This window comes from Lepisma saccharinum, unplaced genomic scaffold (genome assembly GCF_977018435.1).
Source record: "Lepisma saccharinum unplaced genomic scaffold, izLepSacc3.1 HAP1_SCAFFOLD_115, whole genome shotgun sequence".
NCBI lineage: Eukaryota > Metazoa > Arthropoda > Insecta > Zygentoma > Lepismatidae > Lepisma > Lepisma saccharinum.
The window spans coordinates 591,122-663,210 of record NW_028142936.1 but is presented as its reverse complement, the minus strand read 5'-3'; positions in this window follow the sequence as shown (position 1 = coordinate 663,210).

Here is a 72,089-nt window from a genome sequence, read left to right as displayed (position 1 = left end):
GCCTTGTTTTTGATTTTTCGGTTAATGTCACTAATTGCTAAACGTTCTATTGTTTAACTGTAAATCTCTAATCAAAAATGACCATCATTTTATTACTTTTCAAGAATTTCTTCATATTTCAATGTTCTGTCACACTGCGTAAGTGTTAGCATTGTCGAGAATGAATTTCATTGCAAGAACTGCGATAGCATAACTTTTGTCGCAAATTTCTGCATGTTTAATTACAACTTATAGCGATAACACTTGATTGGTTGTGCGTATGCATCATTTATACATGTTAGTCATATCTACACATGACTATGCACATGTTTTGACATTTTGATTTGGATTGTATGGACGTGCATTCAGATAATTTTTTTCTGGTGTAAAGGAGAAATCAACACCATGTTTCACTAAATTTCGAATGGTAACTTGCATTCTCTGACATTCAAAATCAATCGTTTTGCTTTTGGAACGGGCGACCGAAACCGGGGGCACAATAATCTTTCATTGACGCCATGTTTTTGATTTTTCGTTTATTGCCGCTAACTGCTCAATGCTTTGTTAATCAACTACATATTTATTCTTTGTGATAAGTTTACATAATAATCAGTTTGCTTTTGTGTTCTTCTACATTGCAAATCTTATATATTTGTTAAGAGACTATGTTCGTTTGTCTCAAAACTTTTCGCCGAGAGTTCCATGCCCAACTAAACCATTAACATGGAGGTGAGTCATGTTTACTGCAAGATACTTCCAATCAATGAATTTGTGAAGAATACCATCAATTCTATAAGGTGTTCTGGGAATTTCGTAGCAAAATTATTTCTTCGGTCATTTGAAAATGCATTGCGAAGCTTTCTTTCAATATTCAGAAATAATATGACAAAAAATTATTCACCGCGTTTGTGACCGTACAATATTGCGCGGTCGGAATAATGAGTGAGAGTGGAAGATATAGTTTTCACTAAGTTTCGAGGCAAATAAATCAGTTTACGAAAAGAAAGGTTCGATTGACATGTAATTCAACCGTAGAACACGAAAACGTAGAAGGTTAATGCACAAGTTGTACCTCAAGAAATGTAATTCAAATTGAATATATATACATTAATTTGTTTACATGCGTGTGTGTGTGTGTGTATGTGTTTATTAAATACACCATCCCATCATGCGGTTTCATTTATGACTGCATTATTCTCATGACTATCGACATTCGTTTAAGAAAACTGAAATATTGTAACAAAGGTTGGGATGCTATCTTGAATCAGATAATCCATGGAAAACATTTTCAAGAATATTTTTAGATTTGGGCATCAAGTTTGATTTGCACGGAGTCGAACATCGACTTAGAAGATTTAAGAAAATGGTCAGTAATGTAGGCCGCTGGGTTAAACTTTTCAACATCAAGAATGAACTAATTGAACAATTAGGCTACAATGAAGTTGATAATTTATAATTATTTACCATGCCATAGATTTACTCATGCATGAATACTTGAGTTGTTGCTAGGATACGTCTTTGTTTTGAATATGAACACATTTGTTTCAATATGAGATTGTAACAATGAAGGAAGAATGCCAGTTAACTCCTAGGACAGGAAATTTCTGCTAATCTGTTTCTGCCATGCGGTTCAGACAAGAACAGAACACTCAGACACTTTGGATGAGAATGTGAATTGAAGACTTCCACACTTGTCTGTAGCTGCTGTCCCAGATGATTATTACTAATGTATTCGACGTATCCAAAGGTAATATTTCTTTCAGAGTTGTCCACTATAAATAATGTTTAATCAATATTTGAAAAACCGGTTCTGAAATATGAGAGATATTTGAGTGAAGAAATGAATTATCTTTTGTGATGGAAATTCATTCGCAAGCAAACAAAGAATAGACTAATTCTAAGTATACGTGTCGCCCTTCAAAATCCTTATTACAATTGCAGGCTCAAAATCTCTCTACCTCTTGTTCTGATAACACATTATTTGTTTTGCACACACATCCTGTGAACATGTTAGTCCTGTTTTCAAAAGTATAAACATTCATTACCACTACGATTTCAAAATATCGCCGCAAATTTAGTAAAGCTATGTCTGGCGGGAAGGTGGGATCAACAGCAAGTATTATTAAATCCGGAATTGTAACTGCTGTGCTTTAAAATTGAAAATAAGGCGTTTAAGTGTTGAAAAGGGTGACATTGGCCGGGGCGCAATGTTCTTTTATTCGCGCCTTGTTTTTGATTTTTCGGTTAATGTCACTAACTGCTAAACGTTCTATTGTTTAATTGTAAATCTCTAATCAAAAGTGACCATCATGCTGTTACTTTTTAAGAATTTCTTAATATTTCAATGTTCTGTCACACTGCGTAAGTGTTAGCATTGTCGAGAATGAATTTCATTGCAAGAACTACGATAGCATAACAATTGTCGCAAATTTCTGCATGTTTAATTACAACTTATAACGATAACACTTGATTGGTTGTGCGTATGCATCATTTATACATGTTAGTCATATCTACACATGACTGTGCATATGTTTTGACATTTTCATTTGCAATTTATAGACGTGCATTCAGATAATTTTTTTCTGGTGTAAATGAGAGATGAACACCAAGTTTCACTAAATTTCGAATGGTAACTTGCATTCTCTGACATTCAAAATGAATCGTTTTGCTTCTGGAACGTGCGACCGAAACCGGGGGCACAATAATCTTTCATTGACGCCATGTTTTTTATTTTTCGTTTATTGCCGCTAACTGCTCAATGCTTTGTTAATCAACTACGTATTTATTATTTGTGATAATTTTACATAATAATCTGTTCCTTGTGTGTCATACTATATTGCAAATTGTATATATTTGTTAGGAGACTATGTTCGTATGTCTCAAAACATTTCGCCGAGAGTTCCTTACCCAACTAAACCATTAACATGGAGGTGAGTCATGTTTACTGCAAGATACTTCCAATCAATGAATGTGTGAAGAATACCATCAATTCTATAAAGTGTTCTGGGAATTTCGTAGCAAAATTATTTCTTCCGGCATTTGAAATGCATTGCGAAGCTTTCTTTCAATATTCAGGAATAATATAGCAAAAAATTATTCACCGCGATTGTGACCGTACAATATTGCGCGGTCGGAATAATGAGTGAGAGTGGAAGATATAGTTTTCACTAAGTTTCACGGCAAATAAATCAGTTTAGGAAAAAAAATTCCGATTGACATGAAATTCGACCCTAGAACACGAAAACGTAGAAGGTTAATGCACAAGTTGTACCTCAAGAAATGTAATTCAAATTGAATACATATACATTAATTTGTTTACGTGTGTGTGTGTGTATGTGTTTATTACCTACACCATCCCATCATGCGGTTTCATTTATGACTGCATTATTCTCATGACTATCGACATTCGTTTAAGAAAACTGAAATATTGTAACAAAGGTTTGGATGCTATCTTGAAAACCATACTCCATGGAAAACATTTTCAAGAATATTTTTAGATGTGGGAATCAAGATTGATTTGCCCGGAGTCGAACATCGACTTAGAAGATTTAAGAAAATGATCAGTAATGTAGGCCGTTGGGTTAAACTTTTCAACATCAAGAATGAACTAATTGAACAATTAGGCTACAATGAAGTTGATAATTTACAATACTGCCATAGATTTACTCATGCATGAATACTTGAGTTGTTGCTAGGATACGTCTTTGTTTTCAATATAAACTCATTTGTTTCAATATGAGCTTGTAACAATGAAGGGAGAATGCCAGTTCACTCCTAGGACAGGAAATTTGTGCTAATGTGTTTCTGCCTTGCGGATCAGACAAGAAAAGAACACTCAGACACTTTGGATGAGAATGTGAATTGAAGACTTCCACACTTGTCTGTAGTTGCTGTCCCAGATGAATATTACTAATGTATTCGACGTATCCAAAGGTAATATTTCTTTCAGAGTTGTCCACTATAAATAATGTTTAATCAATATGTGAAAAGCCGGTTCTGAAATATGAGAGATCTTTGAGTGAAGAAATGAATTATCTTTTGTGATGGAAATTCATTCGCAAGCAAACAAAGAATAGACTAATCCTAAGTATACATGTCGGCTTTCAAGATCTTTATTACAATTGCAGGCTCAAAATCTCTCTACCACTTGTACTGATAACACATTATTTGTCTTCCACACACATCCTGTGAACATGTTAGTCCTGTTTCAAAAGTCTAAACATTCATTACCACTACGATTTCAAAATATTTTCGCAAATTTACTAAAGCTATGTCTGGTGGGAAGGTGGGATCAACAGCAAGTATCATTAAATCCGGAATTGTAACTAGTGTGCTTTAAAATTCAAAATAAGGCGTTTTAGTGTTGAGAAGGGTGACATTGGCCGGGGCGCAATGTTCTTTTATTCGCGCCTTGTTTTTGATTTTTCGGTTAATGTCACTAACTGCTAAACGTTCTATTGTTTAATTGTAAATCTCTAATGAAAAATTACCATCATTTTGTTACTTTCAAGAATTTCTTCATATTTCAATGTTCTGTCACACTATGTAAGTGTTAACATTGTCGAGAATGAATTTCATTGCAAGAACTACGATAGCATAACATTTGTCGCAAATTTCTGCATGTTTAATTACAACTTATAACGAAAACACTTGATTGGTTGTGCGTATGCATCATTTATACATGTTAGTCATATCTACACATGACTATGCACATGTCTTGACATATTGATTTGCATTGTATGGACGTCCATTCAGATAAAATTTTTTCTGGTGTAAAGGAGAGATCAACACCAAGTTTCACTAAATTTCGAATGGAAACTTGCATTCTCTGACATTCAAAATGAATCGTTTTTCTTTTGGAACGGGCGACCGAAACCGGGGGCACAATAATCTTTCATAGACGCCATGTTTTTGATTTTTGGTTTATTGCCGCTAACTACTCAATGCATTGCTAATAAACTACATATTTATTCTTTGTGATAAGTTTACATAATAATTAGTTTCCTTGTGTGTTCTACTACATTCAAATTGGATATATTTGTTAAGAGACTATGTTCGTTTGTCTCAAAACATTTGGCCGAGAGTTCCTTGCCCAACTAAACCATTAACATGGAGGTGAGTCATGTTTACTGCAAGATATTTCCAATCAATGAATATGTGAAGAATACCATCAATTCTATAAGGTGTTCTGGGAATTTCGTAGCAAAATTATTTCTTCGGTCATTTGAAAATGCATTGCGAACCTTTCTTTCAATATTCAGTAATAATATGGCAAAAAATTATTCACCGCGTTTGTGACCGTACAATATTGCGCGGTCGGAATAATGAGTGAGAGTGGAAGATATAGTTTTCACTAAGTTTCACGGCAAATAAATCAGTATATGAAAAAAAAAGGTCCGATTGACATGAAATTCTACCGTAGAACACGAAAACGTAGAAGGTTAATGCACAAGTTGTACCTCAAGAAATGTAATTCAAATTGAATATATATACATGAATTTGTTTACGTGCGTGTGCGTGTGTGTGTGTGTATGTGTTTATTACCTACACCATCCCATCATGCGGTTTCATTTATGACTGCATTATTCTCATGACTATCGACATTCGTTTAAGAAAACTGAAATATTGTAACAAAGGTTTGGATGCTATCTTGAATACCATAATCCATGGAAAACATTTTCAAGAATAGTTTTAGATGTGGGCATCAAATTTGATTTGCACGGAGTCGAACATCGACTTAGAAGATTTAAGAAAATGATCAGTAATGTAGGCCGCTGGGTTAAACTTTTCAACATCAAGAATGAACTAATTGAACAATTAGGCTACAATGAAGTTGATAATTTATAATTATTTACCATGCCATAGATTTACTCATGCATGAATACTTGAGTTGTTGCTAGGATACGTCTTTGTTTTGAATATGAACACATTTGTTTCAATATGAGCTTGTAACAATGAAGGAAGAATTCCAGTTAACTCCTAGGACAGGAAATTTGTGCTAATCTGTTTCTGCCATGCGGTTCAGACAAGAACAGAACACTCAGACACTTTGGATGAGAATGTGAATTGAAGACTTCCACACTTGTCTGTAGCTGCTGTCCCAGATGAATATTACTAATGTATTCGACGTATCCAAAGGTAATATTTCTTTCAGAGTTGTCCACTATAAATAATGTTTAATCAATATGTGAAAAGCCGGTTCTGAAAAATGAGAGATCTTTGAGTGAAGAAATGAATTATCTTTTGTGATGGAAATTCATTCGCAAGCAAACAAAGAATAGACTAATTCTAAGTATACATGTCGGCTTTCAAGATCTTTATTACAATTGCAGGCTCAAAATCTCTCTACCACTTGTACTGATAACACATTATTTGTTTTCCACACACATCCTGTGAACATGTTAGTCCTGTTTCAAAAGTCTAAACATTCATTACCACTACGATTTCAAAATATCGCCGCAAATTTAGTAAAGCTATGTCTGGTGGGAAGGTGGGATCAACAGCAAGTATCATTAAATCCGGAATTGTAACTAGTGTGCTTTAAAATTCAAAATAAGGCGTTTTAGTGTTGAGAAGGGTGACATTGGCCGGGGCGCAATGTTCTTTTATTCGCGCCTTGTTTTTGATTTTTCGGTTAATGTCACTAACTGCTAAACGTTCTATTGTTTAATTGTAAATGTCTAATCAAAAATGACCATCATTTTTTAGTTTTCAAGATTTTTTCATATTTCAATGTTCTGTCACACTATGTAAGTGTTAACATTGTCGAGAATGAATTTCATTGCAAGAGCTACGATAGCATAACATTTGACGCAAATTTCTACATGTTTAATTACCACTTATAACGAAAACACTTGATTGGTTGTGCGAATGCATCATTTATACATGTTAGTCATATCTACACATGACTATGCACATGTTTTGACATATTGATTTGCATTGTATGGACGTGAATTCAGATAAATTTTTTCTGGTGTAAAGGAGAGATCAACACCAAGTTTCACTAAATTTCGAATGGTAACTTGCATTCTCTGACATTCAAAATGAATCGTTTTGCTTTTGGAACGGGCGACCGAAACCGGAGGGCACAATAATCTTTCATAGACGCCATGTTTTTGATTTTTGGTTTATTGCCGCTAACTACTCAATGCATTGCTAATAAACTACATATTTATTCTTTGTGATAAGTTTACATAATATTCAGTTTCCTTGTGTGTTCTACTACAATGCAAATTGGATATATTTGTTAAGAGACTATGTTCGTTTGTTTCAAAACATTTCGCCGAGAGTTCCATGCCCAACTAAACCATTAACATGGAGGTGAGTCATGTTTACTGCAAGATACTTCCAATCAATGAATTTGTGAAGAATACCATCAATTCTATAAAGTGTTCTGGGAATTTCGTAGCAAAATTATTTCTTCGGTCATTTGAAAATGCATTGCGAAGCTTTCTTTCAATATTCAGAAATAATATGGCAAAAAATTATTCACCGCGTTTGTGACCGTACAATATTGCGCGGTCGGAATAATGAGTGAGAGTGGAAGATATAGTTTTCACTAAGTTTCACGGCAAATAAATCAGTTTACGAAAAAAAAGGTCCGATTGACATGAAATTCTACCCTAGAACAAGAAAACGTAGAAGGTTAATGCACAAGTTGTACCTCAAGAAATGTAATTCAAATTGAATATATATACATTAATTTGTTTACATGCGTGTGTGTGTGTGTGTATGTGTTTATTACCTACACCATCCCATCATGCGGTTTCATTTATGACTGCATTATTCTCATGACTATCGACATTCGTTTAAGAAAACTGAAATATTGTAACAAAGGTTTGGATGCTATCTTGAATACCATAATCCATGGAAAACATTTTCAAGAATATTTTTAGATGTGGGCATCAAGTTTGATTTGCACGGAGTCGAACATCGACTTAGAAGATTTAAGAAAATGATCAGTAATGTAGGCCGCTGGGTTAAACTTTTCAACATCAAGAATGAACTAATTGAACAATTAGGCTACAATGAAGTTGATAATTTATAATTATTTACCATGCCATAGATTTACTCATGCATGAATACTTGAGTTGTTGCTAGGATACGTCTTTGTTTTGAATATGAACACATTTGTTTCAATATGAGCTTGTAACAATGAAGGAAGAATGCCAGTTAACTCCTAGGACAGGAAATTTGTGCTAATCTGTTTCTGCCTTGCGGTTCAGACAAGAACAGAACACTCAGACACTTTGGATGAGAATGTGAATTGAAGACTTCCACACTTGTCTGTAGCTGCTGTCCCAGATGAATATTACTAATGTATTCGACGTATCCAAAGGTAATATTTCTTTCAGAGTTGTCCACTATAAATAATGTTTAATCAATATGTGAAAAGCCGGTTCTGAAAAATGAGAGATCTTTGAGTGAAGAAATGAATTATCTTTTGTGATGGAAATTCATTCGCAAGCAAACAAAGAATAGACTAATTCTAAGTATACATGTCGGCTTTCAAGATCTTTATTACAATTGCAGGCTCAAAATCTCTCTACCACTTGTACTGATAACACATTATTTTTTTTCCACACACATCCTGTGAACATGTTAGTCCTGTTTCAAAAGTCTAAACATTCATTACCACTACGATTTCAAAATATCGCCGCAAATTTAGTAAAGCTATGTCTGGTGGGAAGGTGGGATCAACAGCAAGTATCATTAAATCCGGAATTGTAACTAGTGTGCTTTAAAATTCAAAATAAGGCGTTTTAGTGTTGAAAAGGGTGACATTGGCCGGGGCGCAATGTTCTTTTATTCGCGCCTTGTTTTTGATTTTTCGGTTAATGTCACTAACTGCTAAACGTTCTATTGTTTAATTGTAAATCTCTAATGAAAAATGACCATCATTTTTTAGTTTTCAAGATTTTTTTCATATTTCAATGTTCTGTCACACTATGTAAGTGTTAACATTGTCGAGAATGAATTTCATTGCAAGAACTACGATAGCATAACATTTGTCGCAAATTTCTACATGTTTAATTACCACTTATAACGATAACACTTGATTGGTTGTGCGTATGCATCATTTATACATGTTAGTCATATCTACCATGACTATGCATATGTTTTGACATTTTGATTTGCATTGTATGGACGTGCATTCAGATAAATTTTTTCTGGTGTAAAGGAGAGATCAACACCAAGTTTCACTAAATTTCGAATGGTAACTTGTATTCTCTGACATTCAAAACGAATCGTTTTGCTTTTGGAACGGGCGACCGAATCCGGGGCAACAATAATCTTTCATTGACGCCATGTTTTTGATTTTTCGTCTATTGCCGCTAACTGCTCAATGCTTTGTTAATCAACTACATATTTATTTTCTGTGATAAGTTTACATAATAATCAGTTTCCTTGTGTGTTCTACTACAATGCAAATTGGATATATTTGTTAAGAGACTATGTTCGTTTGTCTCAAAACATTTGACCGAGAGTTCCTTGCCCAACTAAACCATCAACATGGAGGTGAGTCTTGTTTACTGCAAGATACTTCCAATCAATGAATTTGTGAAGAATACCATCAATTCTATAAGGTGTTCTGGGAATTTCGTAGGAAAATTATTTCTTCGGACATTTGAAAATGCATTGCGAAGCTTTCTTTCAATATTCAGAAATAATATGGCAAAAAATTATTCACCGCGTTTGTGACCGTACAATATTGCGCGGTCGGAATAATGAGTGAGAGTGGAAGATATAGTTTTCACTAAGTTTCACGGCAAATAAATAAGTTTACGAAAAAAAAAGGTCCGATTGACATGAAATTCTACCGTAGAACACGAAAACGTAGAAGGTTAATGCACAAGTTGTACCTCAAGAAATGTAATTCAAATTGAATATATATACATGAATTTGTTTACGTGCGTGTGCGTGTGTGTGTGTGTATGTGTTTATTAAATACACCATCCCATCATGCGGTTTCATTTATGACTGCATTATTCTCATGACTTTCGACATTCGTTTAAGAAAACTGAAATATTGTAACAAAGGTTTGGATGCTATCTTGGATACCATAATCCATGGAAAACATTTTCAAGAATATTTTTAGATGTGGGCATCAAGTTTGATTTGCACGGAGTCGAACATCGACTTAGAAGATTTAAGAAAATGATCAGTAATGAAGGCCGCTGGGTTAAACTTTTCAACATCAAGAATGAACTAATTGAACAATTAGGCTTCAATGAAGTTGATAATTTATAATTATTTACCATGCCATAGATTTACTCATGCATGAATACTTGAGTTGTTGCTAGGATACGTCTTTGTTTTCAATATGAACACATTTGTTTCAATATGAGCTTGTAACAATGAAGGAAGAATGCCAGTTAACTCCTAGGACAGGAAATTTGTGCTAATCTGTTTCTGCCTTGCGGTTCAGACAAGAACAGAACACTCAGACACTTTGGATGAGAATGTGAATTGAAGACTTCCACACTTGTCTGTAGCTGCTGTCCCAGATGAATATTACTAATGTATTCGACGTATCCAAAGGTAATATTTCTTTCAGAGTTGTCCACTATAAATAATGTTTAATCAATATGTGAAAAGCCGGTTCTGAAAAATGAGAGATCTTTGAGTGAAGAAATGAATTATCTTTTGTGATGGAAATTCATTCGCAAGCAAACAAAGAATAGACTAATTCTAAGTATACATGTCGGCTTTCAAGATCTTTATTACAATTGCAGGCTCAAAATCTCTCTACCACTTGTACTGATAACACATTATTTGTTTTCCACACACATCCTGTGAACATGTTAGTCCTGTTTCAAAAGTCTAAACATTCATTACCACTACGATTTCAAAATATCGCCGCAAATTTAGTAAAGCTATGTCTGGTGGGAAGGTGGGATCAACAGCAAGTATCATTAAATCCGGAATTGTAACTAGTGTGCTTTAAAATTCAAAATAAGGCGTTTTAGTGTTGAGAAGGGTGACATTGGCCGGGGCGCAATGTTCTTTTATTCGCGCCTTGTTTTTGATTTTTCGGTTAATGTCACTAACTGCTAAACGTTCTATTGTTTAATTGTAAATGTCTAATCAAAAATGACCATCATTTTTTAGTTTTCAAGATTTTTTCATATTTCAATGTTCTGTCACACTATGTAAGTGTTAACATTGTCGAGAATGAATTTCATTGCAAGAGCTACGATAGCATAACATTTGACGCAAATTTCTACATGTTTAATTACCACTTATAACGAAAACACTTGATTGGTTGTGCGAATGCATCATTTATACATGTTAGTCATATCTACACATGACTATGCACATGTTTTGACATATTGATTTGCATTGTATGGACGTGAATTCAGATAAATTTTTTCTGGTGTAAAGGAGAGATCAACACCAAGTTTCACTAAATTTCGAATGGTAACTTGCATTCTCTGATATTCAAAATGAATCGTTTTGCTTTTGGAACGGGCGACCGAAACCGGAGGGCACAATAATCTTTCATAGACGCCATGTTTTTGATTTTTGGTTTATTGCCGCTAACTACTCAATGCATTGCTAATAAACTACATATTTATTCTTTGTGATAAGTTTACATAATATTCAGTTTCCTTGTGTGTTCTACTACAATGCAAATTGGATATATTTGTTAAGAGACTATGTTCGTTTGTTTCAAAACATTTCGCCGAGAGTTCCATGCCCAACTAAACCATTAACATGGAGGTGAGTCATGTTTACTGCAAGATACTTCCAATCAATGAATTTGTGAAGAATACCATCAATTCTATAAAGTGTTCTGGGAATTTCGTAGCAAAATTATTTCTTCGGTCATTTGAAAATGCATTGCGAAGCTTTCTTTCAATATTCAGAAATAATATGGCAAAAAATTATTCACCGCGTTTGTGACCGTACAATATTGCGCGGTCGGAATAATGAGTGAGAGTGGAAGATATAGTTTTCACTAAGTTTCACGGCAAATAAATCAGTTTACGAAAAAAAAGGTCCGATTGACATGAAATTCTACCCTAGAACAAGAAAACGTAGAAGGTTAATGCACAAGTTGTACCTCAAGAAATGTAATTCAAATTGAATATATATACATTAATTTGTTTACATGCGTGTGTGTGTGTGTGTATGTGTTTATTACCTACACCATCCCATCATGCGGTTTCATTTATGACTGCATTATTCTCATGACTATCGACATTCGTTTAAGAAAACTGAAATATTGTAACAAAGGTTTGGATGCTATCTTGAATACCATAATCCATGGAAAACATTTTCAAGAATATTTTTAGATGTGGGCATCAAGTTTGATTTGCACGGAGTCGAACATCGACTTAGAAGATTTAAGAAAATGATCAGTAATGTAGGCCGCTGGGTTAAACTTTTCAACATCAAGAATGAACTAATTGAACAATTAGGCTACAATGAAGTTGATAATTTATAATTATTTACCATGCCATAGATTTACTCATGCATGAATACTTGAGTTGTTGCTAGGATACGTCTTTGTTTTCAATATGAACACATTTGTTTCAATATGAGCTTGTAACAATGAAGGAAGAATGCCAGTTAACTCCTAGGACAGGAAATTTGTGCTAATCTGTTTCTGCCTTGCGGTTCAGACAAGAACAGAACACTCAGACACTTTGGATGAGAATGTGAATTGAAGACTTCCACACTTGTCTGTAGCTGCTGTCCCAGATGAATATTACTAATGTATTCGACGTATCCAAAGGTAATATTTCTTTCAGAGTTGTCCACTATAAATAATGTTTAATCAATATGTGAAAAGCCGGTTCTGAAAAATGAGAGATCTTTGAGTGAAGAAATGAATTATCTTTTGTGATGGAAATTCATTCGCAAGCAAACAAAGAATAGACTAATTCTAAGTATACATGTCGGCTTTCAAGATCTTTATTACAATTGCAGGCTCAAAATCTCTCTACCACTTGTACTGATAACACATTATTTTTTTTCCACACACATCCTGTGAACATGTTAGTCCTGTTTCAAAAGTCTAAACATTCATTACCACAACGATTTCAAAATATCGCCGCAAATTTAGTAAAGCTATGTCTGGTGGGAAGGTGGGATCAACAGCAAGTATCATTAAATCCGGAATTGTAACTAGTGTGCTTTAAAATTCAAAATAAGGCGTTTTAGTGTTGAAAAGGGTGACATTGGCCGGGGCGCAATGTTCTTTTATTCGCGCCTTGTTTTTGATTTTTCGGTTAATGTCACTAACTGCTAAACGTTCTATTGTTTAATTGTAAATCTCTAATGAAAAATGACCATCATTTTTTAGTTTTGAAGATTTTTTTCATATTTCAATGTTCTGTCACACTATGTAAGTGTTAACATTGTCGAGAATGAATTTCATTGCAAGAACTACGATAGCATAACATTTGTCGCAAATTTCTACATGTTTAATTACCACTTATAACGATAACACTTGATTGGTTGTGCGTATGCATCATTTATACATGTTAGTCATATCTACCATGACTATGCATATGTTTTGACATTTTGATTTGCATTGTATGGACGTGCATTCAGATAAATTTTTTCTGGTGTAAAGGAGAGATCAACACCAAGTTTCACTAAATTTCGAATGGTAACTTGTATTCTCTGACATTCAAAACGAATCGTTTTGCTTTTGGAACGGGCGACCGAATCCGGGGCAACAATAATCTTTCATTGACGCCATGTTTTTGATTTTTCGTCTATTGCCGCTAACTGCTCAATGCTTTGTTAATCAACTACATATTTATTTTCTGTGATAAGTTTACATAATAATCAGTTTCCTTGTGTGTTCTACTACAATGCAAATTGGATATATTTGTTAAGAGACTATGTTCGTTTGTCTCAAAACATTTGACCGAGAGTTCCTTGCCCAACTAAACCATCAACATGGAGGTGAGTCTTGTTTACTGCAAGATACTTCCAATCAATGAATTTGTGAAGAATACCATCAATTCTATAAGGTGTTCTGGGAATTTCGTAGGAAAATTATTTCTTCGGACATTTGAAAATGCATTGCGAAGCTTTCTTTCAATATTCAGAAATAATATGGCAAAAAATTATTCACCGCGTTTGTGACCGTACAATATTGCGCGGTCGGAATAATGAGTGAGAGTGGAAGATATAGTTTTCACTAAGTTTCACGGCAAATAAATAAGTTTACGAAAAAAAAAGGTCCGATTGACATGAAATTCTACCGTAGAACACGAAAACGTAGAAGGTTAATGCACAAGTTGTACCTCAAGAAATGTAATTCAAATTGAATATATATACATGAATTTGTTTACGTGCGTGTGCGTGTGTGTGTGTGTATGTGTTTATTAAATACACCATCCCATCATGCGGTTTCATTTATGACTGCATTATTCTCATGACTTTCGACATTCGTTTAAGAAAACTGAAATATTGTAACAAAGGTTTGGATGCTATCTTGGATACCATAATCCATGGAAAACATTTTCAAGAATATTTTTAGATGTGGGCATCAAGTTTGATTTGCACGGAGTCGAACATCGACTTAGAAGATTTAAGAAAATGATCAGTAATGAAGGCCGCTGGGTTAAACTTTTCAACATCAAGAATGAACTAATTGAACAATTAGGCTTCAATGAAGTTGATAATTTATAATTATTTACCATGCCATAGATTTACTCATGCATGAATACTTGAGTTGTTGCTAGGATACGTCTTTGTTTTCAATATGAACACATTTGTTTCAATATGAGCTTGTAACAATGAAGGAAGAATGCCAGTTAACTCCTAGGACAGGAAATTTGTGCTAATCTGTTTCTGCCTTGCGGTTCAGACAAGAACAGAACACTCAGACACTTTGGATGAGAATGTGAATAGAAGACTTCCACACTTGTCTGTAGCTGCTGTCCCAGATGAATATTACTAATGTATTCGACGTATCCAAAGCTAATATTTCTTTCAGAGTTGTCCACTATAAATAATGTTTAATCAATATGTGAAAAGCCGGTTCTGAAATATGAGAGATCTTTGAGTGAAGAAATGAATTATCTTTTGTGATGGAAATTCATTCGCAAGCAAACAAAGAATAGACTAATTCTAAGTATACATGTCGGCTTTCAAAATCTTTATTACAATTGCAGGCTCAAAATCTCTCTACCACTTGTACTGATAACACATTATTTTTTTCCACACACATCCTGTGAACATGTTAGTCCTGTTTCAAAAGTCTAAACATTCATTACCACTACGATTTCAAAATATCGCCGCAAATTTAGTAAAGCTATGTCTGGTGGGAAGGTGGGATCAACAGCAAGTATCATTAAATCCGGAATTGTAACTAGTGTGCTTTAAAATTCAAAATAAGGCGTTTTAGTGTTGAAAAGGGTGACATTGGCCGGGGCGCAATGTTCTTTTATTCGATCCTTGTTTTTGATTTTTCGGTTAATGTCTCTAACTGCTAAACGTTCTATTGTTTAATTGTAAATCTCTAATCAAAAGTGACCATCATTTTTTAGTTTTCAAGATTTTTTCATATTTCAATGTTCTGTCACACTATGTAAGTGTTAACATTGTCGAGAATGAATTTCATTGCAAGAACTACGATAGCATAACATTTGACGCAAATTTCTACATGTTTAATTACCACTTATAACGATAACACTTGATTGGTTGTGCGAATGCATCATTTATACATGTTAGTCATATCTACACATGACTATGCACATGTTTTGACATATTGATTTGCATTGTATGGACGTGCATTCAGATAAAGTTTTTCTGGTGTAAAGGAGAGATCAACACCAAGTTTCACTAAATTTCGAATAGTAACTTGCATTCTCTGACATTCAAAATGAATCGCTTTGCTTTTGGAACGGGCGACCGAAACCGGGGGCACAATAATCTTTCATAGACGCCATGTTTTTGATATTCGGTTTATTGCCGCTAACTGGTCAATGCATAACTAATCAACTACATATTTATTCTTTGTGATATGTTTACATAATAATCAGTTTCCTTGTGTGTTCTACTACAATGCAAATTGGATATATTTGTTAAGAGACTATGTTGGTTTGTCTCAAAACATTTCGCCTAGAGTTCCTTGCCCAACTAAACCATTAACATGGAGGTGAGTCATGTTTACTGCAAGATACTTCCAATCAATGAATTTGTGAAGAATACCATCAATTCTATAAAGTGTTCTGGGAATTTCGTAGCAAAATTATTTCTTCGGTCATTTGAAAATGCATTGCGAACCTTTCTTTCAATATTCAGAAATAATATGGCAAGAAATTATTCACCGCGTTTGTGACCGTACAATATTGCGCGGTCGGAATAATGAGTGAGAGTGGAAGATATAGTTTTCACTAAGTTTCACGGAAAATAAATCAGTTTACGAAAAAAAAGGTCCGATTGACATGAAATTCTACCGTAGAACACGAAAACGTAGAAGGTTAATGCACAAGTTGTACCTAAAGAAATGTAATTCAAATAGAATATATATACATTAATTTGTTTACATGCGTGTGTGTGTGTGTGTGTATGTGTTTATTAAATACACCATCCCATCATGCGGTTTCATTTATGACTGCATTATTCTCATGACTATCGACATTCGTTTAAGAAAACTGAAATATTGCAACAAAGGTTTGGATGCTATCTTGAATACCATAATCCATGGAAAACATTTTCAAGAATATTTTTAGATGTGGGCATCAAGTTTGATTTGCCGGAGTCGAACATAGACTTAGAAGATTTAAGAAAATGATCAGTAATGTAGGCCGCTGGGTTAAACTTTTCAACATCAAGAATGAATTAATTGAGCAATTAGGCTACAAAGAAGTTGATAATTTATAATTATTTACCATGCCATAGATTTACTCATGCATGAATACTTGAGTTGTTGCTAGGATACGTCTTTGTTTTGAATATGAACACATTTGTTTCAATATGAGCTTGTAACAATGAAGGAAGAATGCCAGTTAACTCCTAGGACAGGAAATTTGTGCTCCTCTGTTTCTGCCTTGCGGTTCAGACAAGAACAGAACACTCAGACACTTTGGATGAGAATGTGAAATGAAGACTTCCACACTTGTCTCTAGTTGCTGTCCCAGATGAATATTACTAATGTCTTTGACGTATCCAAAGGTAATATTTCTTTCAGAGTTGTCCACTATAAATAATGTTTAATCAATATGTGAAAAGCCGGTTCTGAAATATGAGAGATCTTTGAGTGAAGAAATGAATTATCTTTTGTGATGGAAATTCATTCGCAAGCAAACAAAGAATAGACTAATTCTAAGTATACATGTCGACTTTCAAGATCTTTATTACCATTGCAGGCTCAAAATCTCTCTACCACTTGTACTGATAACACATTATTTGTTTTCCACACACATCCTGTGAACATGTTAGTCCTGTTTCAAAAGTGTAAACATTCATTACCACTACGATTTCAAAATATTTTCGCAAATTTACTAAAGCTATGTCTGGTGGGAAGGTGGGATCAACAGCAAGTATCATTAAATCCGGAATTGTAACTAGTGTGCTTTAAAATTCAAAATAAGGCGTTTTAGTGTTGAAAAGGGTGACATTGGCCGGGGCGCAATGTTCTTTTATTCGCGCCTTGTTTTTGATTTTTCGGTTAATGTCACTAACTGCTAAACGTTTTATTGTTTAATTGTAAATCTCTAATGAAAAATGACCATCATTTTGTTACTTTTCAAGAATTTCTTCATATTTCAATGTTCTGTCACACTATGTAAGTGTTAACATTGTCGAGAATGAATTTCATTGCAAGAACTACGATAGCATAACATTTGTCGCAAATTTCTGCATGTTTAATTACAACTTATAACGATAACAGTTGATTGGTTGTGCGTCTGCATCATTTATACATGTTAGTCATATCTACACATGACTATGCATATGTTTTGACATATTGATTTGCATTGTATGGACGTGCATTCAGATAAATTTTTTCTGGTGTAAAGGATAGATCAACACCAAGTTTCACTAACTTTCGAATGGTAACTTGCATTCTCTGACATTCAAAATGAATCGTTTTGCTTTTGGAACGGGCGACCGAAACCGGGGGCACAATAATCTTTCATAGACGCCATGTTTTTGATTTTTGGTTTATTGCCGCTAACTACTCAATGCATTGCTAATAAACTACATATTTATTCTTTGTGATAAGTTTACATAATAATCAGTTTCCTTGTGTGTTCTACTACATTCAAATTGGATATATTTGTTAAGAGACTATGTTCGTTTGTCTCAAAACATTTGGCCGAGAGTTCCTTGCCCAACTAAACCATTAACATGGAGGTGAGTCATGTTTACTGCAAGATACTTCCAATCAATGAATTTGTGAAGAATACCATCAATTCTATAAGGTGTTCTGGGAATTTCGTAGCAAAATTATTTCTTCGGTCATTTGAAAATGCATTGCGAACCTTTCTTTCAATATTCAGAAATAATATGGCAAAAAATTATTCACCGCGTTTGTGACCGTACAATATTGCGCGGTCGGAATAATGAGTGAGATTGGAAGATATAGTTTTCACTAAGTTTCACGGCAAATAAATCAGTTTATGAAAAAAAAAAAAAAGGTCCGATTGACATGAAATTCTACCGTAGAACACGAAAACGTAGAAGGTTAATGCACAAGTTGTACCTCAAGAAATGTAATTCAAATTGAATATATATACATGAATTTGTTTACGTGCGTGCGCGTGTGTGTGTGTGTATGAGTTTATTACCTACACCATCCCATCATGCGGTTTCATTTATGACTGCATTATTCTCATGACTATCGACATTCGTTTAAGAAAACTGAAATATTGTAACAAAGGTTTGGATGCTATCTTGATTACCATATTCCATGGAAAACATTTTCAAGAATATTTTTAGATGTGGGCATCAAGTTTGATTTGCACGGAGTCGAACATCGACTTAGAAGATTTAAGAAAATGATCAGTAATGTAGGCCGCTGGGTTAAACTTTTCAACATCAAGAATGAACTAATTGAACAATTAGGCTACAATGAAGTTGATAATTTATAATTATTTACCATGCCATAGATTTACTCATGCATGAATACCTGAGATGTTGCTAGGATACGTCTTTGTTTTGAATATGAACACATTTGTTTCAATATGAGCTTGTAACAATGAAGGAAGAATGCCAGTTAACTCCTAGGACAGGAAATTTGTGCTAATCTGTTTCTGCCTTGCGGTTCAGACAAGAACAGAAAACACAGACACTTTGGATGAGAATGTGAATTGAAGACTTCCACACTTGTCTGTAGCTGCTGTCCCAGATGAATATTACTAATGTATTCGACGTATCCAAAGGTAATATTTCTTTCAGAGTTGTCCACTATAAATAATGTTTAATCAATATGTGAAAAGCCGGTTCTGAAATATGAGAGATCTTTGAGTGAAGAAATGAATTATCTTTTGTGATGGAAATTCATTCGCAAGCAAACAAAGAATAGACTAATTCTAAGTATACGTGTCGGCTTTCAAAATCCTTATTACAATTGCAGGCTCAAAATCTCTCTACCTCTTGTACTGATAACACATTATTTGTCTTGCACACACATCCTGTGAACATGTTAGTCCTGTTTTCAAAAGTATAAACATTCATTACCACTACGATTTCAAAATATCGCCGCAAATTTAGTAAAGCTATGTCTGGTGGGAAGGTGGGATCAACAGCAAGTATCATTAAATCCGGAATTGTAACTGCTGTGCTTTAAAATTCAAAATAAGGCGTTTTAGTGTTGAAAAGGGTGACATTGGCCGGGGCGCAATGTTCTTTTATTCGCGCCTTGTTTTTGATTTTTCGGTTAATGTCACTAACTGCTAAACGTTCTATTGTTTAATTGTAAATCTCTAATCAAAAGTGACCATCATGTTGTTACTTTTCAAGAATTTCTTCATATTTCAATGTTCTGTCACACTGCGTAAGTGTTAGCATTGTCGAGAATGAATTTCATTGCAAGAACTGCGATAGCATAACTTTTGTCGCAAATTTCTGCATGTTTAATTACAACTTATAGCGATAACACTTGATTGGTTGTGCGTATGCATCATTTATACATGTTAGTCATATCTACACATGACTATGCACATGTTTTGACATTTTGATTTGGATTGTATGGACGTGCATTCAGATAATTTTTTTCTGGTGTAAAGGAGAAATCAACACCATGTTTCACTAAATTTCGAATGGTAACTTGCATTCTCTGACATTCAAAATCAATCGTTTTGCTTTTGGAACGGGCGACCGAAACCGGGGGCACAATAATCTTTCATTGACGCCATGTTTTTGATTTTTCGTTTATTGCCGACAACTGCTCAATGCTTTGTTAATCAACTACATATTTATTCTTTGTGATAAGTTTACATAATAATCAGTTTGCTTTTGTGTTCTACTACATTGCAAATCTTATATATTTGTTAAGAGACTATGTTCGTTTGTCTCAAAACTTTTCGCCGAGAGTTCCATGCCCAACTAAACCATTAACATGGAGGTGAGTCATGTTTACTGCAAGATACTTCCAATCAATGAATTTGTGAAGAATACCATCAATTCTATAAGGTGTTCTGGGAATTTCGTAGCAAAATTATTTCTTCGGTCATTTGAAAATGCATTGCGAACCTTTCTTTCAATATTCAGAAATAATATGACAAAAAATTATTCACCGCGTTTGTGACCGTACAATATTGCGCGGTCGGAATAATGAGTGAGAGTGGAAGATATAGTTTTCACTAAGTTTCGAGGCAAATAAATCAGTTTACGAAAAGAAAGGTCCGATTGACATGTAATTCTACCCTAGAACACGAAAACGTAGAAGGTTAATGCACAAGTTGTACCTCAAGAAATGTAATTCAAATTGAATATATATACATTAATTTGTTTACATGCGTGTGTGTGTGTGTGTATGTGTTTATTACCTACACCATCCCATCATGCGGTTTCATTTATGACTGCATTATTCTCATGACTATCGACATTCGTTTAAGAAAACTGAAATATTGTAACAAAGGTTGGGATGCTATCTTGAATCAGATAATCCATGGAAAACATTTTCAAGAATATTTTTAGATTTGGGCATCAAGTTTGATTTGCACGGAGTCGAACATCGACTTAGAAGATTTAAGAAAATGATCAGTAATGTAGGCCGCTGGGTTAAACTTTTCAACATCAAGAATGAACTAATTGAACAATTAGGCTACAATGAAGTTGATAATTTATAATTATTTACCATGCCATAGATTTACTCATGCATGAATACTTGAGTTGTTGCTAGGATACGTCTTTGTTTTGAATATGAACACATTTGTTTCAATATGAGATTGTAACAATGAAGGAAGAATGCCAGTTAACTCCTAGGACAGGAAATTTCTGCTAATCTGTTTCTGCCATGCGGTTCAGACAAGAACAGAACACTCAGACACTTTGGATGAGAATGTGAATTGAAGACTTCCACACTTGTCTGTAGCTGCTGTCCCAGATGATTATTACTAATGTATTCGACGTATCCAAAGGTAATATTTCTTTCAGAGTTGTCCACTATAAATAATGTTTAATCAATATTTGAAAAGCCGGTTCTGAAATATGAGAGATATTTGAGTGAAGAAATGAATTATCTTTTGTGATGGAAATTCATTCGCAAGCAAGCAAAGAATAGACTAATTCTAAGTATATATGTCGGCTTTCAAGATCTTTATTACAATTGCAGGCTCAAAATATCTCTACCACGTGTACTGACAACACATTATTTGCTTTGCACACACATCCTGTGAACATGTTAGTCCTGGTTTCAAAAGACTAAACATTCATTATCACTACGATTTCCAAATTATCGCCGCAAATTTAATAAAACTAAGTTTGGTGGGAAGGTGGGATCAACAGCAAGTTTCACTAAATTTCGAATAGTAACTTGCATTCTCTGACATTCAAAATGAATCGTTTTGCTTCAGGAACGGGCGACCGAAACCGGGGGCACAATAATCTTTCATTGACGCCATGTTTTTGATTTTTCGTTTATTGCCGCTCACTGCTCAATGCTTTGTTAATCAACTACGCATTTATTCTTTGTGATAATTTTACAAAATAATCTGTTTCCTTGTGTGTCGTACGATATTGCAAATTGGATATATTTGTTAAGAGACTATTTTCGTATGTCTCAAGACATTTGGCCGAAATTCATTCGCAAGCAAACAAAGAATAGACTAATTCTAAGTATACATGTCGGCTTTCAAGATCTTTATTACAATTGCAGGCTCAAAATATCTCTACCACGTGTACTGATAACACATTATTTGTTTTCCACACACATCCTGTGAACATGTTAGTCCTGTTTCAAAAGTCTAAACATTCATTACCACTACGATTTCAAAATATCGCCGGAAATTTAGTAAAGCTATGTCTGGTGGGAAGGTGGGATCAACAGCAAGTATCATTAAATCCGGAATTGTAACTAGTGTGCTTTAAAATTCAAAATAAGGCGTTTTAGTGTTGAAAAGGGTGACATTGGCCGGGGCGCAATGTTGATTTATTCGCGCCTTGTTTTTGATTTTTCGGTTAATGTCACTAACTGCTAAACGTTCTATTGTTTAATTGTAAATCTCTAATCAAAAATGACCATCATTTTGTTACTTTTCAAGAATTTCTTCATATTTCAATGTTCTGTCACACTGCGTAAGTGTTAGCGTTGTCAAGAATGAATTTCATTGCAAGAACTACGATAGCATAACATTTGTCGCAAATTTCTGCATGTTTAATTACCACTTATAACGATAACACTTGATTGGTTGTGCGAATGCATCATTTATACATGTTAGTCATATCTACACATGACTATGCATATGTTTTGACATTTTGATTTGCATTGTATGGACGTGCATTCAGATAAAGTTTTTCTGGTGTAAAGGAGAGATCAACACCAAGTTTCACTAAATTTCGAATAGTAACTTGCATTCTCTGACATTCAAAATGAATCGTTTTGCTTTTGGAACGGGCGACTGAAACCGGGGGCACAATAATCTTTCATAGACGCCATGTTTTTGATTTTTGGTTTATTGCCGCTAACTGCTCAATGCATAACTAATCAACTACATATTTATTCTTTGTGATAAGTTTACATAATAATCAGTTTCCTTGTGTGTTCTACTACAATGCAAATTGGATATATTTGTTAAGAGACTATGTTCGTTTGTCTCAAAACATTTCGCCGAGAGTTCCTTGCCCAACTAAACCATTAACATGGAGGTGAGTCATGTTTACTGCAAGATACTTCCAATCAATGAATTTGTGAAGAATACCATCAATTCTATAAAGTGTTCTGGGAATTTCGTAGCAAAATTATTTCATCGGTCATTTGAAAATGCATTGCGAACCTTTCTTTCAATATTCAGAAATAATATGGCAAGAAATTATTCACCGCGTTTGTGACCGTACAATATTGCGCGGTCGGAATAATGAGTGAGATTGGAAGATATAGTTTTCACTAAGTTTCACGGCAAATAAATCAGTTTACGAAAAAAAAGGTCCGATTGACATGAAATTCTACCGTAGAACACGAAAACGTAGAAGGTTAATGCACAAGTTGTACCTCAAGAAATGTAATTCAAATTGAATATATATACATTAATTTGCTTACATGCGTGTGTGTGTGTGTGTGTGTATGTGTTTATTAAATACACCATCCCATCATGCGGTTTCATTTATGACTGCATTATTTTCATGACTATCGACATTCGTTTAAGAAAACTGAAATATTGTAACAAAGGTTCGGATGCTATCTTGAATACCATATTCCATGGAAAACATTTTCAAGAATATTTTTAGATGTGGGCATCAAGTTTGATTTGCACGGAGTCGAACATCGACTTAGAAGATTTAAGAAAATGATCAGTAATGTAGGCCGCTGGGTTAAACTTTTCAACATCAAGAATGAACTAATTGAACAATTAGGCTACAATTAAGTTGATAATTTATAATTATTTACCATGCCATAGATTTACTCATGCATGAATACTTGAGATGTTGCTAGGATACGTCTTTGTTTTGAATATGAACACATTTGTTTCAATATGAGCTTGTAACAATGAAGGAAGAATGCCAGTTAACTCCTAGGACAGGAAATTTGTGCTCCTCTGTTTCTGCCTTGCGGTTCAGACAAGAACAGAACACTCAGACACTTTGGATGAGAAAGTGAAATGAAGACTTCCACACTTGTCTCTAGTTGCTGTCCCAGATGAATATTACTAATGTCTTTGACGTATCCAAAGGTAATATTTCTTTCAGAGTTGTCCACTATAAATAATGTTTAATCAATATGTGAAAAGCCGGTTCTGAAATATGAGAGATCTTTGAGTGAAGAAATGAATTATCTTTAGTGATGGAAATTCATTCGCAAGCAAACAAAGAATACACTAATTCTAAGTATACGTGTCGGCTTTCAAAATCCTTATTACAATTGCAGGCTCAAAATCTCTCTACCTCTTGTACTGATAACACATTATTTGTTTTGCACACACATCCTGTGAACATGTTAGTCCTGTTTTCAAAAGTCTAAATATTCATTACCACTACGATTTCAAAATATCGCCGCAAATTTAGTAAAGCTATGTCTGGTGGGAATGTGGGATCAACAGCAAGTATCATTAAATCCGGAATTGTAACTAGTGTGCTTTAAAATTCAAAATAAGGCGTTTTAGTGTTGAAAAGGGTGACATTGGCCGGGGCGCAATGTTCTTTTATTCGCGCCTTGTTTTTGATTTTTCGGTTAATGTCACTAACTGCTAAACGTTGTATTGTTTAATTGTAAATCTCTAATCAAAAATGACCATCATTTTGTTACTTTTCAAGTATTTCTTCATTTTTCAATGTTCTGTCACACTGCGTAAGTGTTAGCATTGTCGAGAATGAATTTCATTGCAAGAACTACGATAGCATAACATTTGTCGCAAATTTCTGCATCTTTAATTACAACTTATAACGATAACACTTGATTGGTTGTGCGTATGCATCATTTATACATTTTAGTCATATCTACACAAGACTATGCACACGTTTTGACATTTTGATTTGCATTGTACGGACGTGCATTCAGATAATTTTTTTCTGGTGTAAAGGAGAGATCAACACCAAGTTTCACTAAATTTCGAATGGTAACTTGCATTCTCTGACATTCAAAATGAATCGTTTTGCTTTTGGAACGGGCGACCGAAACCGGGGGCACAATAATCTTTCATTGACGCCATGTTTTTGATATTTCGTTTATTGCCGCTAACTGCTCAATGCTTTGTTAATCAACTACATATTTATTCTTTGTGATAAGTTTACATAATAATCAGTTTGCTTGTGTGTTCTACTACATTGCAAATCTTATATATTTGTTAAGAGACTATGTTAGTTTGTCTCAAAACATTTGACCGAGAGTTCCTTGCCCAACTAAACCATTAACATGGAGGTGAGTCATGTTTACTGAAAGATACTTCCAATCAATGAATTTGTGAAGAATACCATCAATTCTATAAAGTGTTCTGGGAATTTCGTAGCAAAATTATTTCTTCGGTCATTTGAAAATGCATTGCGAACCTTTCTTTCCATATTCAGAAATAATATGGCAAGAAATTATTCACCGCGTTTGTGACCGTACTATATTGCGCGGTCGGAATAATGAGTGCGATTGGAAGATATAGTTTTCACTAAGTTTCAGGGCAAATAAATCAGTTTACGAAAAAAAAGGTCCGATTGACATGAAATTCTACCGTAGAACACGAAAACGTAGAAGGTTAATGCACAAGTTGTACCTCAAGAAATGTAATTCAAATTGAATATATAATATATATATAATATATATTATATATATATTATATAAATAATATATATAATATATAGGATACGTCTTTGTTTTGAATATGAACACATTTGTTTCAATATGAGCTTGTAACAATGAAGGAAGAATGCCAGTTAACTCCTAGGACAGGAAATTTGTGCTAATCTGTTTCTGCCATGCGGTTCAGACAAGAACAGAACACTCAGACACTTTGGATGAGAATGTGAATTGAAGACTTCCACACTTGTCTGTAGCTGCTGTCCCAGATGAATATTACTAATGTATTCGACGTATCCAAAGGTAATATTTCTTTCAGAGTTGTCCACTATAAATAATGTTTAATCAATATGTGAAAAGCCGGTTCTGAAATATGAGAGATCTTTGAGTGAAGAAATGAATTATCTTTTGTGATGGAAATTCATTCGCAAGCAAACAAAGAATAGACTAATTCTAAGTATACATGTCGGCTTTCAAGATCTTTATTACAATTGCAGGCTCAAAATCTCTCTACCAATTGTACTGATAACACTTCATTTGTTTTCCACACACATCCTGTGAACATGTTAGTCCTGTTTCAAAAGTCTAAATATTCATTACCACTACGATTTCAAAATATCGCCGGAAATTTAGTAAAGCTATGTCTGGTGGGAAGGTGGGATCAACAGCAAGTATCATTAAATCCGGAATTGTAACTAGTGTGCTTTAAAATTGAAAATAAGGCGTTTTAGTGTTGAGAAGGGTGACATTGGCCGGGGCGCAATGTTCTTTTATTCGCGCCTTGTTTTTGATTTTTCGGTTAATGTCACTAATTGCTAAACGTTCTATTGTTTAACTGTTAATCTCTAATCAAAAATGACCATCATTTTGTTACTTTTCAAGAATTTCTTCATATTTCAATGTTCTGTCACACTGCGTAAGTGTTAGCATTGTCGAGAATGAATTTCATTGCAAGAACTACGATAGCATAACTTTTGTCGCAAATTTCTGCATGTTTAATTACAACTTATAGCGATAACACTTGATTGGTTGTGCGTATGCATCATTTATACATGTTAGTCATATCTACACATGACTATGCACATGTTTTGACATTTTGATTTGGATTGTATGGACGTGCATTCAGATAATTTTTTTCTGGTGTAAAGGAGAAATCAACACCATGTTTCACTAAATTTCGAATGGTAACTTGCATTCTCTGACATTCAAAATCAATCGTTTTGCTTTTGGAACGGGCGACCGAAACCGGGGGCACAATAATCTTTCATTGACGCCATGTTTTTGATTTTTCGTTTATTGCCGCTAACTGCTCAATGCTTTGTTAATCAACTACATATTTATTCTTTGTGATAAGTTTACATAATAATCAGTTTGCTTTTGTGTACTACTACATTGCAAATCTTATATATTTGTTAAGAGACTATGTTCGTTTGTCTCAAAACATTTCGCCGAGAGTTCCATGCCCAACTAAACCATTAACATGGAGGTGAGTCATGTTTACTGCAAGATACTTCCAATCAATGAATTTGTGAAGAATACCATCAATTCTATAAGGTGTTCTGGGAATTTCGTAGCAAAATTATTTCTTCGGTCATTTGAAAATGCATTGCGAAGCTTTCTTTCAATATTCAGAAATAATATGACAAAAAATTATTCACCGCGTTTGTGACCGTACAATATTGCGCGGTCGGAATAATGAGTGAGAGTGGAAGATATAGTTTTCACTAAGTTTCGAGGCAAATAAATCAGTTTACGAAAAGAAAGGTCCGATTGACATGTAATTCAACCGTAGAACACGAAAACGTAGAAGGTTAATGCACAAGTTGTACCTCAAGAAATGTAATTCAAATTGAATATATATACATTAATTTGTTTACATGCGTGTGTGTGTGTGTGTATGTGTTTATTACCTACACCATCCCATCATGCGGTTTCATTTATGACTGCATTATTCTCATGACTATCGACATTCGTTTAAGAAAACTGAAATATTGTAACAAAGGTTTGGATGCTATCTTGAATACCATAATCCATGGAAAACATTTTCAAGAATATTTTTAGATGTGGGCATCAAGTTTGATTTGCACGGAGTCGAACATCGACTTAGAAGATTTAAGAAAATGATCAGTAATGTAGGCCGCTGGGTTAAACTTTTCAACATCAAGAATGAACTAATTGAACAATTAGGCTACAATGAAGTTGATAATTTATAATTATTTACCATGCCATAGATTTACTCATGCATGAATACTTGAGTTGTTGCTAGGATACGTCTTTGTTTTGAATATGAACACATTTGTTTCAATATGAGCTTGTAACAATGAAGGAAGAATGCCAGTTAACTCCTAGGACAGGAAATTTGTGCTAATCTGTTTCTGCCTTGCGGTTCAGACAAGAACAGAACACTCAGACACTTTGGATGAGAATATGAATTGAAGACTTCCACACTTGTCTGTAGCTGCTGTCCCAGATGAATATTACTAATGTATTCGACGTATCCAAAGGTAATATTTCTTTCAGAGTTGTCTACTATAAATAATGTTTAATCAATATGTGAAAAGCCGGTTCTGAAAAATGAGAGATCTTTGAGTGAAGAAATGAATTATCTTTTGTGATGGAAATTCATTCGCAAGCAAACAAAGAATAGACTAATTCTAAGTATACATGTCGGCTTTCAAGATCTTTATTACAATTGCAGGCTCAAAATCTCTCTACCACTTGTACTGATAACACATTATTTTTTTTCCACACACATCCTGTGAACATGTTAGTCCTGTTTCAAAAGTCTAAACATTCATTACCACTACGATTTCAAAATATCGCCGGAAATTTAGTAAAGCTATGTCTGGTGGGAAGGTGGGATCAACAGCAAGTATCATTAAATCCGGAATTGTAACTAGTGTGCTTTAAAATTCAAAATAAGGCGTTTTAGTGTTGAAAAGGGTGACATTGGCCGGGGCGCAATGTTCTTTTATTCGATCCTTGTTTTTGATTTTTCGGTTAATGTCTCTAACTGCTAAACGTTCTATTGTTTAATTGTAAATCTCTAATCAAAAGTGACCATCATTTTTTAGTTTTCAAGATTTTTTCATATTTCAATGTTCTGTCACACTATGTAAGTGTTAACATTGTCGAGAATGAATTTCATTGCAAGAACTACGATAGCATAACATTTGACGCAAATTTCTACATGTTTAATTACCACTTATAACGATAACACTTGATTGGTTGTGCGAATGCATCATTTATACATGTTAGTCATATCTACCATGACTATGCATACGTTTTGACATTTTGATTTGCATAGTATGGACGTGCATTCGGATAAATTTTTTCTGGTGTAAAGGAGAGATCAACACCAACTTTCACTAAATTTCGAATGGTAACTTGCATTCTCTGACATTCAAAATGAATCGTTTTGCTTTTGGAACGGGCGACCGAAACCGGGGCCAAAATAATCTTTCATTGACGAAATGTTTTTGATTTTTCGTCTATTGCCGCTAACTGCTCAATGCTTTGTTAATCAACTACATATTTATTTTTTGTGATAAGTTTACATAATAATCAGTTTCCTTGTGTGTTCTACTACATTCAAATTGGATATATTTGTTAAGAGACTATGTTCGTTTGTCTCAAAACATTTGGCCGAGAGTTAATTGCCCAACTAAACCATTAACATGGAGGTGAGTCATGTTTACTGCAAGATATTTCCAATCAATGAATTTGTGAAGAATACCATCAATTCTATAAAGTGTTCTGGGAATTTCGTAGCAAAATTATTTCTTCGGTCATTTGAAAATGCATTGCGAAGCTTTCTTTCAATATTCAGAAATAATATGGCAAAAAATTATTCACCGCGTTTGTGACCGTACAATATTGCGCGGTCGGAATAATGAGTGAGAGTGGAAGATATAGTTTTCACTAAGTTTCACGGCAAATAAATCAGTTTACGAAAAAAAAAGTCCGATTGACATGAAATTCTACCCTAGAACAACAAAACGTAGAAGATTAATGCACAAGTTGTACCTCAAAAAATGTAATTCAAATTGAATATATATACATTAATTTGTTTACATGCGAGTGTGTGTGTGTGTATGTGTTTATTACCTACACCATCCCATCATGCGGTTTCATTTATGACTGCATTATTCTCATGACTATCGACATTCGTTTAAGAAAACTGAAATATTGTAACAAAGGTTTGGATGCTATCTTAAATACCATAATCCATTTAAAACATTTTCAAGAATATTTTTAGATGTGGGCATCAAGTTTGATTTGCACGGAGTCGAATATCGACTTAGAAGATTTAAGAAAATGATCAGTAATGTAGGCCGCTGGGTTAAACTTTTCAACATCAAGAATGAACTAATTGAACAATTAGGCTACAATGAAGTTGATAATTTATAATTATTTACCATGCCATAGATTTACTCATGCATGAATACTTGAGTTGTTGCTAGGATACGTCTTTGTTTTGAATATGAACACATTTGTTTCAATATGAGCTTGTAACAATGAAGGAAGAATGCCAGTTAACTCCTAGGACAGGAAATTTGTGCTAATCTGTTTCTGCCTTGCGGTTCAGACAAGAACAGAACACTCAGACACTTTGGATGAGAATGTGAATTGAAGACTTCCACACTTGTCTGTAGCTGCTGTCCCAGATGAATATTACTAATGTATTCGACGTATCCAAAGGTAATATTTCTTTCAGAGTTGTCCACTATAAATAATGTTTAATCAATATGTGAAAAGCCGGTTCTGAAATATGAGAGATCTTTGAGTGAAGAAATGAATTATCTTTTGTGATGGAAATTCATTCGCAAGCAAACAAAGAATAGACTAATTCTAAGTATACATGTCGGCTTTCAAGATCTTTATTACAATTGCAGGCTCAAAATCTCTCTACCACTTGTACTGATAACACATTATTTGTTTTCCACACACATCCTGTGAACATGTTAGTCCTGTTTCAAAAGTCTAAACATTCATTACCACTACGATTTCAAAATATCGCCGCAAATTTAGTAAAGCTATGTCTGGTGGGAAGGTGGGATCAACAGCAAGTATCATTAAATTAGGAATTCTAAGTAGTGTGCTTTAAAATTGAAAATAAGGCGTTTTAGTGTTGAAAAGGGTGACATTGTCCGGGGCGCAATGTTCTTTTATTCGCGCTTTGTTTTTGATTTTTCGGTTAATGTCACTAACTCCTAAACGTTGTATTGTTTAATTGTAAATCTCTAATCAAAAATGACCATCATTTTGTTACTTTTCAAGAATTTCTTCATATTTCAATGTCCTGTCACACTGCGTAAGTGTTAGCATTGTCGAGAATGAATTTCATTGCAAGAACTACGATAGCATAACATTTGTCGCAAATTTCTGCATGTTTAATTACAACTTATAACGATAACACTTGATTGGTTGTGCGTATGCATCATTTATACATTTTAGTCATATCTACACATGACTATGCACATGTTTTGACATTTTGATTTGCATTGTATGGACGTGCATTCAGATAAATTTTTTCTGGTGTAAAGGAGAGATCAACACCAAGTTTCACTAAATTTCGAATGGTAACTTGCATTCTCTGACATTCAAAATGAATCGTTTTGCTTTTGGAACGGGCGACCGAAACCGGGGCACAATAATCTTTCATAGACGCCATGTTTTTGATTTTTGGTTTATTGCCGCTAACTACTCAATGCATTGCTAATAAACTACATATTTATTCTTTGTGATAAGTTTACATAATAATCAGTTTCCTTGTGTGTTCTACTACAATGCAAATTGGATATATTTGTTAAGAGACTATGTTCGTTTGTCTCAAAACATTTCGCCGAAGAGTTCCATGCCCAACTAAACCATTAACATGGAGGTGAGTCATGTTTACTGCAAGATACTTCCAATCAATGAATTTGTGAAGAATACCATCAATTCTATAAAGTGTTCTGGGAATTTCGTAGCAAAATTATTTCTTCGGTCATTTGAAAATGCATTGCGAAGCTTTCTTTCAATATTCAGAAATAATATGGCAAAAATTTATTCACCGCGTTTGTGACCGTACAATATTGCGCGGTCGGAATAATGAGTGAGAGTGGAAGATATAGTTTTCACTAAGTTTCACGGCAAATAAATCAGTTTACGAAAAAAAAGGTCCGATTGACATGAAATTCTACCCTAGAATAAGAAAACGTAGAAGGTTAATGCACAAGCTGTACCTCAAGAAATGTAATTCAAATTGTATATATATACATTAATTTGTTTACATGCGTGTGTGTGTGTGTGTATGTGTTTATTACCTACACCATCCCATCATGCGGTTTCATTTATGACTGCATTATTCTCATGACTATCGACATTCGTTTAAGAAAACTGAAATATTCTAACAAAGGTTTGGATGCTATCTTGAATACCATAATCCATGGAAAACATTTTCAAGAATATTTTTAGATGTGGGCATCAAGTTTGATTTGCACGGAGTCGAACATCGACTTAGAAGATTTAAGAAAATGATTAGTAATGTAGGCCGCTGGGTTAAAATTTTCAACATCAAGAATGAACTAATTGAACAATTATACTACAATGAAGTTGATAATTTATAATTATTTACCATGCCATAGATTTACTCATGCATGAATACTTGAGTTGTTGCTAGGATATGTCTTTGTTTTGAATATGAACACATTTGTTTCAATATGAGCTTGTAACAATGAAGGAAGAATGCCAGTTAACTCCTAGGACAGGAAATTTGTGCTAATCTGTTTCTGCCTTGCGGTTCAGACAAGAACAGAACACTCAGACACTTTGGATGAGAATGCGAATTGAAGACTTCCACACTTGTCTGTAGCTGCTGTCCCAGATGAATGTTACTAATGTATTCGACGTATCCAAAGGTAATATTTCTTTCAGAGTTGTCCACTATAAATAATGTTTAATCAATATGTGAAAAGCCGGTTCTGAAATATGAGAGATCTTTGAGTGAAGAAATGAATTATCTTTTGTGATGGAAATTCATTCGCAAGCAAACAAAGAATAGACTAATTCTAAGTATACATGTCGGCATTCAAGATCTTTATTACAATTGCAGGCTCAAATTCTCTCTACCACTTGTACTGATAACACATTATTTGTTTTCCACACACATCCTGTGAACATGTTAGTCCTGTTTCAAAAGTCTAAACATTCATTACCACTACGATTTCAAAATATCGCCGCAAATTTAGTAAAGCTATGTTTGGTGGGAAGGTGGGATCAACAGCAAGTATCATTAAATCCGGAATTGTAACTAGTGTGCTTTAAAATTCAAAATAAGGCGTTTTAGTGTTGAGAAGAGTGACATTGGCCGGGGCGCAATGTTCTTTTATTCGCGCCTTGTTTTTGATTTTTCGGTTAATGTCACTAACTGCTAAACGTTGTATTATTTAATTGTAAATCTCTAATCAAAAATTACCATCATTTTGTTACTTTTCAAGAATTTCTTCATATTTCAATGTTCTGTCACACTGCGTAAGTGTTAGCATTGTCAAGAATGAATTTCATTGCAAGAACTACGATAGCATAACATTTGTCGCAAATTTCTGCATGTTTAATTACAACTTATAACGATAACACTTGATTGGTTGTGCGTATGCATCATTTATACGTACATGTTAGTCATATCTACACATGACTATGCACACGTTTTGACATTTTGATTTGCATTGTATGGACGTGCATTCAGATAATTTTTTTCTGGTGTAAAGGAGAGATCAACACAAAGTTTCACTAAATTTCGAATGGTAACTTGCGTTCTCTGACATTCAAAATGAATCGTTTTGCTTTTGGAACGGGCGACCGAAACCGGGGGCACAATAATCTTTCATAGACGCCATGTTTTTTATTTTTTGTTTATTGCCGCTAACTACTAAATGCTTTGCTAATAAACTACATATTTATTCTTTGTGATAAGTTTACATAATAATCAGTTTCCTTGTGTGTTCTACTACAATGCAAATTGGATATATTTGTTAAGAGACTATTTTCGTTTGTCTCAAAACATTTCGCCGAGAGTTCCTTGCCCAACTAAACCATTAACATGGAGGTGAGTCATGTTTACTGCAAGATTCTTCCAATCAATGAATTTGTGAAGAATACCATCAATTCTATAAGGTGTTCTGGGAATTTCGTAACAAAATTATTTCTTCGGTCATTTGAAAATGCATTGCGAACCTTTCGTTCAATATTCAGAAATAATATCGCAAAATATTATTCACCGCGTTTGTGACCGTACAATATTGCGCGGTCGGAATAATGAGTGAGAGTGGAAGATATAGTTTTCAATAAGTTTCACGGCAAATAAATCAGTTTACGAAAAAAAAGGTCCCATTGACATGAATTTCTACCGTAGAACATGAAAACGTAGAAGGTTAATGCACAAGTTGTACCTCAAGAAATGTAATTCAAATTGAATATATATACATGAATTTGTTTACGTGCGTGTGTGTATGTGTTTATTACCAACACCATCCCATCATGCGGTTTCATTTATGACTGCATTATTCTCATGACTATGGACATTCGTTTAAGAAAACTGAAATATTGTAACAAAGGTTTGGATGCTATCTTGAATCAGATAATCCATGGAAAACATTTTCAAGAATATTTTTAAATGTGGGCATCAAGTTTGATTTGCACGGAGTCGAACATCGACTTAGAAGATTTAAGAAAATGATCAGTAATGTAGGCCGCTGGGTTAAACTTTTCAACATCAAGAATGAACTAATTGAACAATTAGGCTACAATGAAGTTGATAATTTATAATTATTTACCATGCCATAGATTTACTCATGCATGAATACTTGTGTTGTTGCTAGGATACGTCTTTGTTTTGAATATGAACACATTTGTTTCAATATGAGCTTGTAACAATGAAGGAAGAATGCCAGTTAACTCCTAGGACAGGAAATTTGTGCTAATCTGTTTCTGCCTTGCGGTTCAGACAAGAACAGAACACTCAGACACTTTGGATGAGAATGTGAATTGAAGACTTCCACACTTGTCTGTAGCTGCTGTCCCAGATGAATATTACTAATGTATTCGACGTATCCAAAGGTAATATTTCTTTCAGAGTTGTCCACTATAAATAATGTTTAATCAATATGTGAAAAGCCGGTTCTGAAATATGAGAGATCTTTGAGTGAAGAAATGAATTATCTTTTGTGATGGAAATTCATTCGCAAGCAAACAAAGAATAGACTAATTCTAAGTATACATGTCGGCTTTCAAGATCTTTATTACAATTGCAGGCTCAAAATCTCTCTACCAATTGTACTGATAACACTTCATTTGTTTTCCACACACATCCTGTGAACATATTAGTCGTGTTTCAAAAGTCTAAATATTCATTACCACTACGATTTCAAAATATCGCCGGAAATTTAGTAAATCTATGTCTGGTGGGAAGGTGGGATCAACAGCAAGTATCATTAAATCCGGAATTGTAACTAGTGTGCTTTACAATTCAAAATAAGGCGTTTTAGTGTTGAGAAGGGTGACATTGGCCGGGGCGCAATGTTCTTTTATTCGCGCCTTGTTTTTGATTTTTCGGTTAATGTCACTAATTGCTAAACGTTCTATTGTTTAACTGTAAATCTCTAATCAAAAATGACCAATATTTTATTACTTTTCAAGAATTTCTTCATATTTCAATGTTCTGTCACACTGCGTAAGTGTTAGCATTGTCGAGAATGAATTTCATTGCAAGAACTGCGATAGCATAACTTTTGTCGCAAATTTCTGCATGTTTAATTACAACTTATAGCGATAACACTTGATTGGTTGTGCGTATGCATCATTTATACATGTTAGTCATATCTACACATGACTATGCACATGTTTTGACATTTTGATTTGGATTGTATGGACGTGCATTCAGATAATTTTTTTCTGGTGTAAAGGAGAAATCAACACCATGTTTCACTAAATTTCGAATGGTAACTTGCATTCTCTGACATTCAAAATCAATCGTTTTGCTTTTGGAACGGGCGACCGAAACCGGGGGCACAATAATCTTTCATTGACGCCATGTTTTTGATTTTTCGTTTATTGCCGCTAACTGCTCAATGCTTTGTTAATCAACTACATATTTATTCTTTGTGATAAGTTTACATAATAATCAGTTTGCTTTTGTGTACTACTACATTGCAAATCTTATATATTTGTTAAGAGACTATATTCGTTTGTCTCAAAACTTTTCGCCGAGAGTTCCATGCCCAACTAAACCATTAACATGGAGGTGAGTCATGTTTACTGCAAGATACTTCCAATCAATGAATTTGTGAAGAATACCATCAATTCTATAAGGTGTTCTGGGAATTTCGTAGAATAATTATTTCTTCGGTCATTTGAAAATGCATTGCGAAGCTTTCTTTCAATATTCAGAAATAATATGACAAAAAATTATTCACCGCGTTTGTGACCGTACAATATTGCGCGGTCGGAATAATGAGTGAGAGTGGAAGATATAGTTTTCACTAAGTTTCGAGGCAAATAAATCAGTTTACGAAAAGAAAGGTCCGATTGACATGTAATTCTACCCTAGAACACGAAAACGTAGAAGGTTAATGCACAAGTTGTACCTCAAGAAATGTAATTCAAATTGAATATATATACATTAATTTGTTTACATGCGTGTGTGTGTGTGTGTATGTGTTTATTACCTACACCATCCCATCATGCGGTTTCATTTATGACTGCATTATTCTCATGACTATCGACATTCGTTTAAGAAAACTGAAATATTGTAACAAAGGTTTGGATGCTATCTTGAATACCATAATCCATGGAAAACATTTTCAAGAATATTTTTAAATTTGGGCATCAAGTTTGATTTGCACGGAGTCGAACATCGACTTAGAAGATTTAAGAAAATGATCAGTAATGTAGGCCGCTGGGTTAAACTTTTCAACATCAAGAATGAACTAATTGAACAATTAGGCTACAATGAAGTTGATAATTTATAATTATTTACCATGCCATAGATTTACTCATGCATGAATACTTGAGTTGTTGCTAGGATACGTCTTTGTTTTGAATATCAACACATTTGTTTCAATATGAGATTGTAACAATGAAGGAAGAATGCCAGTTAACTCCTAGGACAGGAAATTTCTGCTAATCTGTTTCTGCCATGCGGTTCAGACAAGAACAGAACACTCAGACACTTTGGATGAGAATGTGAATTGAAGACTTCCACACTTGTCTGTAGCTGCTGTCCCAGATGATTATTACTAATGTATTCGACGTATCCAAAGGTAATATTTCTTTCAGAGTTGTCCACTATAAATAATGTTTAATCAATATTTGAAAAGCCGGTTCTGAAATATGAGAGATATTTGAGTGAAGAAATGAATTATCTTTTGTGATGGAAATTCATTCGCAAGCAAACAAAGAATAGACTAATTCTAAGTATATATGTCGGCTTTCAAGATCTTTATTACAATTGCAGGCTCAAAATATCTCTACCACGTGTACTGACAACACATTATTTGCTTTGCACACACATCCTGTGAACATGTTAGTCCTGGTTTCAAAAGACTAAACATTCATTATCACTACGATTTCCAAATTATCGCCGCAAATTTAATAAAACTATGTTTGGTGGGAAGGTGGGATCAACAGCAAGTTTCACTAAATTTCGAATAGTAACTTGCATTCTCTGACATTCAAAATGAATCGTTTTGCTTCAGGAACGGGCGACCGAAACCGGGGGCACAATAATCTTTCATTGACGCCATGTTTTTGATTTTTCGTTTATTGCCGCTCACTGCTCAATGCTTTGTTAATCAACTACGCATTTATTCTTTGTGATAATTTTACAAAATAATCTGTTTCCTTGTGTGTCGTACGATATTGCAAATTGGATATATTTGTTAAGAGACTATTTTCGTATGTCTCAAGACATTTGGCCGAAATTCATTCGCAAGCAAACAAAGAATAGACTAATTCTAAGTATACATGTCGGCTTTCAAGATCTTTATTACAATTGCAGGCTCAAAATATCTCTACCACGTGTACTGATAACACATTATTTGTTTTCCACACACATCCTGTGAACATGTTAGTCCTGTTTCAAAAGTCTAAACATTCATTACCACTACGATTTCAAAATATCGCCGGAAATTTAGTAAAGCTATGTCTGGTGGGAAGGTGGGATCAACAGCAAGTATCATTAAATCCGGAATTGTAACTAGTGTGCTTTAAAATTCAAAATAAGGCGTTTTAGTGTTGAAAAGGGTGACATTGGCCGGGGCGCAATGTTGATTTATTCGCGCCTTGTTTTTGATTTTTCGGTTAATGTCACTAACTGCTAAACGTTCTATTGTTTAATTGTAAATTTCTAATCAAAAATGACCATCATTTTGTTACTTTTCAAGAATTTCTTCATATTTCAATGTTCTGTCACACTGCGTAAGTGTTAGCGTTGTCAAGAATGAATTTCATTGCAAGAACTACGATAGCATAACATTTGTCGCAAATTTCTGCATGTTTAATTACCACTTATAACGATAACACTTGATTGGTTGTGCGTATGCATCATTTACACATGTTAGTCATATCTACACATGACTATGCATATGTTTTGACATTTTGATTTGCATTGTATGGACGTGCATTCAGATAAAGTTTTTCTGGTGTAAAGGAGAGATCAACACCAAGTTTCACTAAATTTCGAATAGTAACTTGCATTCTCTGACATTCAAAATGAATCGTTTTGCTTTTGGAACGGGCGACCGAAACCGGGGGCACAATAATCTTTCATAGACGCCATGTTTTTGATTTTTGGTTTATTGCCGCTAACTGGTCAATGCATAACTAATCAACTACATATTTATTCTTTGTGATAAGTTTACATAATAATCAGTTTCCTTGTGTGTTCTACTACAATGCAAATTGGATATATTTGTTAAGAGACTATGTTCGTTTGTCTCAAAACATTTCGCCGAGAGTTCCTTGCCCAACTAAACCATTAACATGGAGGTGAGTCATGTTTACTGCAAGATACTTCCAATCAATGAATTTGTGAAGAATACCATCAATTCTATAAAGTGTTTTGGGAATTTCGTAGCAAAATTATTTCATCGGTCATTTGAAAATGCATTGCGAACCTTTCTTTCAATATTCAGAAATAATATGGCAAGAAATTATTCACCGCGTTTGTGACCGTACAATATTGCGCGGTCGGAATAATGAGTGAGATTGGAAGATATAGTTTTCACTAAGTTTCACGGCAAATAAATCAGTTTACGAAAAAAAAGGTCCGATTGACATGAAATTCAACCGTAGAACACGAAAACGTAGAAGGTTAATGCACAAGTTGTACCTCAAGAAATGTAATTCAAATTGAATATATATACATTAATTTGTTTACATGCGTGTGTGTGTGTGTGTGTGTATGTGTTTATTAAATACACCATCCCTTCATGCGGTTTCATTTATGACTGCATTATTTTCATGACTATCGACATTCGTTTAAGAAAACTGAAATATTGTAACAAAGGTTCGGATGCTATCTTGAATACCATATTCCATGGAAAACATTTTCAAGAATATTTTTAGATGTGGGCATCAAGTTTGATTTGCACGGAGTCGAACATCGACTTAGAAGATTTAAGAAAATGATCAGTAATGTAGGCCGCTGGGTTAAACTTTTCAACATCAAGAATGAACTAATTGAACAATTAGGCTACAATGAAGTTGATAATTTATAATTATTTACCATGCCATAGATTTACTCATGCATGAATACTTGACATGTTGCTAGGATACGTCTTTGTTTTGAATATGAACACATTTGTTTCAATATGAGCTTGTAACAATGAAGGAAGAATGCCAGTTAACTCCTAGGACAGGAAATTTGTGCTCCTCTGTTTCTGCCTTGCGGTTCAGACAAGAACAGAACACTCAGACACTTTGGATGAGAAAGTGAAATGAAGACTTCCACACTTGTCTCTAGTTGCTGTCCCAGATGAATATTACTAATGTCTTTGACGTATCCAAAGGTAATATTTCTTTCAGAGTTGTCCACTATAAATAATGTTTAATCAATATGTGAAAAGCCGGTTCTGAAATATGAGAGATCTTTGAGTGAAGAAATGAATTATCTTTTGTGATGGAAATTCATTCGCAAGCAAACAAAGAATAGACTAATTCTAAGTATACGTGTCGGCTTTCAAAATCCTTATTACAATTGCAGGCTCAAAATCTCTCTACCTCTTGTACTGATAACACATTATTTGTTTTGCACACACATCCTGTGAACATGTTAGTCCTGTTTTCAAAAGTCTAAATATTCATTACCACTACGATTTCAAAATATCGCCGGAAATTTAGTAAAGCTATGTCTGGTGGGAAGGTGGGATCAACAGCAAGTATCATTAAATCCGGAATTGTAACTAGTGTGCTTTAAAATTCAAAATAAGGCGTTTTAGTGTTGAAAAGGGTGACATTGGCCGGGGCGCAATGTTCTTTTATTCGCGCCTTGTTTTTGATTTTTCGGTTAATGTCACTAACTGCTAAACGTTGTATTGTTTAATTGTAAATCTCTAATCAAAAATTACCATCATTTTGTTACTTTTCAAGAATTTCTTCATTTTTCAATGTTCTGTCACACTGCGTAAGTGTTAGCATTGTCGAGAATGAATTTCATTGCAAGAACTACGATAGCATAATATTTGTCGCAAATTACTGCATCTTTAATTACAACTTATAACGATAACACTTGATTGGTTGTGCGTATGCATCATTTATACATTTTAGTCATATCTACACAAGACTATGCACACGTTTTGACATTTTGATTTGCATTGTACGGACGTGCATTCAGATAATTTTTTTCTGGTGTAAAGGAGAGATCAACACCAAGTTTCACTAAATTTCGAATGGTAACTTGCATTCTCTGACATTCAAAATAAATCGTTTTGCTTTTGGAACGGGCGACCGAAACCGGGGGCACAATAATCTTTCATTGACGCCATGTTTTTGATATTTCGTTTATTGCCGCTAACTGGTCAATGCATAACTAATCAACTACATATTTATTCTTTGTGATAAGTTTACATAATAATCAGTTTGCTTGTGTGTTCTACTACATTGCAAATCTTATATATTTGTTAAGAGACTATGTTAGTTTGTCTCAAAACATTTGACCGAGAGTTCCTTGCCCAACTAAACCATTAACATGGAGGTGTGTCATGTTTACTGCAAGATACTTCCAATCAATGAATTTGTGAAGAATACCATCAATTCTATAAAGTGTTCTGGGAATTTCGTTGCAAAATTATTTCTTCGGTCATTTGAAAATGCATTGCGAACCTTTCTTTCCATATTCAGAAATAATATGGCAAGAAATTATTCACCGCGTTTGTGACCGTACTATATTGCGCGGTCGGAATAATGAGTGAGATTGGAAGATATAGTTTTCACTAAGTTTCAGGGCAAATAAATCAGTTTACGAAAAAAAAGGTCCGATTGACATGAAATTCTACCGTAGAACACGAAAACGTAGAAGGTTAATGCACAAGTTGTACCTCAAGAAATGTAATTCAAATTGAATATATATACATGAAATTGTTTACGTGCGTGTGTGTGTGTGTGTATGTGTTTATTACCTACACCATCCCATCATGCGGTTTCATTTATGACTGCATTATTCTCATGACTATCGACATTCGTTTAAGAAAACTGAAATATTGTAACAAAGGTTTGGATGCTATCTTGAATACCATAATCCATGGAAAACATTTTCAAGAATATTTTTAGATGTGGGCATCAAGTTTGATTTGCACGGAGTCGAACATCGACTTAGAAGATTTAAGAAAATGGTCAGTAATGTAGGCCGCTGGGTTAAACTTTTCAACATCAAGAATGAACTAATTGAACAATTAGGCTACAATGAAGTTGATAATTTATAATTATTTACCATGCCATAGATTTACTCATGCATGAATACTTGTGTTGTTGCTAGGATACGTCTTTGTTTTGAATATGAACACATTTGTTTCAATATGAGCTTGTAACAATGAAGGAAGAATGCCAGTTAACTCCTAGGACAGGAAATTTGTGCTAATCTGTTTCTGCCCTGCGGTTCAGACAAGAACAGAACACTCAGACACTTTGGATGAGAATGTGAATTGAAGACTTCCACACTTGTCTGTAGCTGCTGTCCCAGATGAATATTACTAATGTATTCGACGTATCCAAAGGTAATATTTCTTTCAGAGTTGTCCACTATAACTAATGTTTAATCAGTATGTGAAAAGCCGGTTCTGAAATATGAGAGATCTTTGAGTGAAGAAATGAATTATCTTTTGTGATGGAAATTCATTCGCAAGCAAACAAAGAATAGACTAATTCTAAGTATACATGTCGGCTTTCAAGATCTTTATTACAATTGCAGGCTCTAAATCTCTCTACCACTTGTACTGATAACACATTATTTGTTTTCCACACACATAATGTGAACATGTTAGTACTGTTTTCCAAAATCTAAACATTCATTACCACTACGATTTCAAAATATCGCCGCAAATTTAGTAAAGCTATGTCTGGTGGGAAGGTGGGATCAACAGCAAGTATTATTAAATCCGGAATTGTAACTAGTGTGCTTTAAAATTCAAAATAAGGCGTTTTAGTGTTGAAAAGGGTGACATTGGCCGGGGCGCAATGTTCTTTTATTCGCGCCTTGTTTTTGATTTTTCGGTTAATGTCACTAACTGCTAAACGTTGTATTGTTTAATTGTAAATCTCTAATAAAAAATGACCATCATTTTGTTACCTTTCAAGAATTTCTTCATATTTCAATGTTCTGTCACACTGCGTAAGTGTTAGCATTGTCAAGAATGAATTTCATTGCAAGAACTACGATAGCATAACATTTGTCGCAAATTTCTGCATGTTTAATTACAACTTATAACGATAACACTTGATTGGTTGTGCGTATGCATCATTTATACATGTTAGTCATATCTACATATGACTATGCACATGTTTTGACATTTTGATTTGCATTGTATGGACGTGCATTCAGATAAATTTTTTCTGGTGTAAAGGAGAGATCAACACCAAGTTTCACTAAATTTCGAATGGTAACTTGCATTCTCTGACATTCAAAATGAATCGTTTTGCTTTTGGAACGGGCGACCGAAACCGGGGGCACAATAATCTTTCATAGACGCCATGTTTTTGATTTTTCGTTTATTGCCGCTAACTGCTCAATGCTTTGTTAATCAACTACATATTTATTCTTTGTGATAAGTTTACATAATAATCAGTTTCCTTGTGTGTTCTACTACAATGCAAATTGGATATATTTGTTAAGAGACTATGTTCGTTTGTCTCAAAACTTTTCGCCGAGAATTCCATGCCCAACTAAACCATTAACATGGAGGTGAGTCATGTTTACTGCAAGATACTTCCAATCAATGAATTTGTGAAGAATACCATCAATTCTATAAGGTGTTCTGGGAATTTCGTAGCAAAATTATTTCTTCGGTCATTTGAAAATGCATTGCGAAGCTTTCTTCTTCTTCTTGACCGTACTATATTGCGCGGTCGGAATAATGAGTGAGATTGGAAGATATAGTTTTCACTAAGTTTCAGGGCAAATAAATCAGTTTACGAAAAAAAAGGTCCGATTGACATGAAATTCTACCGTAGAACACGAAAACGTAGAAGGTTAATGCACAAGTTGTACCTCAAGAAATGTAATTCAAATTGAATATATATACATGAAATTGTTTACGTGCGTGTGTGTGTGTGTGTATGTGTTTATTACCTACACCATTCCATCATGCGGTTTCATTTATGACTGCATTTTTCTCATGACTATCGACATTCGTTTAAGAAAACTGAAATATTGTAACAAAGGTTTTGATGCTATCTTGAATAAGATAATCCATGGAAAACATTTGCAAGAATATTTTTAGATGTGGGCATCAAGTTTGATTTGCACGGAGTCGAACATCGACTTAAAAGATTTAAGAAAATGATCAGTAATGTAGGTAGTTGGGTTAAACTTTTCAACATCAAGAATGAACTAATTGAACAATTAGGCTACAATGAAGTTGATAATTTATAATACTGCCATAGATTTACTCATGCATGAATACTTGAGTTGTTGTTACGATACGTCTTTGTTTTGAATATAAACACATTTGTTTCAATATGAGTTCCTAACAATGAAGGAAGGATGACAGTTAACTCTTAGAACAGGAAATTTGTGCTAATCTGTTTCTGCCTTGCGGTTCAGACAAGAACAGAACACTCAGACACTTTGGATGAGAATGTGAATTGAAGACTGCCACACTTGTCTGTAGTTGCTGTCCCAGATGAATATTACTAATGTCTTCGACGTATCCCAAGGTAATATTTCTTTCAGAGTTGTCTACTATAAATAATGTTTAATCAATATGTGAAAAGCCGGTTCTGAAATATGAGAGATCTTTGAGTGAAGAAATGAATTATCTTTTTGATGGAAATTCATTCGCAAGCAAACAAAGAATAGACTAATTCTAAGTATATATGTCGGCTTTCAAGATCTTTATTACAATTGCAGGCTCAAAATATCTCTACCACGTGTACTGACAACACTTTATTTGCTTTGCACACACATCCTGTGAACATGTTAGTCCTGGTTTCAAAAGACTAAACATTCATTATCACTACGATTTCCAAATTATCGCCGCAAATTTAATAAAACTATGTTTGGTGGGAAGGTGGGATCAACAGCAAGTTTCACTAAATTTCGAATAGTAACTTGCATTCTCTGACATTCAAAATGAATCGTTTTGCTTCAGGAACGGGCGACGGAAACCGGGGGCACAATAATCTTTCATTGACGCCATGTTTTTGATTTTTCGTTTATTGCCGCTCACTGCTCAATGCTTTGTTAATCAACTATTCATTTATTCTTTGTGATAATTTTACAAAATAATCTGTTTCCTTGTGTGTCGTACGATATTGCAAATTGGATATATTTGTTAAGAGACTATTTTCGTATGTCTCAAGACATTTGGCCGAAATTCATTCGCAAGCAAACAAAGAATAGACTAATTCTAAGTATACATGTCGGCTTTCAAGATCTTTATTACAATTGCAGGCTCAAAATATCTCTACCACTTGTACTGATAACACATTATTTGTTTTCCACACACATCCTGTGAACATGTTAGTCCTGTTTCAAAAGTCTAAACATTCATTACCACTACGATTTCAAAATATCGCCGGAAATTTAGTAAAGCTATGTCTGGTGGGAAGGTGGGATCAACAGCAAGTATCATTAAATCCGGAATTGTAACTAGTGTGCTTTAAAATTCAAAATAAGGCGTTTTAGTGTTGAAAAGGGTGACATTGGCCGGGACGCAATGTTGATTTATTCGCGCCTTGTTCTTGATTTTTCGGTTAATGTCACTAACTGCTAAACGTTCTATTGTTTAATTGTAAATCTCTAATCAAAAATGACCATCATTTTGTTACTTTTCAAGAATTTCTTCATATTTCAATGTTCTGTCACACTGCGTAAGTGTTAGCATTGTCAAGAATGAATTTCATTGCAAGAACTACGATAGCATAACATTTGTCGCAAATTTCTGCATGTTTAATTACCACTTATAACGGTAACACTTGATTGGTTGTGCGTATGCATCATTTACACATGTTAGTCATATCTAAACATGACTATGCATATGTTTTGACATTTTGATTTGCATTGTATGGACGTGCATTCAGATAAAGTTTTTCTGGTGTAAAGGAGAGATCAACACCAAGTTTCACTAAATTTCGAATAGTAACTTGCATTCTCTGACATTCAAAATGAATCGTTTTGCTTTTGGAACGGGCGACCGAAACCGGGGGCACAATAATCTTTCATAGACGCCATGTTTTTGATTTTTGGTTTATTGCCGCTAACTGGTCAATGCATAACTAATCAACTACATATTTATTCTTTGTGATAAGTTTACATAATAATCAGTTTCCTTGTGTGTTCTACTACAATGCAAATTGGATATATTTGTTAAGAGACTATGTTCGTTTGTCTCAAAACATTTCGCCGAGAGTTCCTTGCCCAACTAAACCATTAACATGGAGGTGAGTCATGTTTACTGCAAGATACTTCCAATCAATGAATTTGTGAAGAATACCATCAATTCTATAAAGTGTTCTGGGAATTTCGTAGCAAAATTATTTCTTCGGTCATTTGAAAATGCATTGCGAACCTTTCTTTCAATATTCAGAAATAATATGGCAAGAAATTATTCACCGCGTTTGTGACCGTACAATATTGCGCGGTCGGAATAATGAGTGAGATTGGAAGATATAGTTTTCACTAAGTTTCACGGCAAATAAATCAGTTTACGAAAAAAAAAAGGTGCGATTGACATGAAATTCTACCGTAGAACACGAAAACGTAGAAGGTTAATGCACAAGTTGTACCTCAAGAAATGTAATTCAAATTGAATATATATACATTAATTTGTTTACATGCGTGTGTGTGTGTGTGTGTGTGTATGTGTTTATTAAATACACCATCCCATCATGCGGTTTCATTTATGACTGCATTATTTTCATGACTATCGACATTCGTTTAAGAAAACTGAAATATTGTAACAAAGGTTTGGATGCTATCTTGAATACCATATTCCATGGAAAACATTTTCAAGAATATTTTTAGATGTGGGCATCAAGTTTGATTTGCACGGAGTCGAACATCGACTTAGAAGATTTAAGAAAATGATCAGTAATGTAGGCCGCTGGGTTAAACTTTTCAACATCAAGAATGAACTAATTGAACAATTAGGCTACAATGAAGTTGATAATTTATAATTATTTACCATGCCATAGATTTACTCATGCATGAATACTTGAGATGTTGGTAGGATACGTCTTTGTTTTGAATATGAACACATTTGTTTCAATATGAGCTTGTAACAATGAAGGAAGAATGCCAGTTAACTCCTAGGACAGGAAATTTGTGCTCCTCTGTTTCTGCCTTGCGGTTCAGACAAGAACAGAACACTCAGACACTTTGGATGAGAATGTGAAATGAAGACTTCCACACTTGTCTCTAGTTGCTGTCCCAGATGAATATTACTAATGTCTTTGACGTATCCAAAGGTAATATTTCTTTCAGAGTTGTTCACTATAAATAATGTTTAATCAATATGTGAAAAGCCGGTTCTGAAATATTAGAGATCTTTGAGTGAAGAAATGAATTATCTTTTGTGATGGAAATTCATTCGCAAGCAAACAAAGAATAGACTAATTCTAAATATACGTGTCGGCCTTCAAAATCCTTATTACAATTGCAGGCTCAAAATCTCTCTACCTCTTGTACTGATAACACATTATTTGTTTTGCACACACATCCTGTGAACATGTTAGTCCTGTTTTCAAAAGTATAAACATTCATTACCACTACGATTTCAAAATATCGCCGCAAATTTAGTAAAGCTATGTCTGGCGGGAAGGTGGGATCAACAGCAAGTATTATTAAATCCGGAATTGTAACTGCTGTGCTTTAAAATTCAAAATAAGGCGTTTAAGTGTTGAAAAGGGTGACATTGGCCGGGGCGCAATGTTCTTTTATTCGCGCCTTGTTTTTGATTTTTCGGTTAATGTCACTAACTGCTAAACGTTCTATTGTTTAATTGTAAATCTCTAATCAAAAGTGACCATCATGCTGTTACTTTTCAAGAATTTCTTCATATTTCAATGTTCTGTCACACTGCGTAAGTGTTAGCATTGTCGAGAATGAATTTCATTGCAAGAACTACGATAGCATAACAATTGTCGCAAATTTCTGCATGTTTAATTACAACTTATAACGATAACACTTGATTGGTTGTGCGTATGCATCATTTATACATGTTAGTCATATCTACACATGACTATGCATATGTTTTGACATTTTCATTTGCAATTTATAGACGTGCATTCAGATAATTTTTTTCTGGTGTAAATGAGAGATGAACACCAAGTTTCACTAAATTTCGAATGGTAACTTGCATTCTCTGACATTCAAAATGAATCGTTTTGCTTTTGGAACGTGCGACCGAAACCGGGGGCACAATAATCTTTCATTGACGCCATGTTTTTTATTTTTCGTTTATTGCCGCTAACTGCTCAATGCTTTGTTAATCAACTACGTATTTATTATTTGTGATAATTTTACATAATAATCAGTTCCTTGTGTGTCATACTATATTGCAAATTGTATATATTTGTTAGGAGACTATGTTCGTATGTCTCAAAACATTTCGCCGAGAGTTCCTTACCCAACTAAACCATTAACATGGAGGTGAGTCATGTTTACTGCAAGATACTTCCAATCAATGAATGTGTGAAGAATACCATCAATTCTATAAAGTGTTCTGGGAATTTCGTAGCAAAATTATTTCTTCCGGCATTTGAAATGCATTGCGAAGCTTTCTTTCAATATTCAGGAATAATATAGCAAAAAATTATTCACCGCGATTGTGACCGTACAATATTGCGCGGTCGGAATAATGAGTGAGAGTGGAAGATATAGTTTTCACTAAGTTTCACGGCAAATAAATCAGTTTAGGAAAAAAAATTCCGATTGACATGAAATTCGACCCTAGAACACGAAAACGTAGAAGGTTAATGCACAAGTTGTACCTCAAGAAATGTAATTCAAATTGAATACATATACATTAATTTGTTTACGTGTGTGTGTGTGTATGTGTTTATTACCTACACCATCCCATCATGCGGTTTCATTTATGACTGCATTATTCTCATGACTATCGACATTCGTTTAAGAAAACTGAAATATTGTAACAAAGGTTTGGATGCTATCTTGAAAACCATACTCCATGGAAAACATTTTCAAGAATATTTTTAGATGTGGGAATCAAGATTGATTTGCCCGGAGTCGAACATCGACTTAGAAGATTTAAGAAAATGATCAGTAATGTAGGCCGTTGGGTTAAACTTTTCAACATCAAGAATGAACTAATTGAACAATTAGGCTACAATGAAGTTGATAATTTACAATACTGCCATAGATTTACTCATGCATGAATACTTGAGTTGTTGCTAGGATACGTCTTTGTTTTCAATATAAACTCATTTGTTTCAATATGAGCTTGTAACAATGAAGGGAGAATGCCAGTTCACTCCTAGGACAGGAAATTTGTGCTAATGTGTTTCTGCCTTGCGGATCAGACAAGAAAAGAACACTCAGACACTTTGGATGAGAATGTGAATTGAAGACTTCCACACTTGTCTCTAGTTGCTGTCCCAGATGAATATTACTAATGTCTTTGACGTATCCAAAGGTAATATTTCTTTCAGAGTTGTTCACTATAAATAATGTTTAATCAATATGTGAAAAGCCGGTTCTGAAATATGAGAGATCTTTGAGTGAAGAAATGAATTATCTTTTGTGATGGAAATTCATTCGCAAGCAAACAAAGAATAGACTAATTCTAAGTATACGTGTCGGCCTTCAAAATCCTTATTACAATTGCAGGCTCAAAATCTCTCTACCTCTTGTACTGATAACACATTATTTGTTTTGCACACACATCCTGTGAACATGTTAGTCCTGTTTTCAAAAGTATAAACATTCATTACCACTACGATTTCAAAATATCGCCGCAAATTTAGTAAAGCTATGTCTGGCGGGAAGGTGGGATCAACAGCAAGTATTATTAAATCCGGAATTGTAACTGCTGTGCTTTAAAATTCAAAATAAGGCGTTTAAGTGTTGAAAAGGGTGACATTGGCCGGGGCGCAATGTTCTTTTATTCGCGCCTTGTTTTTGATTTTTCGGTTAATGTCACTAACTGCTAAACGTTCTATTGTTTAATTGTAAATCTCTAATGAAAAATGACCATCATTTTTTAGTTTTCAAGATTTTTTCATATTTCAATGTTCTGTCACACTATGTAAGTGTTAACATTGTCGAGAATGAATTTCATTGCAAGAACTACGATAGCATAACATTTGTCGCAAATTTCTACATGTTTAATTACCACTTATAACGATAACACTTGATTGGTTGTGCGTATGCATCATTTATACATGTTAGTCATATCTACCATGACTATGCATATGTTTTGACATTTTGATTTGCATTGTATGGACGTGCATTCAGATAAATTTTTTCTGGTGTAAAGGAGAGATCAACACCAAGTTTCACTAAATTTCGAATGGTAACTTGTATTCTCTGACATTCAAAACGAATCGTTTTGCTTTTGGAACGGGCGACCGAAACCGGGGCAACAATAATCTTTCATTGACGCCATGTTTTTGATTTTTCGTCTATTGCCGCTAACTGCTCAATGCTTTGTTAATCAACTACATATTTATTTTCTGTGATAAGTTTACATAATAATCAGTTTCCTTGTGTGTTCTACTACAATGCAAATTGGATATATTTGTTAAGAGACTATGTTCGTTTGTCTCAAAACATTTGGCCGAGAGTTCCTTGCCCAACTAAACCATCAACATGGAGGTGAGTCTTGTTTACTGCAAGATACTTCCAATCAATGAATTTGTGAAGAATACCATCAATTCTATAAGGTGTTCTGGGAATTTCGTAGCAAAATTATTTCTTCGGACATTTGAAAATGCATTGCGAAGCTTTCTTTCAATATTCAGAAATAATATGGCAAAAAATTATTCACCGCGTTTGTGACTGTACAATATTGCGCGGTCGGAATAATGAGTGAGAGTGGAAGATATAGTTTTCACTAAGTTTCACGGCAAATAAATAAGTTTACGAAAAAAAAAGGTCCGATTGACATGAAATTCTACCGTAGAACACGAAAACGTAGAAGGTTAATGCACAAGTTGTACCTCAAGAAATGTAATTCAAATTGAATATATATACATGAATTTGTTTACGTGCGTGTGCGTGTGTGTGTGTGTATGTGTTTATTACCTACACCATCCCATCATGCGGTTTCATTTATGACTGCATTATTCTCATGACTTTCGACATTCGTTTAAGAAAACTGAAATATTGTAACAAAGGTTTGGATGCTATCTTGGATACCATAATCCATGGAAAACATTTTCAAGAATATTTTTAGATGTGGGCATCAAGTTTGATTTGCACGGAGTCGAACATCGACTTAGAAGATTTAAGAAAATGATCAGTAATGTAGGCCGCTGGGTTAAACTTTTCAACATCAAGAATGAACTAATTGAACAATTAGGCTTCAATGAAGTTGATAATTTATAATTATTTACCATGCCATAGATTTACTCATGCATGAATACTTGAGTTGTTGCTAGGATACGTCTTTGTTTTGAATATGAACACATTTGTTTCAATATGAGCTTGTAACAATGAAGGAAGAATGCCAGTTAACTCCTAGGACAGGAAATTTGTGCTAATCTGTTTCTGCCTTGCGGTTCAGACAAGAACAGAACACTCAGACACTTTGGATGAGAATGTGAATTGAAGACTTCCACACTTGTCTGTAGCTGCTGTCCCAGATGAATATTACTAATGTATTCGACGTATCCAGGTGGGATCAACAGCAAGTATCATTAAATCCGGAATTGTAACTAGTGTGCTTTAAAATTCAAAATAAGGCGTTTTAGTGTTGAAAAGGGTGACATTGGCCGGGGCGCAATGTTCTTTTATTCGATCCTTGTTTTTGATTTTTCGGTTAATGTCTCTAACTGCTAAACGTTCTATTGTTTAATTGTAAATCTCTAATCAAAAGTGACCATCATTTTTTAGTTTTCAAGATTTTTTCATATTTCAATGTTCTGTCACACTATGTAAGTGTTAACATTGTCGAGAATGAATTTCATTGCAAGAACTACGATAGCATAACATTTGACGCAAATTTCTACATGTTTAATTACCACTTATAACGATAACACTTGATTGGTTGTGCGAATGCATCATTTATACATGTTAGTCATATCTACCATGACTATGCATACGTTTTGACATTTTGATTTGCATAGTATGGACGTGCATTCGGATAAATTTTTTCTGGTGTAAAGGAGATATCAACACCAACTTTCACTAAATTTCGAATGGTAACTTGCATTCTCTGACATTCAAAATGAATCGTTTTGCTTTTGGAACGGGCGACCGAAACCGGGGCCAAAATAATCTTTCATTGACGAAATGTTTTTGATTTTTCGTCTATTGCCGCTAACTGCTCAATGCTTTGTTAATCAACTACATATTTATTTTTTGTGATAAGTTTACATAATAATCAGTTTCCTTGTGTGTTCTACTACATTCAAATTGGATATATTTGTTAAGAGACTATGTTCGTTTGTCTCAAAACATTTGGCCGAGAGTTAATTGCCCAACTAAACCATTAACATGGAGGTGAGTCATGTTTACTGCAAGATATTTCCAATCAATGAATTTGTGAAGAATACCATCAATTCTATAAAGTGTTCTGGGAATTTCGTAGCAAAATTATTTCTTCGGTCATTTGAAAATGCATTGCGAAGCTTTCTTTCAATATTCAGAAATAATATGGCAAAAAATTATTCACCGCGTTTGTGACCGTACAATATTGCGCGGTCGGAATAATGAGTGAGAGTGGAAGATATAGTTTTCACTAAGTTTCACGGCAAATAAATCAGTTTACGAAAAAAAAAGTCCGATTGACATGAAATTCTACCCTAGAACAACAAAACGTAGAAGATTAATGCACAAGTTGTACCTCAAAAAATGTAATTCAAATTGAATATATATACATTAATTTGTTTACATGCGAGTGTGTGTGTGTGTATGTGTTTATTACCTACACCATCCCATCATGCGGTTTCATTTATGACTGCATTATTCTCATGACTATCGACATTCGTTTAAGAAAACTGAAATATTGTAACAAAGGTTTGGATGCTATCTTAAATACCATAATCCATTTAAAACATTTTCAAGAATATTTTTAGATGTGGGCATCAAGTTTGATTTGCACGGAGTCGAATATCGACTTAGAAGATTTAAGAAAATGATCAGTAATGTAGGCCGCTGGGTTAAACTTTTCAACATCAAGAATGAACTAATTGAACAATTAGGCTACAATGAAGTTGATAATTTATAATTATTTACCATGCCATAGATTTACTCATGCATGAATACTTGAGTTGTTGCTAGGATACGTCTTTGTTTTGAATATGAACACATTTGTTTCAATATGAGCTTGTAACAATGAAGGAAGAATGCCAGTTAACTCCTAGGACAGGAAATTTGTGCTAATCTGTTTCTGCCTTGCGGTTCAGACAAGAACAGAACACTCAGACACTTTGGATGAGAATGTGAATTGAAGACTTCCACACTTGTCTGTAGCTGCTGTCCCAGATGAATATTACTAATGTATTCGACGTATCCAAAGGTAATATTTCTTCAGAGTTGTCCACTATAAATAATGTTTAATCAATATGTGAAAAGCCGGTTCTGAAATATGAGAGATCTTTGAGTGAAGAAATGAATTATCTTTTGTGATGGAAATTCATTCGCAAGCAAACAAAGAATAGACTAATTCTAAGTATACATGTCGGCTTTCAAGATCTTTATTACAATTGCAGGCTCAAAATCTCTCTACCACTTGTACTGATAACACATTATTTGTTTTCCACACACATCCTGTGAACATGTTAGTCCTGTTTCAAAAGTCTAAACATTCATTACCACTACGATTTCAAAATATCGCCGCAAATTTAGTAAAGCTATGTCTGGTGGGAAGGTGGGATCAACAGCAAGTATCATTAAATTAGGAATTCTAACTAGTGTGCTTTAAAATTGAAAATAAGGCGTTTTAGTGTTGAAAAGGGTGACATTGGCCGGGGCGCAATGTTCTTTTATTCGCGCTTTGTTTTTGATTTTTCGGTTAATGTCACTAACTCCTAAACGTTGTATTGTTTAATTGTAAATCTCTAATCAAAAATGACCATCATTTTGTTACTTTTCAAGAATTTCTTCATATTTCAATGTCCTGTCACACTGCGTAAGTGTTAGCATTGTCGAGAATGAATTTCATTGCAAGAACTACGATAGCATAACATTTGTCGCAAATTTCTGCATGTTTAATTACAACTTATAACGATAACACTTGATTGGTTGTGCGTGTGCATCATTTATACATTTTAGTCATATCTACACATGACTATGCACACGTTTTGACATTTTGATTTGCATTGTATGGACGTGCATTCAGATAATTTTTTTCTGGTGTAAAGGAGAGATCAACACAAAGTTTCACTAAATTTCGAATGGTAACTTGCGTTCTCTGACATTCAAAATGAATCGTTTTGCTTTTGGAACGGGCGACCGAAACCGGGGGCACAATAATCTTTCATAGACGCCATGTTTTTTATTTTTTGTTTATTGCCGCTAACTACTAAATGCTTTGCTAATAAACTACATATTTATTCTTTGTGATAAGTTTACATAATAATCAGTTTCCTTGTGTGTTCTACTACAATGCAAATTGGATATATTTGTTAAGAGACTATGTTCGTTTGTCTCAAAACATTTCGCCGAGAGTTCCTTGCCCAACTAAACCATTAACATGGAGGTGAGTCATGTTTACTGCAAGATTCTTCCAATCAATGAATTTGTGAAGAATACCATCAATTCTATAAGGTGTTCTGGGAATTTCGTAACAAAATTATTTCTTCGGTCATTTGAAAATGCATTGCGAACCTTTCGTTCAATATTCAGAAATAATATCGCAAAATATTATTCACCGCGTTTGTGACCGTACAATATTGCGCGGTCGGAATAATGAGTGAGAGTGGAAGATATAGTTTTCACTAAGTTTCACGGCAAATAAATCAGTTTACGAAAAAAAAGGTCCCATTGACATGAATTTCTACCGTAGAACATGAAAACGTAGAAGGTTAATGCACAAGTTGTACCTCAAGAAATGTAATTCAAATTGAATATATATACATGAATTTGTTTACGTGCGTGTGTGTATGTGTTTATTACCAACACCATCCCATCATGCGGTTTCATTTATGACTGCATTATTCTCATGACTATGGACATTCGTTTAAGAAAACTGAAATATTGTAACAAAGGTTTGGATGCTATCTTGAATCAGATAATCCATGGAAAACATTTTCAAGAATATTTTTAAATGTGGGCATCAAGTTTGATTTGCACGGAGTCGAACATCGACTTAGAAGATTTAAGAAAATGATCAGTAATGTAGGCCGCTGGGTTAAACTTTTCAACATCAAGAATGAACTAATTGAACAATTAGGCTACAATGAAGTTGATAATTTATAATTATTTACCATGCCATAGATTTACTCATGCATGAATACTTGTGTTGTTGCTAGGATACGTCTTTGTTTTGAATATGAACACATTTGTTTCAATATGAGCTTGTAACAATGAAGGAAGAATGCCAGTTAACTCCTAGGACAGGAAATTTGTGCTAATCTGTTTCTGCCTTGCGGTTCAGACAAGAACAGAACACTCAGACACTTTGGATGAGAATGTGAATTGAAGACTTCCACACTTGTCTGTAGCTGCTGTCCCAGATGAATATTACTAATGTATTCGACGTATCCAAAGGTAATATTTCTTTCAGAGTTGTCCACTATAAATAATGTTTAATCAATATGTGAAAAGCCGGTTCTGAAATATGAGAGATCTTTGAGTGAAGAAATGAATTATCTTTTGTGATGGAAATTCATTCGCAAGCAAACAAAGAATAGACTAATTCTAAGTATACATGTCGGCTTTCAAGATCTTTATTACAATTGCAGGCTCAAAATCTCTCTACCAATTGTACTGATAACACTTCATTTGTTTTCCACACACATCCTGTGAACATATTAGTCGTGTTTCAAAAGTCTAAATATTCATTACCACTACGATTTCAAAATATCGCCGGAAATTTAGTAAATCTATGTCTGGTGGGAAGGTGGGATCAACAGCAAGTATCATTAAATCCGGAATTGTAACTAGTGTGCTTTACAATTGAAAATAAGGCGTTTTAGTGTTGAGAAGGGTGACATTGGCCGGGGCGCAATGTTCTTTTATTCGCGCCTTGTTTTTGATTTTTCGGTTAATGTCACTAATTGCTAAACGTTCTATTGTTTAACTGTAAATCTCTAATCAAAAATGACCATCATTTTATTACTTTTCAAGAATTTCTTCATATTTCAATGTTCTGTCACACTGCGTAAGTGTTAGCATTGTCGAGAATGAATTTCATTGCAAGAACTGCGATAGCATAACTTTTGTCGCAAATTTCTGCATGTTTAATTACAACTTATAGCGATAACACTTGATTGGTTGTGCGTATGCATCATTTATACATGTTAGTCATATCTACACATGACTATGCACATGTTTTGACATTTTGATTTGGATTGTATGGACGTGCATTCAGATAATTTTTTTCTGGTGTAAAGGAGAAATCAACACCATGTTTCACTAAATTTCGAATGGTAACTTGCATTCTCTGACATTCAAAATCAATCGTTTTGCTTTTGGAACGGGCGACCGAAACCGGGGGCACAATAATCTTTCATTGACGCCATGTTTTTGATTTTTCGTTTATTGCCGCTAACTGCTCAATGCTTTGTTAATCAACTACATATTTATTCTTTGTGATAAGTTTACATAATAATCAGTTTGCTTTTGTGTACTACTACATTGCAAATCTTATATATTTGTTAAGAGACTATATTCGTTTGTCTCAAAACTTTTCGCCGAGAGTTCCATGCCCAACTAAACCATTAACATGGAGGTGAGTCATGTTTACTGCAAGATACTTCCAATCAATGAATTTGTGAAGAATACCATCAATTCTATAAGGTGTTCTGGGAATTTCGTAGCATAATTATTTCTTCGGTCATTTGAAAATGCATTGCGAAGCTTTCTTTCAATATTCAGAAATAATATGACAAAAAATTATTCACCGCGTTTGTGACCGTACAATATTGCGCGGTCGGAATAATGAGTGAGAGTGGAAGATATAGTTTTCACTAAGTTTCGAGGCAAATAAATCAGTTTACGAAAAGAAAGGTCCGATTGACATGTAATTCTACCCTAGAACACGAAAACGTAGAAGGTTAATGCACAAGTTGTACCTCAAGAAATGTAATTCAAATTGAATATATATACATTAATTTGTTTACATGCGTGTGTGTGTGTGTGTATGTGTTTATTACCTACACCATCCCATCATGCGGTTTCATTTATGACTGCATTATTCTCATGACTATCGACATTCGTTTAAGAAAACTGAAATATTGTAACAAAGGTTTGGATGCTATCTTGAATACCATAATCCATGGAAAACATTTTCAAGAATATTTTTAAATTTGGGCATCAAGTTTGATTTGCACGGAGTCGAACATCGACTTAGAAGATTTAAGAAAATGATCAGTAATGTAGGCCGCTGGGTTAAACTTTTCAACATCAAGAATGAACTAATTGAACAATTAGGCTACAATGAAGTTGATAATTTATAATTATTTACCATGCCATAGATTTACTCATGCATGAATACTTGAGTTGTTGCTAGGATACGTCTTTGTTTTGAATATCAACACATTTGTTTCAATATGAGATTGTAACAATGAAGGAAGAATGCCAGTTAACTCCTAGGACAGGAAATTTGTGCTAATCTGTTTCTGCCCTGCGGTTCAGACAAGAACAGAACACTCAGACACTTTGGATGAGAATGTGAATTGAAGACTTCCACACTTGTCTGTAGCTGCTGTCCCAGATGATTATTACTAATGTATTCGACGTATCCAAAGGTAATATTTCTTTCAGAGTTGTCCACTATAAATAATGTTTAATCAATATTTGAAAAGCCGGTTCTGAAATATGAGAGATATTTGAGTGAAGAAATGAATTATCTTTTGTGATGGAAATTCATTCGCAAGCAAACAAAGAATAGACTAATTCTAAGTATATATGTCGGCTTTCAAGATCTTTATTACAATTGCAGGCTCAAAATATCTCTACCACGTGTACTGACAACACATTATTTGCTTTGCACACACATCCTGTGAACATGTTAGTCCTGGTTTCAAAAGACTAAACATTCATTATCACTACGATTTCCAAATTATCGCCGCAAATTTAATAAAACTATGTTTGGTGGGAAGGTGGGATCAACAGCAAGTTTCACTAAATTTCGAATAGTAACTTGCATTCTCTGACATTCAAAATGAATCGTTTTGCTTCAGGAACGGGCGACCGAAACCGGGGGCACAATAATCTTTCATTGACGCCATGTTTTTGATTTTTCGTTTATTGCCGCTCACTGCTCAATGCTTTGTTAATCAACTACGCATTTATTCTTTGTGATAATTTTACAAAATAATCTGTTTCCTTGTGTGTCGTACGATATTGCAAATTGGATATATTTGTTAAGAGACTATTTTCGTATGTCTCAAGACATTTGGCCGAAATTCATTCGCAAGCAAACAAAGAATAGACTAATTCTAAGTATACATGTCGGCTTTCAAGATCTTTATTACAATTGCAGGCTCAAAATATCTCTACCACGTGTACTGATAACACATTATTTGTTTTCCACACACATCCTGTGAACATGTTAGTCCTGTTTCAAAAGTCTAAACATTCATTACCACTACGATTTCAAAATATCGCCGGAAATTTAGTAAAGCTATGTCTGGTGGGAAGGTGGGATCAACAGCAAGTATCATTAAATCCGGAATTGTAACTAGTGTGCTTTAAAATTCAAAATAAGGCGTTTTAGTGTTGAAAAGGGTGACATTGGCCGGGGCGCAATGTTGATTTATTCGCGCCTCGTTTTTGATTTTTCGGTTAATGTCACTAACTGCTAAACGTTCTATTGTTTAATTGTAAATTTCTAATCAAAAATGACCATCATTTTGTTACTTTTCAAGAATTTCTTCATATTTCAATGTTCTGTCACACTGCGTAAGTGTTAGCGTTGTCAAGAATGAATTTCATTGCAAGAACTACGATAGCATAACATTTGTCGCAAATTTCTGCATGTTTAATTACCACTTATAACGATAACACTTGATTGGTTGTGCGTATGCATCATTTACACATGTTAGTCATATCTACACATGACTATGCATATGTTTTGACATTTTGATTTGCATTGTATGGACGTGCATTCAGATAAAGTTTTTCTGGTGTAAAGGAGAGATCAACACCAAGTTTCACTAAATTTCGAATAGTAACTTGCATTCTCTGACATTCAAAATGAATCGTTTTGCTTTTGGAACGGGCGACCGAAACCGGGGGCACAATAATCTTTCATAGACGCCATGTTTTTGATTTTTGGTTTATTGCCGCTAACTGGTCAATGCATAACTAATCAACTACATATTTATTCTTTGTGATAAGTTTACATAATAATCAGTTTCCTTGTGTGTTCTACTACAATGCAAATTGGATATATTTGTTAAGAGACTATGTTCGTTTGTCTCAAAACATTTCGCCGAGAGTTCCTTGCCCAACTAAACCATTAACATGGAGGTGAGTCATGTTTACTGCAAGATACTTCCAATCAATGAATTTGTGAAGAATACCATCAATTCTATAAAGTGTTTTGGGAATTTCGTAGCAAAATTATTTCATCGGTCATTTGAAAATGCATTGCGAACCTTTCTTTCAATATTCAGAAATAATATGGCAAGAAATTATTCACCGCGTTTGTGACCGTACAATATTGCGCGGTCGGAATAATGAGTGAGATTGGAAGATATAGTTTTCACTAAGTTTCACGGCAAATAAATCAGTTTACGAAAAAAAAGGTCCGATTGACATGAAATTCAACCGTAGAACACGAAAACGTAGAAGGTTAATGCACAAGTTGTACCTCAAGAAATGTAATTCAAATTGAATATATATACATTAATTTGTTTACATGCGTGTGTGTGTGTGTGTGTGTATGTGTTTATTAAATACACCATCAATTCATGCGGTTTCATTTATGACTGCATTATTTTCATGACTATCGACATTCGTTTAAGAAAACTGAAATATTGTAACAAAGGTTCGGATGCTATCTTGAATACCATATTCCATGGAAAACATTTTCAAGAATATTTTTAGATGTGGGCATCAAGTTTGATTTGCACGGAGTCGAACATCGACTTAGAAGATTTAAGAAAATGATCAGTAATGTAGGCCGCTGGGTTAAACTTTTCAACATCAAGAATGAACTAATTGAACAATTAGGCTACAATGAAGTTGATAATTTATAATTATTTACCATGCCATAGATTTACTCATGCATGAATACTTGACATGTTGCTAGGATACGTCTTTGTTTTGAATATGAACACATTTGTTTCAATATGAGCTTGTAACAATGAAGGAAGAATGCCAGTTAACTCCTAGGACAGGAAATTTGTGCTCCTCTGTTTCTGCCTTGCGGTTCAGACAAGAACAGAACACTCAGACACTTTGGATGAGAAAGTGAAATGAAGACTTCCACACTTGTCTCTAGTTGCTGTCCCAGATGAATATTACTAATGTCTTTGACGTATCCAAAGGTAATATTTCTTTCAGAGTTGTCCACTATAAATAATGTTTAATCAATATGTGAAAAGCCGGTTCTGAAATATGAGAGATCTTTGAGTGAAGAAATGAATTATCTTTTGTGATGGAAATTCATTCGCAAGCAAACAAAGAATAGACTAATTCTAAGTATACGTGTCGGCTTTCAAAATCCTTATTACAATTGCAGGCTCAAAATCTCTCTACCTCTTGTACTGATAACACATTATTTGTTTTGCACACACATCCTGTGAACATGTTAGTCCTGTTTTCAAAAGTCTAAATATTCATTACCACTACGATTTCAAAATATCGCCGCAAATTTAGTAAAGCTATGTCTGGTGGGAAGGTGGGATCAACAGCAAGTATCATTAAATCCGGAATTGTAACTAGTGTGCTTTAAAATTCAAAATAAGGCGTTTTAGTGTTGAAAAGGGTGACATTGGCCGGGGCGCAATGTTCTTTTATTCGCGCCTTGTTTTTGATTTTTCGGTTAATGTCACTAACTGCTAAACGTTGTATTGTTTAATTGTAAATCTCTAATCAAAAATTACCATCATTTTGTTACTTTTCAAGAATTTCTTCATTTTTCAATGTTCTGTCACACTGCGTAAGTGTTAGCATTGTCGAGAATGAATTTCATTGCAAGAACTACGATAGCATAACATTTGTCGCAAATTACTGCATCTTTAATTACAACTTATAACGATAACACTTGATTGGTTGTGCGTATGCATCATTTATACATTTTAGTCATATCTACACAAGACTATGCACACGTTTTGACATTTTGATTTGCATTGTACGGACGTGCATTCAGATAATTTTTTTCTGGTGTAAAGGAGAGATCAACACCAAGTTTCACTAAATTTCGAATGGTAACTTGCATTCTCTGACATTCAAAATGAATCGTTTTGCTTTTGGAACGGGCGACCGAAACCGGGGGCACAATAATCTTTCATTGACGCCATGTTTTTGATATTTCGTTTATTGCCGCTAACTGGTCAATGCATAACTAATCAACTACATATTTATTCTTTGTGATAAGTTTACATAATAATCAGTTTGCTTGTGTGTTCTACTACATTGCAAATCTTATATATTTGTTAAGAGACTATGTTAGTTTGTCTCAAAACATTTGACCGAGAGTTCCTTGCCCAACTAAACCATTAACATGGAGGTGAGTCATGTTTACTGCAAGATACTTCCAATCAATGAATTTGTGAAGAATACCATCAATTCTATAAAGTGTTCTGGGAATTTCGTTGCAAAATTATTTCTTCGGTCATTTGAAAATGCATTGCGAACCTTTCTTTCCATATTCAGAAATAATATGGCAAGAAATTATTCACCGCGTTTGTGACCGTACTATATTGCGCGGTCGGAATAATGAGTGAGATTGGAAGATATAGTTTTCACTAAGTTTCAGGGCAAATAAATCAGTTTACGAAAAAAAAGGTCCGATTGACATGAAATTCTACCGTAGAACACGAAAACGTAGAAGGTTAATGCACAAGTTGTACCTCAAGAAATGTAATTCAAATTGAATATATATACATGAAATTGTTTACGTGCGTGTGTGTGTGTGTGTATGTGTTTATTACCTACACCATCCCATCATGCGGTTTCATTTATGACTGCATTATTCTCATGACTATCGACATTCGTTTAAGAAAACTGAAATATTGTAACAAAGGTTTGGATGCTATCTTGAATACCATAATCCATGGAAAACATTTTCAAGAATATTTTTAGATGTGGGCATCAAGTTTGATTTGCACGGAGTCGAACATCGACTTAGAAGATTTAAGAAAATGGTCAGTAATGTAGGCCGCTGGGTTAAACTTTTCAACATCAAGAATGAACTAATTGAACAATTAGGCTACAATGAAGTTGATAATTTATAATTATTTACCATGCCATAGATTTACTCATGCATGAATACTTGTGTTGTTGCTAGGATACGTCTTTGTTTTGAATATGAACACATTTGTTTCAATATGAGCTTGTAACAATGAAGGAAGAATGCCAGTTAACTCCTAGGACAGGAAATTTGTGCTAATCTGTTTCTGCCCTGCGGTTCAGACAAGAACAGAACACTCAGACACTTTGGATGAGAATGTGAATTGAAGACTTCCACACTTGTCTGTAGCTGCTGTCCCAGATGAATATTACTAATGTATTCGACGTATCCAAAGGTAATATTTCTTTCAGAGTTGTCCACTATAACTAATGTTTAATCAGTATGTGAAAAGCCGGTTCTGAAATATGAGAGATCTTTGAGTGAAGAAATGAATTATCTTTTGTGATGGAAATTCATTCGCAAGCAAACAAAGAATAGACTAATTCTAAGTATACATGTCGGCTTTCAAGATCTTTATTACAATTGCAGGCTCTAAATCTCTCTACCACTTGTACTGATAACACATTATTTGTTTTCCACACACATAATGTGAACATGTTAGTACTGTTTTCCAAAATCTAAACATTCATTACCACTACGATTTCAAAATATCGCCGCAAATTTAGTAAAGCTATGTCTGGTGGGAAGGTGGGATCAACAGCAAGTATTATTAAATCCGGAATTGTAACTAGTGTGCTTTAAAATTCAAAATAAGGCGTTTTAGTGTTGAAAAGGGTGACATTGGCCGGGGCGCAATGTTCTTTTATTCGCGCCTTGTTTTTGATTTTTCGGTTAATGTCACTAACTGCTAAACGTTGTATTGTTTAATTGTAAATCTCTAATAAAAAATGACCATCATTTTGTTACCTTTCAAGAATTTCTTCATATTTCAATGTTCTGTCACACTGCGTAAGTGTTAGCATTGTCAAGAATGAATTTCATTGCAAGAACTACGATAGCATAACATTTGTCGCAAATTTCTGCATGTTTAATTACAACTTATAACGATAACACTTGATTGGTTGTGCGTATGCATCATTTATACATGTTAGTCATATCTACATATGACTATGCACATGTTTTGACATTTTGATTTGCATTGTATGGACGTGCATTCAGATAAATTTTTTCTGGTGTAAAGGAGAGATCAACACCAAGTTTCACTAAATTTCGAATGGTAACTTGCATTCTCTGACATTCAAAATGAATCGTTTTGCTTTTGGAACGGGCGACCGAAACCGGGGGCACAATAATCTTTCATAGACGCCATGTTTTTGATTTTTCGTTTATTGCCGCTAACTGCTCAATGCTTTGTTAATCAACTACATATTTATTCTTTGTGATAAGTTTACATAATAATCAGTTTCCTTGTGTGTTCTACTACAATGCAAATTGGATATATTTGTTAAGAGACTATGTTCGTTTGTCTCAAAACTTTTCGCCGAGAATTCCATGCCCAACTAAACCATTAACATGGAGGTGAGTCATGTTTACTGCAAGATACTTCCAATCAATGAATTTGTGAAGAATACCATCAATTCTATAAGGTGTTCTGGGAATTTCGTAGCAAAATTATTTCTTCGGTCATTTGAAAATGCATTGCGAAGCTTTCTTCTTCTTCTTGACCGTACTATATTGCGCGGTCGGAATAATGAGTGAGATTGGAAGATATAGTTTTCACTAAGTTTCAGGGCAAATAAATCAGTTTACGAAAAAAAAGGTCCGATTGACATGAAATTCTACCGTAGAACACGAAAACGTAGAAGGTTAATGCACAAGTTGTACCTCAAGAAATGTAATTCAAATTGAATATATATACATGAAATTGTTTACGTGCGTGTGTGTGTGTGTGTATGTGTTTATTACCTACACCATCCCATCATGCGGTTTCATTTATGACTGCATTTTTCTCATGACTATCGACATTCGTTTAAGAAAACTGAAATATTGTAACAAAGGTTTTGATGCTATCTTGAATAAGATAATCCATGGAAAACATTTTCAAGAATATTTTTAGATGTGGGCATCAAGTTTGATTTGCACGGAGTCGAACATCGACTTAAAAGATTTAAGAAAATGATCAGTAATGTAGGTAGTTGGGTTAAACTTTTCAACATCAAGAATGAACTAATTGAACAATTAGGCTACAATGAAGTTGATAATTTATAATACTGCCATAGATTTACTCATGCATGAATACTTGAGTTGTTGTTACGATACGTCTTTGTTTTGAATATAAACACATTTGTTTCAATATGAGTTCCTAACAATGAAGGAAGGATGACAGTTAACTCTTAGAACAGGAAATTTGTGCTAATCTGTTTCTGCCTTGCGGTTCAGACAAGAACAGAACACTCAGACACTTTGGATGAGAATGTGAATTGAAGACTGCCACACTTGTCTGTAGTTGCTGTCCCAGATGAATATTACTAATGTCTTCGACGTATCCCAAGGTAATATTTCTTTCAGAGTTGTCTACTATAAATAATGTTTAATCAATATGTGAAAAGCCGGTTCTGAAAAATGAGAGATCTTTGAGTGAAGAAATGAATTATCTTTTTGATGGAAATTCATTCGCAAGCAAACAAAGAATAGACTAATTCTAAGTATATATGTCGGCTTTCAAGATCTTTATTACAATTGCAGGCTCAAAATATCTCTACCACGTGTACTGACAACACTTTATTTGCTTTGCACACACATCCTGTGAACATGTTAGTCCTGGTTTCAAAAGACTAAACATTCATTATCACTACGATTTCCAAATTATCGCCGCAAATTTAATAAAACTATGTTTGGTGGGAAGGTGGGATCAACAGCAAGTTTCACTAAATTTCGAATAGTAACTTGCATTCTCTGACATTCAAAATGAATCGTTTTGCTTCAGGAACGGGCGACGGAAACCGGGGGCACAATAATCTTTCATTGACGCCATGTTTTTGATTTTTCGTTTATTGCCGCTCACTGCTCAATGCTTTGTTAATCAACTATTCATTTATTCTTTGTGATAATTTTACAAAATAATCTGTTTCCTTGTGTGTCGTACGATATTGCAAATTGGATATATTTGTTAAGAGACTATTTTCGTATGTCTCAAGACATTTGGCCGAAATTCATTCGCAAGCAAACAAAGAATAGACTAATTCTAAGTATACATGTCGGCTTTCAAGATCTTTATTACAATTGCAGGCTCAAAATATCTCTACCACTTGTACTGATAACACATTATTTGTTTTCCACACACATCCTGTGAACATGTTAGTCCTGTTTTCAAAAGTATAAACATTCATTACCACTACGATTTCAAAATATCGCCGCAAATTTAGTAAAGCTATGTCTGGCGGGAAGGTGGGATCAACAGCAAGTATTATTAAATCCGGAATTGTAACTGCTGTGCTTTAAAATTCAAAATAAGGCGTTTAAGTGTTGAAAAGGGTGACATTGGCCGGGGCGCAATGTTCTTTTATTCGCGCCTTGTTTTTGATTTTTCGGTTAATGTCACTAACTGCTAAACGTTCTATTGTTTAATTGTAAATCTCTAATCAAAAGTGACCATCATGCTGTTACTTTTCAAGAATTTCTTCATATTTCAATGTTCTGTCACACTGCGTAAGTGTTAGCATTGTCGAGAATGAATTTCATTGCAAGAACTACGATAGCATAACATTTGTCGCAAATTTCTGCATGTTTAATTACCACTTATAACGATAACACTTGATTGGTTGTGCGTATGCATCATTTACACATGTTAGTCATATCTACACATGACTATGCATATGTTTTGACATTTTGATTTGCATTGTATGGACGTGCATTCAGATAAAGTTTTTCTGGTGTAAAGGAGAGATCAACACCAAGTTTCACTAAATTTCGAATAGTAACTTGCATTCTCTGACATTCAAAATGAATCGTTTTGCTTTTGGAACGGGCGACCGAAACCGGGGGCACAATAATCTTTCATAGACGCCATGTTTTTGATTTTTGGTTTATTGCCGCTAACTGGTCAATGCATAACTAATCAACTACATATTTATTCTTTGTGATAAGTTTACATAATAATCAGTTTCCTTGTGTGTTCTACTACAATGCAAATTGGATATATTTGTTAAGAGACTATGTTCGTTTGTCTCAAAACATTTCGCCGAGAGTTCCTTGCCCAACTAAACCATTAACATGGAGGTGAGTCATGTTTACTGCAAGATACTTCCAATCAATGAATTTGTGAAGAATACCATCAATTCTATAAAGTGTTTTGGGAATTTCGTAGCAAAATTATTTCATCGGTCATTTGAAAATGCATTGCGAACCTTTCTTTCAATATTCAGAAATAATATGGCAAGAAATTATTCACCGCGTTTGTGACCGTACAATATTGCGCGGTCGGAATAATGAGTGAGATTGGAAGATATAGTTTTCACTAAGTTTCACGGCAAATAAATCAGTTTACGAAAAAAAAGGTCCGATTGACATGAAATTCAACCGTAGAACACGAAAACGTAGAAGGTTAATGCACAAGTTGTACCTCAAGAAATGTAATTCAAATTGAATATATATACATTAATTTGTTTACATGCGTGTGTGTGTGTGTGTGTGTATGTGTTTATTAAATACACCATCAATTCATGCGGTTTCATTTATGACTGCATTATTTTCATGACTATCGACATTCGTTTAAGAAAACTGAAATATTGTAACAAAGGTTCGGATGCTATCTTGAATACCATATTCCATGGAAAACATTTTCAAGAATATTTTTAGATGTGGGCATCAAGTTTGATTTGCACGGAGTCGAACATCGACTTAGAAGATTTAAGAAAATGATCAGTAATGTAGGCCGCTGGGTTAAACTTTTCAACATCAAGAATGAACTAATTGAACAATTAGGCTACAATGAAGTTGATAATTTATAATTATTTACCATGCCATAGATTTACTCATGCATGAATACTTGACATGTTGCTAGGATACGTCTTTGTTTTGAATATGAACACATTTGTTTCAATATGAGCTTGTAACAATGAAGGAAGAATGCCAGTTAACTCCTAGGACAGGAAATTTGTGCTCCTCTGTTTCTGCCTTGCGGTTCAGACAAGAACAGAACACTCAGACACTTTGGATGAGAAAGTGAAATGAAGACTTCCACACTTGTCTCTAGTTGCTGTCCCAGATGAATATTACTAATGTCTTTGACGTATCCAAAGGTAATATTTCTTTCAGAGTTGTCCACTATAAATAATGTTTAATCAATATGTGAAAAGCCGGTTCTGAAATATGAGAGATCTTTGAGTGAAGAAATGAATTATCTTTTGTGATGGAAATTCATTCGCAAGCAAACAAAGAATAGACTAATTCTAAGTATACGTGTCGGCTTTCAAAATCCTTATTACAATTGCAGGCTCAAAATCTCTCTACCTCTTGTACTGATAACACATTATTTGTTTTGCACACACATCCTGTGAACATGTTAGTCCTGTTTTCAAAAGTCTAAATATTCATTACCACTACGATTTCAAAATATCGCCGCAAATTTAGTAAAGCTATGTCTGGTGGGAAGGTGGGATCAACAGCAAGTATCATTAAATCCGGAATTGTAACTAGTGTGCTTTAAAATTCAAAATAAGGCGTTTTAGTGTTGAAAAGGGTGACATTGGCCGGGGCGCAATGTTCTTTTATTCGCGCCTTGTTTTTGATTTTTCGGTTAATGTCACTAACTGCTAAACGTTGTATTGTTTAATTGTAAATCTCTAATCAAAAATTACCATCATTTTGTTACTTTTCAAGAATTTCTTCATTTTTCAATGTTCTGTCACACTGCGTAAGTGTTAGCATTGTCGAGAATGAATTTCATTGCAAGAACTACGATAGCATAACATTTGTCGCAAATTACTGCATCTTTAATTACAACTTATAACGATAACACTTGATTGGTTGTGCGTATGCATCATTTATACATTTTAGTCATATCTACACAAGACTATGCACACGTTTTGACATTTTGATTTGCATTGTACGGACGTGCATTCAGATAATTTTTTTCTGGTGTAAAGGAGAGATCAACACCAAGTTTCACTAAATTTCGAATGGTAACTTGCATTCTCTGACATTCAAAATGAATCGTTTTGCTTTTGGAACGGGCGACCGAAACCGGGGGCACAATAATCTTTCATTGACGCCATGTTTTTGATATTTCGTTTATTGCCGCTAACTGGTCAATGCATAACTAATCAACTACATATTTATTCTTTGTGATAAGTTTACATAATAATCAGTTTGCTTGTGTGTTCTACTACATTGCAAATCTTATATATTTGTTAAGAGACTATGTTAGTTTGTCTCAAAACATTTGACCGAGAGTTCCTTGCCCAACTAAACCATTAACATGGAGGTGAGTCATGTTTACTGCAAGATACTTCCAATCAATGAATTTGTGAAGAATACCATCAATTCTATAAAGTGTTCTGGGAATTTCGTTGCAAAATTATTTCTTCGGTCATTTGAAAATGCATTGCGAACCTTTCTTTCCATATTCAGAAATAATATGGCAAGAAATTATTCACCGCGTTTGTGACCGTACTATATTGCGCGGTCGGAATAATGAGTGAGATTGGAAGATATAGTTTTCACTAAGTTTCAGGGCAAATAAATCAGTTTACGAAAAAAAAGGTCCGATTGACATGAAATTCTACCGTAGAACACGAAAACGTAGAAGGTTAATGCACAAGTTGTACCTCAAGAAATGTAATTCAAATTGAATATATATACATGAAATTGTTTACGTGCGTGTGTGTGTGTGTGTATGTGTTTATTACCTACACCATCCCATCATGCGGTTTCATTTATGACTGCATTATTCTCATGACTATCGACATTCGTTTAAGAAAACTGAAATATTGTAACAAAGGTTTGGATGCTATCTTGAATACCATAATCCATGGAAAACATTTTCAAGAATATTTTTAGATGTGGGCATCAAGTTTGATTTGCACGGAGTCGAACATCGACTTAGAAGATTTAAGAAAATGGTCAGTAATGTAGGCCGCTGGGTTAAACTTTTCAACATCAAGAATGAACTAATTGAACAATTAGGCTACAATGAAGTTGATAATTTATAATTATTTACCATGCCATAGATTTACTCATGCATGAATACTTGTGTTGTTGCTAGGATACGTCTTTGTTTTGAATATGAACACATTTGTTTCAATATGAGCTTGTAACAATGAAGGAAGAATGCCAGTTAACTCCTAGGACAGGAAATTTGTGCTAATCTGTTTCTGCCCTGCGGTTCAGACAAGAACAGAACACTCAGACACTTTGGATGAGAATGTGAATTGAAGACTTCCACACTTGTCTGTAGCTGCTGTCCCAGATGAATATTACTAATGTATTCGACGTATCCAAAGGTAATATTTCTTTCAGAGTTGTCCACTATAACTAATGTTTAATCAGTATGTGAAAAGCCGGTTCTGAAATATGAGAGATCTTTGAGTGAAGAAATGAATTATCTTTTGTGATGGAAATTCATTCGCAAGCAAACAAAGAATAGACTAATTCTAAGTATACATGTCGGCTTTCAAGATCTTTATTACAATTGCAGGCTCTAAATCTCTCTACCACTTGTACTGATAACACATTATTTGTTTTCCACACACATAATGTGAACATGTTAGTACTGTTTTCCAAAATCTAAACATTCATTACCACTACGATTTCAAAATATCGCCGCAAATTTAGTAAAGCTATGTCTGGTGGGAAGGTGGGATCAACAGCAAGTATTATTAAATCCGGAATTGTAACTAGTGTGCTTTAAAATTCAAAATAAGGCGTTTTAGTGTTGAAAAGGGTGACATTGGCCGGGGCGCAATGTTCTTTTATTCGCGCCTTGTTTTTGATTTTTCGGTTAATGTCACTAACTGCTAAACGTTGTATTGTTTAATTGTAAATCTCTAATAAAAAATGACCATCATTTTGTTACCTTTCAAGAATTTCTTCATATTTCAATGTTCTGTCACACTGCGTAAGTGTTAGCATTGTCAAGAATGAATTTCATTGCAAGAACTACGATAGCATAACATTTGTCGCAAATTTCTGCATGTTTAATTACAACTTATAACGATAACACTTGATTGGTTGTGCGTATGCATCATTTATACATGTTAGTCATATCTACATATGACTATGCACATGTTTTGACATTTTGATTTGCATTGTATGGACGTGCATTCAGATAAATTTTTTCTGGTGTAAAGGAGAGATCAACACCAAGTTTCACTAAATTTCGAATGGTAACTTGCATTCTCTGACATTCAAAATGAATCGTTTTGCTTTTGGAACGGGCGACCGAAACCGGGGGCACAATAATCTTTCATAGACGCCATGTTTTTGATTTTTCGTTTATTGCCGCTAACTGCTCAATGCTTTGTTAATCAACTACATATTTATTCTTTGTGATAAGTTTACATAATAATCAGTTTCCTTGTGTGTTCTACTACAATGCAAATTGGATATATTTGTTAAGAGACTATGTTCGTTTGTCTCAAAACTTTTCGCCGAGAATTCCATGCCCAACTAAACCATTAACATGGAGGTGAGTCATGTTTACTGCAAGATACTTCCAATCAATGAATTTGTGAAGAATACCATCAATTCTATAAGGTGTTCTGGGAATTTCGTAGCAAAATTATTTCTTCGGTCATTTGAAAATGCATTGCGAAGCTTTCTTCTTCTTCTTGACCGTACTATATTGCGCGGTCGGAATAATGAGTGAGATTGGAAGATATAGTTTTCACTAAGTTTCAGGGCAAATAAATCAGTTTACGAAAAAAAAGGTCCGATTGACATGAAATTCTACCGTAGAACACGAAAACGTAGAAGGTTAATGCACAAGTTGTACCTCAAGAAATGTAATTCAAATTGAATATATATACATGAAATTGTTTACGTGCGTGTGTGTGTGTGTGTATGTGTTTATTACCTACACCATCCCATCATGCGGTTTCATTTATGACTGCATTTTTCTCATGACTATCGACATTCGTTTAAGAAAACTGAAATATTGTAACAAAGGTTTTGATGCTATCTTGAATAAGATAATCCATGGAAAACATTTTCAAGAATATTTTTAGATGTGGGCATCAAGTTTGATTTGCACGGAGTCGAACATCGACTTAAAAGATTTAAGAAAATGATCAGTAATGTAGGTAGTTGGGTTAAACTTTTCAACATCAAGAATGAACTAATTGAACAATTAGGCTACAATGAAGTTGATAATTTATAATACTGCCATAGATTTACTCATGCATGAATACTTGAGTTGTTGTTACGATACGTCTTTGTTTTGAATATAAACACATTTGTTTCAATATGAGTTCCTAACAATGAAGGAAGGATGACAGTTAACTCTTAGAACAGGAAATTTGTGCTAATCTGTTTCTGCCTTGCGGTTCAGACAAGAACAGAACACTCAGACACTTTGGATGAGAATGTGAATTGAAGACTGCCACACTTGTCTGTAGTTGCTGTCCCAGATGAATATTACTAATGTCTTCGACGTATCCCAAGGTAATATTTCTTTCAGAGTTGTCTACTATAAATAATGTTTAATCAATATGTGAAAAGCCGGTTCTGAAAAATGAGAGATCTTTGAGTGAAGAAATGAATTATCTTTTTGATGGAAATTCATTCGCAAGCAAACAAAGAATAGACTAATTCTAAGTATATATGTCGGCTTTCAAGATCTTTATTACAATTGCAGGCTCAAAATATCTCTACCACGTGTACTGACAACACTTTATTTGCTTTGCACACACATCCTG